The 72,089-nt window shown below is 35.1% G+C and overlaps 1 protein-coding gene across 1 annotated transcript; it reads left to right on the top strand.

Annotated features, from left to right (window-relative positions):
• The first annotated feature begins 25,740 nt into the window (after nucleotides 1-25,740).
• On the top strand, nucleotides 25,741-56,495 carry LOC129260953 (CREB-regulated transcription coactivator 1-like). The gene is made up of 10 exons (XM_054898968.2): nucleotides 25,741-25,797; nucleotides 33,751-33,836; nucleotides 40,793-40,848; nucleotides 44,330-44,382; nucleotides 45,480-45,708; nucleotides 47,476-47,601; nucleotides 48,026-48,331; nucleotides 50,589-50,945; nucleotides 52,020-52,170; nucleotides 52,783-56,495. Exons 2-10 carry the CDS (start codon nucleotides 33,785-33,787, stop codon nucleotides 52,995-52,997), a joined length of 1,545 nt encoding a protein of 514 aa, XP_054754943.2. The 5' UTR covers nucleotides 25,741-25,797; nucleotides 33,751-33,784; the 3' UTR covers nucleotides 52,998-56,495.
• Nucleotides 56,496-72,089: the final 15,594 nt, after the last annotated feature.

Raw genomic sequence — 72,089 nt, forward strand, 5'->3', positions numbered from 1 at the left:
AGAAATGACGGCTCTAGAAGAGCAGGAAATAAATGGAGCGATCTCGTCCCGCTCTCCCCTCCTTGGGTAATATATCTGTCTCAATGTGATGTTCACATTATATATATTGTAATTACTCAAAAAGTCATCCACCTTATAATTAAAGGGGTACTCCAGTCTTAAAACAATATGATTTGAACAGATTAAGAAAAATCAGACAAACACACCACTGAAAATTTGATCATAAGTCATGGCATTTTAAAGATTTGCATTATTCCGGTGAAACAGTTCTCGGAATGTCTTCATGAATATTTGATGAGCAAACTGATGATGTCATGATATCCCCACTTGTTCTTTTGTATTTTGTTCTATGAAGTTAGGTTTATTCAATTTTTTTCCTTCAAGAACCAAAAATATTGGAATAACAACTGATCAAGTGAATTATTATATATTCATTGCTGCAACTTATTTCATTACAACAAGGGAGACATATCATTCACACATGTATGAAAAATGAAACAATTATGATTTCATGTAATGACATAAGAAAAAGGAAAGTGGGGATGTGACATCATCAGCCCATCAAATGAATATTCATGATGATGTGCATTTAACTGTTTTCACAATATATTGCTAAACTTTAAAATTCCATAACTTGTAAGATTTTGATAAAATTTTCAGCATTTTGCTCTGTGAATTTTACTTTATTTATTAAGATATAAATATTTTAAGCTCGGAGCATCCCTTTGAGTATATCATGTACTATTTTTTTGGTGGAGAGTGGCAAATACAGGCAAATCTCTTGCTAAAGGATGCTAGTGCCATGGTGGGATTTGGATCTTTCCCCCTTGTTTCGCTCCCATCAATAACCTTTACCACTTGTGCACTTTCCATACTCCACGGGAAGCATTTTAAAAAGAGTGTTCTCAATTGCTTGGCATATTACAAAGGGTTTCTCTCTTGATCCCACTGGACACCCATTTTTACAACCGACAGAAATTGGTGGCTCAGTGGTAGTACATCCGCAGGGCTCAATCCCTGGCCGAGTCATACCAAAGACTTTAAAAATGGGACCTTCTGCCTTCTTGTCAGGTGTTCAACATATTAGAATGGAGAAAGGAAATAATTGCATTTATGTCATGCAGGGTCACTTTGGAAAAGAAATAATAAAAACTGAAGTGGCTACCTTGGGTAAATATGAATTATTGTTATTTATGCCTTGCTATCCATGTACATGTATAATCTCTGAATGTGAGATTTAGCATTGGAAATAAAACAAGTTCTTTTCTGTTGATTCACGGCTTATATGAGCAATAAATGTTCTGTGTCCATTATTAAACATCCGCTGTATTCTCTCTGCATCCTCTGGGCATCCTCACAACTCTCATCCACTGCAGCTAAAAACAGAAAGAGGGAAGAAAGATAAGGAACATGGAAAGTCTTTACATTCTTAGTAGCACAAAAAGACTGTAAGCCAGGGTAATAGGGTCTTGTATATTGTCTTAGTATTCAAAATGCCCGGTAACCCCTTCTGAGCTGTCATACATTTCCATTCATTTTCATCCGCTATAGGCTTCTGTTGAACATCCGTTTAACATCCTCGCTATATACTACACTCGTCCGTTCTTTCCATTCTGTTTTCAAAAAATTTTCACCAGTTTTGTACATTTCCGGAGCGGATGAAATGGAAGGAGCCACCCTCAAAATTTTGCTCGTCCGCTGTGTTCTTTTTGCATACGATTCCGTCCATCGGCCAGTGGGTTAATAGTTTAAATGAAACCAATTATCAGTGGCGTAACAGGCGGGGGGGGGGGCAGGGGGGCAGCATCCCGGCGGATTTCACCGGGAAAATAAAAGAAAAACGGGGAAAAAGAAAAAATTAAGGAGGGCGAAAGAAAGGGAAAGGGGAAAAGGAAATGTGTTATTTGCTGAACATAATGGAAAAATCTATCAAATAATTAGAATGTAATTTCAATAGGCAATTTTTTTCCAGCTCGCTTTGCACGCTGGCGACTTTTTACAGATTTTTCCCACATTACAATGTTTTGCCCTTCAAAATATTTGGTTCATTACGCAACTGGGTTGAATAAATGTGTTGTGTAAAAGCTATATCTTGTGCATGCCCGCGATTTGATTAAAATAGCGGCAATCTGCGAGGTTTAAATGGCTTTGATATCAAGAAGTTCCGGGGGCTCCGCCCCGGACCTCAACCGCACAGCACTTCGCATGGAAGGGTTGGGCCATGGCCCCAAAAAGTTCTACAAACAAGAACAAAAAAAGGAGGAAAGAAAAGCAAAGGAAAAGTGTAGAATATGATTTTATTTACTGAATATAATATCAAAAAATAGCTCAAAGTTAGATTCTTCTTTGTTTGCAGTATGTGTATTTTGTTTCCTTTATTGTAAAGCGCGTAGAGAAACTGACAGTTTATTATGCGCTATATAAGAGAAGTATTATTATCATGAAAAGGTGATTTTTTTTTTCTCGCTCGCTCGGGACTTATATAAAGCAGCTTTTTAGCTCATGTGCTATACTGCGCCCCTCTTTTTTTTTTACTCTTCACGCTACTGCCGCAAAGAAGAGTGAAATATATTATTCTCTGGGTATCATGTCAAAATCTATCACAAAAATTGGATTTTTGTATCAAAAAGGTCAAAATTTTTGCTCGCTCGCTTCGCTCGCTCGCTCGCAACTTTTTTTTAAAGATAAATTCTGCCCGATACGCATTATCTGGCCTTCTCAAAATAGTCGCCTCATTACACCATTACCCCTGTTCATACCATGATATGACCGGGAAATTTTTGGCTCTTGCTCCCCCTGGCCACTGACCCCTGTTACGCCACTGCCAATTATCCCTTTTGTTCTGGACTTCTGGTGTCAAACTCTGATATGTAGCTGTCATATGATGCTTTTAAATCATTGGCATGCTATTACCTCTAGTCTCATTTATGTATGCCCATTAGTTTGATTGAATTATAATGTCAATTTTACGTTGCAAAAAGAAATAAAACTATGCAGAAAAAGTGAGTGCTACATGTGGCTGTTGCTGTGTAATAGGTTAATTTGTGACGGCACCTGCTGTTGTTTAATATATTAACCTAATTGTATGAAGAGAATATTGATAAATGGAAAAGTAGAACTGAAATGAAATTTTAAAAACCCTTCCAAAGTTATTTATTCACCCCAGCCCTTGTAGGAATAAATAATTTCCTAACCTGCCATGAACAGATAATCTTCAGATTTTCAGACATTCATATATAGATGTACTAGGGTACATGTAGATAAGGTATTTAACATGCATGCTTAAAATGATTGGATGACATTTTAGACATATTCTGATAGCTGAAAATGATATCAGTCTCATCTTACATACTAATGTTAGCGAAGTGAATGTTTGATGTTTTGATGTTTTTTGCAACTAATGATTCTGTGATATTTAGGGCCATCTGCAGTTTTTATTTAATGTCTTTTAAAAAGGTTCTTTGAGCGATTATTATGTTTTGTGCAAATCTGGTTATAATTGGATATCAGGGCCCCATTGCAGAAAAGTTACTATAATGGTAACTTTGCCATCCAATGGTAACAACCATGGTATATATACTGAAGGTACAATAAAAACCATTTTTTTTAATTTCTGAAAAAATTATATGTAATTGATTTTTTACCATTCGATAGATAGGAAAGTTGCTCGCATATAACGTCACAAATCAAATAATTAAAGTTCTAATAACCTCTTTATTCTTTGATGGAATTCCTCAAACCTTCGCTCATATTTTTTAAGTATTTTTTTTTCTGCTATTTTTACAATAAACTTTTTGTTCTCAGGGTGCACTTCCCCTTTAAACATGTGAGATACAATTTTATAGACCACAAAACTGTATGTCTCAAAAAAAAGTTTGAATAATATATAATAATAGAACAGCTTTTATATAGCGCATTACACCTTATAAAGGTCTCAATGCGCTTTAGGGAAAAAAAGAAAAGAAAAAAGAAAAGATGAGGAAAAGGCTGCTGGTAATGCCTGGTTAATATTCTTTTCAGTTAAATAGATATGTTTTCAATGCAGATTTAAATTGCCCAATTGTATCAACTTGCCTTAAATTGTGTGGGATACTATTCCAGAGTTCCGGCGCTGCATGCGCAAACCCCCTTTCGCCATAAAACTTTGTCTTAACAACAGGTACGTTATATAAATCCTTATCAAGTGATCTAAGATTTCGAACAGGTTCATATTTTACAAGTAACTCTGATAGGTAAGATGGAGCCATTTGTCGAAAACACTGAAAAGAGAGTAGCAAGATCTTGAACTTAATACGTGACCTGACAGGCAACCAATGCAAGGATCTTAATACAGACGATACAGATTCATATCTTTTTGTTTTGGTAAGGCAAAATGCATGAATGCATGTACAGCATGTCCCACAATAAAAATGTTAAAGGCAATCTAAATATGCATGATATTAAAATGACAACATTGTATTGTTTATATCTTTACACCCGTAAAATACCATTCATTTTCTACAACTGGGTGACACTTAATGTGAAATAGGCCAGTAATCACAAAGATATGAACATTTTTTTCACTACACATCAGGAAACCTCAGTTCAGCTAACATTTGTTATATAGATTCAAGTGGTGCAAATTATATCTATTCACCTTCCGCCTCAGACTTAAATCTGCAAGGATTTTCTTTTGTTCAGGACTTGGGGGATCTATTCATTCTACCCCTCTGTTGAATAGATGAGATGAATATGAGATCATGGATTCATTTTTGTCTCACCTGCATAGCAGAGTGAGACTTTAGGCGCCGCTTTTCCGACGGCGGCGGCGGCGTCAACACCAAATCTTAACCTAAGGTTAAGATTTTGAAATGACAGCATAACTTAGAAAGTATATGGACCTAGTTCATGAAACTTGGCCATAAGGTTAATCAAGTATTACTGAACATCCTGCCTGAGTTTCAGGTCACATGACCAAGGTCAAAGGTCATTTAGGGTCAATGAACTTAGACCATGTTGGGGGAATCAAAATCTTAACCTAAGGTTAAGTTTTTGATATGTCATCATAACTTAGAAAATATATGGACCTAGTTCATGAAACTTGGACATAAGGTTAATCAAGTATTACCGAACATCCTGCTTGAGTTTCACGTCACATGACCATGGTCAAAGGTCATTTAGGGTCAATGAACTTTGGCCAAATTGGGGGTATCTGTTGAATTACCATCATAACTTTGAATGTTTATGGATCTTATTCATGAAACTTGGACATAATAGTAATCACGTATCACTGAACATCCTGTGCAAGTTTCAGGTCACATGATTAAGGTCAAATGTCATTTAGGGTCAATGAACTTTGGCCAAATTGGGGGTATTTGACACTATTTGTTGAATTACCATCATAACTTTGAAAGTTTATTGGTCTAGTTCATAAAACTTTTACATAAGAGTAATCCAGTATCACTGAACATCTTGTGCGAATTTCAGGTCACATGACCCACGTCAAAGGTCAATGAACTTTGGCCATGTTGGGATATCTGTTGAATTACCATCATAACTTTGAATGTTTATGGATCTGATTCATGAAACTTGGCCATAAGAGTAATCAAGTATCTTTGAACATCCCGTCCGAGTTTCAGGTTACATGACCAAGGTCAAAGGTCATTTAAGGTCAATGAACTTTGGCCATATTGGAGGTATTTGTTGAATTACCATCATATCTCTTTAAGTGTATTGGTCTAGTTCATAAAATGTGGACATAAGAGTAACCAAGTATCACTGAACATCTTGTGCGAGTTTCAGGTCACATGACCAAAGTCAAAGGTCATTGAACTTGGGCCATTTTAGAGGTAATTATTAGATTGCTGTTATAACTTTCAAAGTTTATATACATAGTGTATAAAATGTGGATATAGGGGTAATCAAGTATCACTGACAAGTGTTAGGTCACATGATCAAGGTCAAATGTCAATGAACGTAGTATTGTATCATTATATGAATGGTGTTTTTTGTGAATAATTATTTTATAGTAGTTTTCAAAGTCAGCTCTGCTGCTATATTGAATCGCGTGATGCAGGTGAGACAGCCAGATGCATTCCACTTGTTCTTTAATTTGTTTCCTTGAGTAGGCTTATATTCAATGAATCAATCAATTTTCAGTGCCAGTGACCAATTCTTTCATTGGTCATTTTGAATTTTCTCTAAGAATATTCTTTCTTAATCTCACTATCCAATGGATTTTGTTAATTTTTTGTTGGTTTCAGGGATATTTGAGTGATAATGCTATATGTAACCTTTTTCATCTTTACTTCAATTGAAAAAAAATAATGATTTGGTGACAATGTTCACTTGTGTCTTTAACTAAGCCAGAGTTATATTTCCATATGAATATCACATTTACTAGAAATATCATCTTTGAGACATCTCAATTTTATGGAGGAAATTAATTCTTGGCAGGGGCCTACATTGATTCACATGAATCAGTCATTTGTGTTTAAAACTGATTGCCCTCTAAGTAGAATGTATATGAATAGCCCACACCATTCTCATACTAGTATTCTATTCCCATATTCCATTGTCACTGTAATTGAATTGAGCTGGGAAAGGAATATATTGCATATTACTGGTCGGGCAGTTCTAATGTGTCATGTCACAACACAGCTGAAAAAGTGGTTGTACCATGGACCTTCTCCATGGTTGAACTGACAGCCCTGGTGATGGAAGTTCACCAGTCATGTCAGGTGGACATGAGGGTTGGGGGTGTTGGGGAGGACGGAGGCCCCCCCCCCCTCCCCCAGTTAAAAATAAAAGGGCTGAGAGAGAGAGAGTGGCATAAATTTTGGATCATCTCCCAATGTAGCTTCATCAACATCACATTTGTTTACATTTGTTATGGGGGAAGGAGTGCCTCCTTGGAACCAGAGCTGGAACCAGAGCTAGAGATGTGATGCAGCATCAGGCCAAGCGTGGCGTTTTGATAATGACATGCTTGGCACAGCATCGTTGTCGTTGAAGCTTGCAGCTCATCTGCACTGCAACACACACACACCCACAGCTTTTACACACTGAGAGCTGTCATACACACTCTTTATAAATCCAGCGACTATACATAGGTGACCATGGTGTAATGGGAATGTTGAAGCCATCGTATTGTCGAACATAAATATAGCAGCGATGAGAGATGTGTAAGTGAGACAGACGACAGAGGTAGTATTTAAAAAAAAAGATACACAGGCAGGCATGCAGGCTACAGTCAACGGCATCAATTGTGATAACAATCATTTCATTCACACATGTGTATTGTATAACAGGTCCCTACCAACAGGAAAGATTTCATTTCATGCAAGAGTGATTAAGAGACATCTCTATTAGGTCAACTGTTTATTTTGTTTTCAATAACAATCAAGCATGTGCTAATTATAGGAAATTATAAAAGTGGTAGCCTTAAAATGATCAAATGCTAAACTTCATGTTGGCATATACATGTAATTATGAACATGAACATGATGCACAATGTGAAAATGATTTGTTGGCAGGAATGGCAGCCAAATTATCCAATGCCTAGTCATTCAGTTAAACACTTGTTGCCATAAGTATTATTCACATTTCTATTTTATAAATCTACCAGAACAAGTTTTTACAGGGCAAATACCAATGTATCATGTTCATCAAGCTAAAAGAATTCCATATGAAGAATATTCTATTACATGTATATTAAGGCAGATTGATAATATTATAGATTTCTGAAATGTTGACATTTAGGTCTTTATTGTCCAGAGATATATAACAGAACACATCCAGTTAATGCTTTTTGGCCAATCACTGTATGAAACCAATACATGAAACTAATATGTGTTTGCTCATAAAAACAGCATATCTTACATACATTGAGCATACACAGACAGAAAAAAAATCTAATACCAATATTCATACGTTTATATTTGACATATTCTCTTTATCTCAAAAAGTAACAAATAATTTTTTTTAATGTTCTTACCGTAGTCTTATAGGCATAGTAACGAAATATGTGGTAAAATCTCTTATGAATTATAATATACATGTACTAATGTAATTCAGTTACATCACATGTAAGGACATTCATGTAAATCAGAACATGCTATGTACTTTTCAGAAATACATGTATCATATCAATCTCAGTCTTTTATTCTCAGAATAAGAAAACAAAGGAGATCTTTTGCTTTTGCACATCTTCAGCATTTCATTACATTTATAGTTCTTCTGACTATTTATCAACATTTTTATGCTCCAAATTTAATATCATTGTGATTTAAGTCATCTGATCTTTTGTAAAGATAAGTGAGTACATATTCTTTGAGTTTATTTCTGTGTTCAAAAATTTTTCTACTGCTGGTTATTACATGTATAGCACTATTAATTGGATTTTACTTCAACCTATTATACAAGTGCGCTCCATTATGAATCAATATGCACGGGCAGTGGTATTAATTTTGCTGATGTATCAATTCAGTTGTCATAATTATTCATCTCCATATCGTTAATCTCATCTAAAATGCCTCGCTTACCGCTCCACACACGGGCAGAGTGTGGAAAGATGAAGACAAGCCGAGCGTATAATATAACAACATTATCTGTGCCATCTGATCAAATTGGCAACTCGGAGTAGGTAATATATGATGGCTTGTTATTCCCACAGAGTATATGCAGGCCATTGCATTATGTTAATACTTCCCAATACTCTGTTTAAAGAGGAATGAAAAATAATGCATGATGAGAGAAGGAGAAACACAAGATGAAAGGGGAATACGCAGTGAATGTATATACTATCTCATTATCCTCTGTGGGATGGATATACACTGTGCTCACATTGCTTTCTTCGTAGTAGCAGTATCCTTGGTTTCGATACTTTGTCAAAGCGCTTTATTTGAATTTTACATGTAGGTCACAAAATATTATTCAGAGATCTGTGCAATTTATTTTGTTAGTACTCAGAGAGTGCTTTCCTTCGTACATGTATATTCATTTTCAGTAAATATTGTATTTGTGTGTTTAACTGATTTTTTTTTATGAATATAAACTTACAGATATTGAGAAGTATTTAATGACTTTGATACTAAACATTTATGGAGAATATTAGTTTCATAGCTTTTGATTGCATTCATATAATAACACAAAACACAAAGGATCATCGGTCTAGATATTTTGTCTGGTAGAAAATGAAAATAAATTTGTGATTTGAACAAGGTCGACTTCATCAATATCAGGAACCAAGCAATTATCAGTGTTATTCCTTCCTTTAAACTAATTTCTTGTTTTTCTTTCAATATCAATGTGCATGTTTGATTGTTTTTACTCTATATTATATTTTTGTATCAGTGCTGCAAAAATTTAATAAGAATAAAAAAATGATCCACATGCACCTCTGATCTTCCATTCACCACTCTGCCTCGCTTCCTCTGTCCCCTCTCTCTCAGGCCCCATCATTTCTCTCCTCTCTCTTTCTCTTTCTTCTTTCCTTTCCATCTCATAGTTCTCTCTCTCTCTCTTCCATTTTCTTCCATCTTTTCCTCACTTTCTCTCCCCATTTCACTCTTTGTGAACTGCATCCATCCATCTTTGATGTCACAAAGACCAATTCAAGATTGCATCATCAACAGTATCAATACATTATTGAGTTGGGAATGAAGAGAGTGTGTGTGTGTGTTTATTATATTTTTCTCAAGACTATGATGAGGAAGCTATATATCCTTGGCCAAACAAGTCTTGTTGACTTTTGGGTGCTGTATGATATATCTATCACTTTGCTCTCATGATCATATATTTTGTATTCATCAGTGATGCGGTTTAAGATGTGAATCTGCTTTAGAAAAAAAGGTTATACGCCCATGTTAAGGAATGAGGATGATCTATTTAGAAAAAAGAAATTGTTCAAAAAAAATCTATAATATCTTATATTTGATAAGAACCACAGGAAAGTGCTGGAGAAATCGACTTGATATATACCATCAAGATAACTTTTAACTTTTGTGGTTTAAATGCGGCATAATAATATTCTATGCACTTGTATACAATATGCATAGTCGTATAATGTAATTATTAGCTCTTATTTACATTTCATGAATTGTAGTTCATAAGCATTGTAGTATATTTTATATGTATTGATTTGTTTTGATGGTATTTTATAATCTGGAACTTTATCCAGACCAAAAATACCAGATATTTTTGCCAGTGTGAAAGAAATTGACCTTTCTATATTGATACAAAATGTACAAGTAAAATAGCTTTACTAAAATACATTTTTACAAAGTGATAACCTTAAACAATTTAATTTTTAAAATGAAAAAAAAATTCCCCTCTTGTTTGTTTTGTAATAGTTCACAAGAGACATTCTTACATTTGTCTTTTTCATGTTCTCGAATACAAGCTTTGTGGCAAAAAATGGTTTATTAAATCATTCAGAAGGAAAAGAAAATATTATATATTTTTGCCAGTGTGAAAGAAATTGACCTTTCTCTATTGATACAAAATGTACACGTAAAATAACTTTACTAAAATACATTTTTAAAGTGATAACCTTAAACAATTTAATTTTTAAAATGAAAAAAAAAATCCCCTCTTGTTTGTTTTGTAATAGTTCACAAGAGACATTCTTACATTTGTCTTTTTCATGTTCTCGAATACAAGCTTTGTGGCAAAAAATGGTTTATTAAATCGTTCAGAAGGAAAAGAAAATATTAGCTTTAAGATTTTAAAGAATGTTTGGTGTTCAGAGAGATTTTCTTATTTCATCGTTAAAAATATTTCATTTATTTCTGCAAATTTGAAAATATGATCCCTAACTTTGCTTCACTAAACCTTTTTTTAGAGTAACAAAGAGTACAGCATCGCTGAAAAGAGGATTTTTGCTCATTTTCAGAAATGGGGGTTTGATTTTTTTTTATCATTCTCTGTCAATGCTCTTATTTATGCCCAGCAAAAATGTTCATTACTGTGTATTATCATATAATTGTTTTGATTTTTTTTTTTTTTTTGTTGATTTTATGTTATATTTTCAATAAATAAATATCAAATAGAAATGTTCTTGCATGTTTCTAGGGTTCTGCAATAATGTTTGTATTGCTCTGCAATAACTCTTCTGAAAAAATACAAATATTTAGCAAGTACAAATGCAGTTTGTTTTAAGAACAAAAATAAAATTGAAATCCACTTCTCAACCTGAAACTGGGAAAGTTTTTTTTTTTCAATGTCTTTAAGAAATTGCACAACTTTTGAGAGTCTGAAATGTTTGTTGCTCTTTGCAATTATAAATGGAGAATTAATGTCTTTTGTCAATTTATTTTCTTCTTTGAAGTTAAATTTAAATGGACATTTTAAATAACAATATGCCAGTGACATTTTATACAAGTCATAAAGAATCAGATTTTGGTTGATTGAAAACCAAGCCAAATTCATTTTCAGCTCATTTTTCATGATTGATTAATAATTAAAGTGTAATGATCCTGTGAAATTGGAATGACTTCTACTCTTAATTTTTTATTTGTGAAAAGTAACTATACTATAAATTGCTTCACTAATGTGAAAGCTTTCCAGAGTAATATTTGATGTGGCAATTTTCCAGGTGAATTCAAATTGTTATCGGAAGTAACCAATGGCAGGTGTCCTACATGTATGCATTGTTCCAATTAATATTTTATTTGAAAACAATGATATGAAAACTAAATAATGGTCAGAGAGAAATGAAAAAGAGGTCAATGTACATGTACATCAGTACATGTACTGTATACTCTTAACATTTAAATTGGAATATTAATTTCCAGATGCTAATACATGTAAGCATTAATTAATGTTGGTACTTTACAGTTTTGTAAAGATGGAATAAGAAATTTAGATATGTATACAAATCGATTGAATAGGAATCATAGAATTGGAAAACAGTGTGAATGAATGCTTTCCCAAAATAACTGTGTTGTGTTTCATTTTTGTTTGTGATCCTATTCTAGCCTGAGAAATGACTTAACGCATCCATTCTCTTACAAGAATGCTGTTCTCAAATAAGATTAGCCATTACTACCTGTCAGGAATCATACTTTGCCCTCATTACCCCATCTTGTTTGTAAAGCAAAAATGTCTTCATTTAATGCATCAATGACACTGAAAGATCATAAATATAATTGGAACAATGCTACGTGCATAAGAGCTCTATCCATAGAAAGAGACTCTTTTGTTTGTTTAAGCTGAAAATAGCTCTTATCTAAATAGAGTAATAGGAATAATAGGCTGGGTACTTTGGTTGTAGAAAGAAGTCAAGGGAGAAAGATAGAAAAGAAAGAAATGAATCTATACAGTGTATAGTATACAGTGCATATTGTTAAAAGTTTACGCTAAAGTAAAACAAGATACAATATGGGGATAATTTTTTCACATATATTCTTGGTTAGATCTCATTTATCAGATGAAAGTAAAAATTCTGACAGAATGTTACATAATTTTTGATAGAATTGTGTACTTAAACTTCTCTAAACCTGAATTTGCACATAAAGTTGGAACTTGTGCTCAATTCTCTCAAACCCACTTGTTGATTCATGTGCCAAATAGGGCCTGTGCTCTTATACCCCTTTCAAACTGGCCTCTTCATTTTTCCCCGATGAACTTCTCCGGCACGCATTTTTCACTTCCCCGGCGAAGAAAAAATGTACCCTTCCGCACTGACATCTCTTCCCCGGCGAAAGTCGACGGGTGATTTGCTCGGGCGGAAGTAAGCGCAGACCCGGTGTCAATGAAAGCGCGTGCTTGTTTAATTTGAATTTTATCGTACTCTTTCCTTATTAATTGCAGATACCTAATTGATTTTATCAGTGAAGTTTTGGAGATGATGGCTGGTAAACACTTCTCAGCTGATCAGCTCACTCGGCACGTGCATGCGGAATTAGAACGAAATTGTAAACATTGTCTCTTACCGATTACAAAAAGGTGTAAAAAAAAATCTAAATTACAACATATTTTAGAAATATAAAGCAAAACAAAAAGAATCAAAGTATTTTGATATTTTAAGCGCATTTTCAGCATGTAAAATAACACTTTTATAATAAATATCGTTAGTGATAAGTTTCGGGGCGGTGTGAATGCAGGAATAATTAATGGGTATTTTTTAGCCTAAAAAGTTCTCGTAATTTAACAGGGATTCTCATGATCGAGGCGGTTTGAAACCACCTATATTTACTTTTCAGGATGCCCTGATTGCCCTCACAATGAAATTATGATTAGCTGAAATGAAATGGCCAGCAATTCCAGGTTGTACCATCTGTATAGTCCTGTAAATTCATTTTAGTGTGCAGTAGATGTGACTCACTTCAGAAAAATAGCTTCATCGGGCATACGGTTAACAATTACAATTACAAGGAGATATTTCCTTCAATCTCATGACTTTTTGCTACACATTGTGATATTGTCTGGCCAAAAACTCCTTGTGGCACTGTCTCTAATGATGTCCTTGCCTATTTGATGTAGTCACTCATAATCGCATTATTAATATTGTATATGGGTGCTCCTAATTGCTTGTCTGTTACCATGGCAATGACAGAGTTTTGCATGAAAATAAGATGAAGGATTTTGTTGATGTGGAAAGTTTGATTCCAGAATGGCATTGTACGCCTACTTAGCATGTTATTTTGTTAAAGCCCAAGTATAGTCTTGGCCATCAGCATACATACAGTATACAAATGATGCATGGGTTAGAGTGGGTCAGTAGGAACTGTGTGCACAAGGTAACTTTGGCATGGTTTAACCCACGAGGCGCAGCCGAGTGGGTTTAGACCATAATGTCAAAGTTACCGCGTGCACACAGTTCCAATGACCCACGAAAGAAACCCATGCATCATCTGTTTTATAGAATGGAAAAAAATTATTGAATAAACCACAAAAATTAATGATTTACCGGATGCATGATAATTTCATGCGTCCGGTAAATTCAATTTACTGGACGCATGAAAATATTTACTGGACGCATGATTTTTTTTACTGGACGCATGATTTTTTTTACTGGACGCATGATTTATTACCGGATGCATGAAAATACCAAAATGTAATGCAGACCCTTTGATAAACCTGGACTACATAAATACGTATGCCTAAATTGATAATATGTTGGCACAAAGGCATATACCCAAAATGCCAGATACAGCTTTGCATTGACTAGTCTAGATCTAGTGTGAGTACCGGTATGAGGCAGCCTCAGACCTCCAATAGCTGTGTGTGTATGCCCGGGCCGCGCCGGGGGCCAGTGCCTACGGCTGCCTGGGCCTGCAGTGGAGATTTGGCTGTGCACAGCCAGCCCAGCTGAAACGTTAGATCGTATGTCTGGACTTCTCAACTAACGAGTTTGCAGGCAGTTTTAATCCCTATGACAATTACGGTACCGTATTTATACTTACAGATCATTTTGCATCCTTTATTTGATTCATTCTGCCTTGATCGAAAATTCAAAATTTTGACGTAAACAAGCGTAACAGTACATGCGCGATGACATCACAATGACCTTTTCGGACGATAGCTTGTTTACAGTGGATATCGTTTTGATTATCGGGATATCGTTCATGCAGCCCAGTAAAAATTCTTGCATAGCTCTCAACCAATCAGATTGCAGGGATTTTCCCATCCATTCTATAATATATGCTTTAGTTACTGTGTCAGTTGGTCTAGACCATTCACTGGAAAGCTAAGTTATTGACCTCATCAAATAATGTTTCAATGGCTTTAGAACTTCATTCATTCCCTAAACATATTTTTTTCCTTTTGAATCGGTCCTTCATTTCAAGATTGTCTTGTTGAAAATACTTAATAATATCAAATTAGACATCACAAAATGCAATGAAAGAACAGTTGAAATTATTTTTTTATATTTATATTGAAAAAGATAAACTAAAACTCATAACTAACCACCCTCTCAAAAAAATTCTTTAAAAAATAGTAATTATATGTGACTAGGAATGACTGCATTGAATGTTACTTTACATTGTTAATGGTAAAACTTCAGATATTAGAAAAGAAACCACCGCAATGAGAAGGAACAGTTACTATTTAGTATGAATATTGGGATAAATTGCATTTAAAAAAAATCTGAATCCAGATTTGTGTGTTGCAGTTATTTATATTAAACTTTGTGGACACTCCTTTTTCTTTTCTCATCTTATTCACTCTTTTTATGAAATTTTTCCACCCTTGTCTTCTCTTTTTCCTTTCATTCTTTCTCTTGTCAGAGCGGCGGGTGGGGAGTGGGGGAGGGGTATGCCTGCAGTATTACATTTATACTTCCTGTGTTCAATGGAAGTCAGACATGCTTAATGAGCTATCTCCTCCCTCTTATTATACAGATCAAACTATAATGTTTTGGTATGAACAGATAAGTGAAATATGGATTCCTGTCATGTCAATTCAAACATGAACATCAATTTACTTAGACACCATTCTCACTACCTTCCTAAAACTAGTTTACTGGTAACTAGTTCAGTGGAAACTAGTGTAACATGTAATGAGAACGGTCAAAGCCATCTTCCAAACCGGTTCAGAAAACCACCTCGCCATGTAGTTTTTAAGATCGCTTTGCCTCGTTAAACTGGTTTTAGCGTAAGTGAGGACACAACCGTTCTTCTGGAAGCGATTTTCGCACATTTTGAGCGCGCTACTCCACTCGACAGGTGTAGAATGCCTACGGTTTCGAATTTCGCGTGAAATGTGTCTCCCCATTGAGCGCATTTCCATAGCAACAAGATCGCTTTATGTGAAGTGATTTTGAAAACCACTGTCATGTGATCAAATGGGAATGCTAGCAAAGCAATCTTTCAAACTGCTTTCCAGTAAACTAGTTTTAGAAAGCTTAATGAGAATGGTGTCCAAGTTATCTCAAAAGGTACCGTATATTTCAAGACTAGCTATTTATAACACACAGTCAGTGAGAGGTCACACACAGTATTTGTCAGTTTGCTCCCCTTTAATACTATGTATGCATTCAAATTATGATATAATTAAATAATTTAAAAAAAATTAAATAATATGATCAACATATTTTTAGTCTTCTATTCATCTGAATGATTATATGATACATACACCATTTCTCTGTTGTACCTATCCATCCCACAAACTGGAGATTTTCTTTTCTTTCGTCTGGGGAAGCCTTGATCAGGATATGCTGCATTACAAAATAAAAAATCAGTGTTTTGTATGGCATCAGTTACTGGTAATGGTCTAATTATCACAATACATCGGCTGCTTCTTGGTCTTCTTACTTGGTTTATGAATGTGACAGTTTAGTGCCTCATTTCATTAATAAGGATCCCCTAACACAAAGCTTAGCGATCGATTGTATCCTTGGTTGTCACGATTGATGTACTATGCAATCTATCATCAAAATGACTTCTGTGATCATTGCTGATCTTTGTGTTACATGTTCCTTTAGATGCATTCAAAGTCAAACCCACCCCATTACAAGAAATACTTGCAATTTAGGAAGAAAAAAAAACATTTCAAGCCTCGCTAAAGGATTAGTTTTCCACATTTACATAGAGCTGCCTGAACAAGATAATGTTCTAGCCTGCAACAGAACTTGTATTTCCTATAACAAATGATGCACCTTTTTGTTTCCTCATCCTAAAAGTTGGTGTTAATATGCTTACCGGGGGGGGGGGGGGGCAGTCAAATATATTGCTGTACACACGCGTGACCAAGGAATTTCCAAAAACACCCCCTAAACAAGATTTTCTCTGTGTGCAAAATAACCCCCTTAACAAGTTTTTCGCGGGCTTTATTTACAAATTTTGGCCCCTAAACACGTTTGGCTAGTCTTAAAAAAAAGCTTTGGGGAAATAAAATACCCTAAATAAGTTTGACCCCGCGATTGACCATTGACCAGTCTTTCAAAACCACCCTTTTTCTTGAAAATCGATGTTTTGGATACCCTTAACGAATCCATGTGCGGACCGCGTCCAAAACTGAAAAAAAACACCCCTTTAAACACGTTTTTTTGGTCACGCGTGTGCACAGCAATATATTTGACTGCCCCCCCCCCCCCGGGATGCTTACAATGGGTACTGGGGAAAACCTCCTTATGAAAGGGGTATAATTCTCAAAGGCTGTGTTTACCTTTATTTTCAGTCCTAGAATCATGATTTGAAACGTTTTGAAACATGTTTTTGGAGAATCACAGTTGCATTTAGTAAAAAGTAAAAGTAAACGTGTTACAAATGACAAACATGAAACATGGAAAAGGGGGCGTTTTTAATGTTTCTTCAGAATCATGTTTGAAAGAGGTTGATTATGAATCATGATTCTATGGGTTTTGATACACATCCATGGAACGTGGACTTGGGCCAGAGTCAGAGGCGGATAAACTTGCGTGTAACTCACCCCTTTTTGCAAAAGCCGGACTGACGCTAGCCTCTTGTCGAGGCCCTGGCGGCTGCTTCCCGAGCGAAGCGAGGGATTCCCTAATTCGCGAAGCGAATTAGGCCTGGCGCGAGCCAGGGCCTCTTGACATCTGAACTGAATTATATATTCATGAGGAACGTCTTCCTAATGAATATACATGAGTCATGATATTACCGGTCACCGAGTAAACCAATGAAATGTCAGAGCTCTTTCGTTTTGGGTTGGGAATACTATATAGTATAGTAGTCCATTATTCTGCAGGGGATTCATTTAATTGCGGGACACTAAAGGGGATATAACCAGCAAAATGCTACAAGTAGTGGTACTACTACTACTACTACTACTGGCCGTAACAGACCCATCACCGCCCCGAAACTTCCCGGGAGATACTGCTCAGCCGCTGGTCAGACGCGAGTCAACTCCCAGCAACTCCACCCCAGCTTCCCTCACTGCACTGCACTGCACAGCGGAGATCGATAATCGACGCCCGGTTCGACCGGTGGAATCGCATGAAATATTACATTTTTTCCATATCCTGTGGGTAGATTTACAAAGACATCTCGTCCTTTCAGTGCAGAGTTAATTTCATCGACTTGCAAATCCTTAAATCGGTCAATATTCAGCATTTTAGAGTCATATTCAGCGCTCTTTGATATTTCGTCGTCACTCCTCGCCAAGAATCCAAGGGTCGCCATTCAAGATGAGCTCATGAATATTTAATATGACGTCATAGCAGCTCGCGCTCTCATTGGATGATTTTCACCGACCAGTTTTTGGTCGGTGAATTGGTAAAAACAATAAAAAACAAAAGAAAGTCGGTGAAATTCGGGTCAGATGTCAAGAGGCCCTGTCTCGCGGCGCTCTGCTTCGCTCTCTCCCTTGCTTTGCCATGTTCGCTCGGAAAGCAGCCGACAGGGCCTCGACAAGAGGCTAGACTGACGCGGGCTCGGACTGAGTCTCCCTGTCTGCTTCAGCTTCAGTCCTCTAATCAACCCCCCCCCCCCCCCCCCCCGTGGAATCAGGCTGGCTTCAATAGTTATAGCTAATGAACTGTGCAAGGACATTGAAAAGTCAGGTGACTTGTGTCATGTGACTAGGCGATTTGAAGTAGATGCACAATAGCAGGTCTCGGACCATGGGTATTAGGGGTATAATGATTTTGAGGCAGCTTTAAATTGTGGGCAGGAAGGTGGCTCCAATGCTGGTTTTAGCCGGCTTCAAACCCAACGCATGTGTATCAGAGGCCTAAAACATCATTGTGTTCTAATTCTTGGTTCATGCCATCTGTATGCTGACAGTTGTACTCTTGTAGCTTTTGCTAGTGGCCGCACACAAGTATAAGTTGATTTGTATATTTTGCAATTGAAAATCAAAACAATAAGCAGTTACTTCCTTGGTCAAACTTCGCCCGACAATCTCCACTGACTAGGCTCGAAGTGAAGGAGAAACAGAGTTGGAGAAAGTGTCGAGTAAACCCTTATTCTGCATCCCGGGGGGGCCACTTACATTGACGAGTGGATACCATGCGCGACCAAAAAAACACGTAAAAAGGATGTCCTTTTCACGATAGGGCACGTTACGTACGTAACGTGATAAGGGTGTCAAAAACACAAAAATAATGAAAAAAGGGTGTCTATTTCGCTAGTAAAATTACGTGTTTAGGGTCGAATTTGCGGGAATGATAAAACAAAATTAAAATGTTTTATAAAGGATGTCCATTTTGCCCCAACACTTCGTGTTTAGAGTCCGATTTGCGCGAGGTGTAGAAGGTGGGGTCGTACTAAACCAAATAAGGTAAAGCCGACGACCGAAGGACCAGTAACAATAAAACATTCCTGTACTTGTTTAGGGGATCATATCAAGGAATATTTGCCAAGAGTATCGTTTTGTTTCCAATACTTGTTAAGGGTAGGGTTTCACACGCCAATACTTGTTAAGGGGTGCATTTTCAGAATATGGAAATTACGTGTTTAGGGTGCTTTTCGAGACCCCATGGTCGCGCATGGTATCCACTCGTGAATGGAAGTGGCCCCCCCGGGTTCTGCATCTACATGACCATGATTTATGGTAGTATTTTGAATCGCAATTCATGGTTGTGATTCTGACTCACGAGATCACCTAAACGCACCCAAGTAGCTCTCCAAAACTCTACATGATTTTCGCTACCTTGAGGGAGTGCATTGTCAGTTTGATCCGTTGATAACAGTCTTGATAAAAAAATGCTGTGTTCAAAAAGAGAACTTCACCTGCATGTTGATCCATAGGAATATTTCACATGATAATATTGGGCTATGGTCGACTGTCAAGTACATGAAAGGGATGCTAAGAACTAAAACTTTTATCAAATGAATAGAGTTAACTTTACTGAGCAAAATGATGAAAATTTCATCAAGGTTAAGCAATTTTTTTTAAAACAGTTATATGCTTGCCATCCCGACTTACAGAAAGGTTGCATTAGGTGGGCTGATGACATCATATCCCCACTTTCCTTTTTATTACGTTATTATAACGTGGAATCACAATTATTTCATATTTTCATACATTTTTTTGTAAGATATGTCTTCACTGTAACAAACTTATTTGGAGCAATTATCTTATCTTACACATTAAATTCAAGTCAATCAAATTGTCTTTTATTCTGGGAAGAAAATATCTGAATGAATATGATTCATGTAATATATTTTTTTCATAAGTAGGGATATGACATCAGCCTGCTCATTGCATGTTAATGAAGACATGCAATAGAACTGTTTCACCCATATAATGAAAAACATTTATCATAACTTTATTATTTTGTCCAACTTAAATGAAATTTTCAGTATTCTGTTAGTCTGATTTTACTTTATTTGTTCAAATGATATTATTTTCAGCCTGGTGTACCCCTTTAAAGGGCAGTTCACCTTGACAAATAGTTTATGGTAAAAAGAGCAGAAAAAATAATGAAAAATATTGGTGAAGGTTTGGGGGAAAATCCATCATATAATTAAACAGGTATTAGAATTTTGAATTTTTCATTTGTGACGTCACATGCAGGCAGCTTCTCATGTATCATAAATTAAAAATATCAATAAAATGTAATTTTTCAAAAAAGGGAGTAATATAACAAGTTAAGACATTTTTTACATTTTATTTGGATCTTAAAAGATCTGAAAATGATTGTGGATAAAAGTCTCACTCAAATTGTAATCTTTTTCAAATAAATGACACACAGAGAGCATTTTGGGAAAAGGGAAATTTAATGACACTGAAAATAATTGCAATTACTGTCCCAGAAACATTACATTTTCTAACCCCTTGAGCAGTGAGGGAAATGAAGCGATGTACACATATGTAGATTTATGCGTACATGTCTTGAAAAGTGGTTGCCAATAGCAACCACAGAGCTTGCCTGAGGATTATCCATGGTAATGCTACACCACCAGTGGGTTACTTTCATGCACCCCTTGTTCGCATAGAAAGGATAATCACATGGCAAAAAGGATATCAATTTGTCATGTCACTGAAAATGTAACAACTCTGACTTTGGTAATTTAAAATGACCCATACCCAAACCACTAGACATGTAACTGGTATTATGCAACAAATCTCTAACTATTATTAGATGGTATGATTTTCCCAAAATTTAAACAGTTTTTTAAAAGAAGAATACACAAAGCCAGTGGAGTATTTCATGAAGTGATCTGTTACTGATTTTTACTAACAACTGTTATAAGCTATAGGCGATTGGCCTAAACCCCATCATGTGACCAAAGGATGATAGAGCACATGGTCATATACACACTTTCTTTGATAGGATGTCTGGAATACCCCTTTAAGATCCATGTTGGCCAAACATATAAAAACATCATATTACTAACTGAATCTGGGCAGATAGATTGCTTTGCTCAATGTGACCCTAAGAAAGAAAGTCATCACTGTCATTAATGCTTTGCAAAAAATTTGCAATATGTCATCCAGTTTATTTTATAATTGTGATTGCTTATCTGCTCCTTGCAACAAACAGTGTTCACTGTTAAAAATTATTTAAACAATGCTGTTTACGATGTGAATCGCACAGTAGTTGTTTAAACAAGCGTTTGAAATCTTAAACAACCTTGCTTAAATTATTGGTAATTAAAATAGTTGAATTTAAACTTTGTTGTTTAAGATTTTAAACACTTGTTTAGAATTAATAAACATCTACTGTGCGATTCACACAGTAAACATTGGGTTGTTTAAATTATTTTTAACAATGTAATCTCATTTGGTACAGCTAGAAATAATTTAACTGTTGTTGCAACAGAATATTTGCAATTGATAGCATATATTCTGTTGTAAAATCCTCTGTGATAGCCAAGAAAAAAGATGGGACATCATCTTTGTGCCAATGAAATCCACTAAATAGTGTTGGAGGAAGACACTGATTCTACAATTAAAATTATTTGATGTTTTATAAGGAATTCATTCCCCACCCCCCCCCCCTTTTTGGGAGGGGGCAAAGGTGTAAATGTATAGTGATATCAAATTTTCCTGAAGTATGATTTATTTCTGATTTTGAATGATTACTTGAATTCTGTTTGAATACCCCTCTCCATCTTTCTGTTTTTGTCAGTCGGTTGGACAGGAGAAAGTCTTGTGGCCGATTTGTTAGTTAGCTCACGGGGACTTGCAGTATTCATGGCATCAAATTTTCATCCATGCATGACCGCCATAGAGCACAAGTGATCCACGAGATTAGACACAACAAAACTAAAAAGATAGTCTCCTTATCATCAACCCTCTCATATTTTTATAATCATATAATAGGACGGGTAGTGAATACATTGATAATTATTTCTAAGATCTTGAGTTATTATCATTGCCTGCTCGGAAGAATGCCATTATCTACCTTCTCTCTATTTTCTTGCCATTTTTTATTGCAAAAATGGAAGAAAAAAAGCATGTCATAAGTTTTCTTCTGATTTATTTCTTGAACCTCAATGTGACATAATGACGTAATAAGCAAAAAATAATGATAATAAAACCTAAATGACCAAGCATATGAATTCCAACAAGCTATGTACATAGATAGACAGATTCACCACAACATCCTTTCTCTGCATGGGAACTGGATTGCACATTTTTGTTACCATATGGAAAAGTTTGGGGTGGAAATTCGCATTTGCTCAAAATGACCGGGTTCCGCGGGTCACCGACGTACGCCGCCCGCTTCATGAATTATTCATGAGCTCTCCGGTCCAATGCGCACGCCAGCTTACGAAACTACGATGCGGACGCGTCCATTATGGAAAATGGGTAAATTATCGTAAAATCTACATGCATACAGAACACTGTAGGCTTGATGTTTATGGCATTTTCTTTTTTTCTTTTTTTTATAGTGGGCAGATCTACATGTAAATACAAAAGTTGTTTATAATTATGTTGTTTCTGCATATTGTTATGTGAACGTCCTGTCAAGCTGGAATCCCCCCGTAGACACAAATGGTGCTATCCAACCTCTCTTTGTACAGTTATGAGAATGGGCGATCCTGAGCCGACATTGTAGAAAAAAAGCACAATTCTCCTCGTTTACGCGTTCTGTTCTTAACAATACATATAAATGAAAGTTTCAGACTCTTTGCAGTCTTATGTCACTAGATCAAAATCCAATTTAGCTAAATACCCGAAGTAAACCTCAAATGTTGTCTGATTTTCCGAGAATGTCAGGCCGCGCTACATGTAAAATCCACCATGATGAAACTCAGACGTCTTGATACGTCATGACCCGGTATGCTAATGAGGGCAGAGATCGCACTGACGGCTGATTGGGTGAACAAATGAAGGGGTCTTAGTTTTTCTTTATTTCCGTAGACAATTTTTAACCAATCAGCATCATTCTTACATGTATTGTAGAGAAATATATTCTGCACAGATTGGCGGGAAACCGGCTTTCGTACGATGTTTGGTTCATGAGATACAGTCTTTGACAGACCGTCCCACCTCGACACAGCGTGTGCAAACAGGGAAATTTACGTGTAATAATACGCAAATCTGGTGTGGGAGAAGCTCAAACATGTGTTTTATAAACAGCAATTCCGTGGAGCCTGAATCTCTAATTTCTTTAAAATTTGGTATTATCATAAAAAAAGGTGTAGAAAATAGATTTCCACTCAACCGAGCTTCGTAGGAATTTTACTTTTGAGTCAATTCACATTTCGGCCCCATTACAACATAATTTCGTATGTAGAGTGCCATAGCTTCTGTACACGTACGCGCGTTCGGTCGCTGCTCGGGAGCAAATGCGACTACTTTTCCATATGTGAAGAAAGGTGTTTTTGTATTAATTATTAAGATTAGAAAATGTTCAATGTTTGAAATATCACAAAATATCATTGAAGAAACAATCTTTCTCTGTCAGAAAGTTTGAGTGTCAGTGTGGAAAAACCTATACACTAGCTGCTCAAAGCTGAAAGTAAGGTCATATCTTCATTTGTGTTTTTCTCGAAAATTAAACTTCTGTGCATATCTGCCATAGGGGCATTTTTACAGTTATACCCCTTTCACAAATTTGGTTGTAAAATCGGAGCGGGACCAAAGTTATCCGCATTAATTAAAGCAATTATCCGCTTTAATAGCAGCATCGGGACCAGATTTTGGCTTTGTGAACGCATTTCCAAAGTAATGCGGATAATTGCCATGGTGCGGTCACAAAAGGTCACCCTTTTCCAACACAACCCCATCGGAGGGGGCGTGTGCAGTTGCCATGACAATTATCCACCTTTTTCAGGTCGGGCGCACGTAAAAAAATAGTGCGGATTATTTTTGGAGTTTGTGAATGCAGTTTTTATTGAATTATCCGCATTACTCTTAGGCGGATAATTGGAGGATGGGTTTGTGAAAGGGGTATTAGACAACATAATCTACAAAAGAAAGCCACACTGTTGTATTGAAAGTTCACCGAACTGTCTTTGTCCTAATAGGTTTGGATCTTTCATCTTTATATCTGAAAATATACCTTAACTTGGGGTAATTTTAGATAATTTCTTCCTACAGGGACTTTCATTTAATATGCTTATTGCCATCTCAGACTAATTTTTGCAGGCATTTCTGAAAAGTCAAGTTGTTTTATCTTGCTAGATATATGCTCTAAAACGTTAATTGTATGTCACTGTATATTACTTCATGCCAGTTATATTACAAGCTTCTTCAGGTATATTATGTTTATTTTCCTATTTTTATTTCATTTTATTTCAGTTTTAAGTATTATTGCTTTCTCAATATTCTCATCATCAATACAATTCACTTTATCATGGAATTTCATTCTTAATTAGAATTTATTGATGTTGTGAAAATATTCATTAAGAAAAGGAATATTAGGTGGGAAACTACATAAATAAAGCCCATGTCATGTTTGCATATTATGGTGTCTTTATCAGGTATGACGTATTCAATATCCTGTAAACAATAGATTAAAAATATATAGAAAGAAGTCATAGAACACAGTTTGAAAGCCAAAGAATAAATTTGTTACTCAATTTAGAGAAAATAAGATGTTTTTCTCTTTTTTTGTTCTCGAGTTTATGCAATAACTTACTGATCAGATCAAAATGGAATTTAAGAAGTGGAATTACTTCTATTCCATATGCAAAAAAAAAAAAATTATACTCTAGAGTATAATAAAAAAATACTCTTAAAAAATGACAAGATGGTTCTGTATCTGTCTTAAAATATGACAGTAATAACAGATATTTAATTTATGAGTGCTTGATGTGAGGCTAGAGTGCCGGTGGCTTGAGGAAGTCTGTAGAAAGTCGGTTTTTCCCTCGAGTTTCAAGCCTCTGAAATATTCATGAAATTGACACGTACTGATAATAATGCCTGGCAAATAATGCATAGTGCAAGGCAGATTTAAAACCTTCCATTTTACTTGGCAAGGTCTTCTTGTCACTCTCTTAGAAAGGAAAAAAATCCTTAATATCATTCTTCAGTTACTGTAATTGTGAGAAAAACACATTATTTAGGGGGAAAGTGTTCAGGTGTGATTTGATTTGTTTTTTGCCCTTTCAATATGTTTTTTTTAATAAAACCACTTTACTTGTGATGAGAAAGGATCTATGCACTTATTTTTTTCTTAGGTTAGAATTACAAACATGAATCACAAATCAATACATAAACATGCATGGGCTGCAAGAACGTTGGGGATTTTCCTCCACTTGAAACAGCATAGCGTATGGACTATTGAACAAGGTTACTTATTACTCTTTACAATGGAGTTAGTTATTGCAGATCTTTATGTGCATTAATTAATTATATTTAAAAGAATTGTTTCAAGCAAACTGCTAAATGTTTTGTGAATTCTCTTTAATATCTGAACGTTTATTTATATTCCTTGACTGTATAACACGAAGCAGCACCGTACAGTGCACCCTACCTATCACCGCCAAGTGACACAAGTTGGAGAAGGTACGTAAAAATCATTTTTATTTTTTCAAATTTTAAACAGGAACTTCACCCTGACAATATGTTGATTCTAATAAAAGCAGCAAAATAAGAGAAAACAAATATTGAAGAATTGGTGAAAATCCATCACAGAATAGGAAAGTTGTAAATTGTTAAATTGATATGTCTATGACATCGTATGTGAGCAGCTTCCATTATGTCATGTATTATTATCCGCATCAGACATCTGAGCTGGTCATTTACAAAACCGTATTGCACTAGATTTTCTGAATATCGGGAAGGGATAGGTATATTATTTGTATTATATTCAGTCTGTATGCACGTATTGAATTTGCATGCAGAGACGGCGCAAAATATACCTTTGTATTTTCCCTGGTCTCACATCTGGGCATTTGAGGATGCGTAGAAAGAGATACGCTTCATAATGATCCGCGCAGCAAATATGGAATAAGAATAAGAAAGTTGAGGAATTTAAAAGTTTTGTGTTCTGTTTCACCATGGACTTGCCATTAGTTTTAAAGGACAATGGTATGCACATTAGAGAATCAGTGTTATGTAGTCACATAAATTATCTCATTTTAAGCTCTTGATTGAATCCTAAGTTATTTAAATATCAAACATGATTAATGTTTTACATCCTTGGAGGGAAAATGAAATATTTTAATATTACATTTTATACAATTTAGTGAGTGTGTGACTTCATCCGTTCAGGCTCCTCATTTCCCTACTGTCCATATTGTGTATATAACTGTGAAATAGTTGTTTAATTTTAAAATTTTATATTATTTTACATCAATTTTTGTCTCGCCTGCATAGCAGAGCGAGACTATAGGCGCCGCTTTTTTGACGGCGGCGTCAACATCAAATCTTAACCTAAGGTTAAGTTTTTGAAATGACATCATAACTTAGAAAGTATATGGACCTAGTTCATGAAACTTAGGCATAAGGTTAATCAAGTATTAGTGAACATCCTGCTCTAGTTTCAGGTCACGTGACCAAGGTCAAAGGTCATTTAGGGTCAATGAACTTTGGTCAAGTTGGGGGTATTTTTTGAATTACTATCATAACTTTGAACATTTATGGATCTAGTTCATGAAACTTGGACATAAGGTTAATCGAGTATTAGTGAACATTCTGCCTGAGTTTCAGGTCACATGACCAAGGTCAAAGGTCATTTAGGGTCAATAAACTTTATGGATCTAGTTCATGAAACTTGGACATTAGGTTAATCAAGTATCAATGAATATCCTGTGCGAGTTTCAGGTCACATGACTATGGTCAATGGTCATTTAAGGTCAATGAACTTTGGCCGTGTTGGGGGTATTTGTTAAATTACCATCCTAACTCTGAAAGTTTATGGATCTAGTTCATAAAACATGGACATAAGAGTAATCAAGTATCACTGAACATCCTGTACGAGTTTCAGGTCACATGACCCTGGTCAAAGGTCATTAAAGGTCAATGAACATTGGCCGTGTTGGGGGTATTTGTTGAATTACCATCCTAATTCTGAAAGCTTATGGATCTAGTTCATAAAACTTGGGATATAAGAGTAATCAAGTATCACTGAACATCCCCTGTGAGTTTCAGGTCACAAAACCAAGGTCAAAGGTCAGTTAAGGTCAATAAACTTAGGCCATGTTGGGGTAATTGTTGAATTGCCATCATAACTTTGAAAGTTTATGGATAGAGTGAATGAAATGTGGTCTTAAGTCACCGTTCAAATGTCATTCATGGTCAATGAACGTGATATTATGTCATTATATGATTGGTGTTTTTGTGAATGATTATTTTATAGTAGTTTTCAAAGTTAGCACTGCTGCTATATTAAATCGCGTAATGCAGGCGAGACTGCCAGAGGCGTTCCACTTGTTATGAAATATTTATGATTATGCTTGTCTGATTTTTCTCGGTATATTCAAATAGACACTTTGCCTTTAACACCAACAACAACAAATATCTGCAGTGTTTGTACATCTGAATATACTTTTGTTTAATGCCCCTTTTTAGTGTTTGTAAATGCTCCAAAACTGTATGTCAGCATTTCAGTGCATTTTTAAAAAGATTTTATGAATTATATGCCCTTAAATAGTTATGTGGAGGTTATGAAAAAAAAAACTGGATAAATTTGTGGTTTTAACATGAAAATGTGCTTTACTGGATAAATGTATGGTTTCACATGAAAATTGCATTGTTTTAGTTTTTCAGGAATTATATGCTCTTAAATAGCTATGTGGAGAATACAAAATAATCAATGTTCTTTACTAGATAAATCGGTGGTTTTACATGAAAAAATATATTTTCCTTATCAAAATTAAATATCTGAATCTGCATATATTGTTTGTTTTTTTCAAATATCAAAACACTTTTTAAAAAAGTTTACAAATATTTTCAATACTTGTTATAAAATTGAAGTTGAATAATTATTCTGTGAGAATTTTTATTTAGGAAAAATGATTCATTCTAATTTTTATTCCAATAATACTTGTTTTTTAGTCAAGCAGTGTTAAAGCGATATCTATTTCCTTTTATTAACAATGATTATTTCCATTCCTTGCAAATTTTTATAAACCATGGTTATGGTAAAGAAACAAAACTCAATTTATGTTCTAAATTCAGGCTTACAGTATACCAAAGGTATTGAGTATTCAAACTATGGTTTTAGTAAATGCATGTCTTTGTATTGGTCCATTCACTTGAATAAGTCATAGATGAACAGATTAGGTTATTGAAATATTATATTCTATAAAAGACCCATTTATGAAGACCAACAAAGTAATGCACTTAAGAGCTTTCTTGATATCATCCCTGAAATAGACAATACAATACCATTCATAAGCATTGTATGGTATAAACAAATCAAAATAGAGGAAAGAAAATCAATAAATGACACACCATCCATTATTTTCCTCTGCTATTGATTAGTTAAGGTGATTCTGTGGGAAATGATTTGTGCTTGGATATTAGGCAGTATCAATAATTGGATAAATATTTACCAGTCTCTATGTTAAAATGAATTGAACACTATATTTGTGGTAGAATATGGGGTAAAACACAATGGATACAAATATTTTGTACTTTAATTTACTATATTGTAATAAGTGGTTTACTTTAAACTTGTTATAATATTGGTGTATCAGCAGAAACTTGAAACTTGATCCCTGTCAACATGGTGAAAGTTTACAAAATTGACAGATATACTGTATAGAGGGAGAGTTACAAACAAGTGTAAGATTATCAAAATGATGCAATGAAAATTATTTTGAGATAATATTAATTGTTAAATAATCCAATGTTTGAAAATTAAATCGAATAATTCTAAAAGACTGATCCTTCCAACAGCCATGTTCAAGGTTTTCTCATGACCAGAATATGTTCACAACAGTGCAGTTTGTGACCTGACTAACTTATTTCATTCATATTTTTTTGGTTTTTAAAATGTTTGAGCAATTGTTTGTGCTATCCATTCATCTTAATTGGATATGTTTTGATATCATGTTCACAATGTTGATTCATGTCTTTAAGATATTACTTCATTTCCTTTATTATGACGCTGTTTGTTAAAGTCACATTATTATTGTTGTTATCATTGTTGTTATTATTATTATCATTATTATTATTATTAGATTTGAATTGTCAACTTTTAGGGAAAATCCCTTCCATAACCAGCATTATAGATAGACATAGATTGTAAGTTCATCCATCCCTCTATCAGCGATGACAAATAGATCTTGAGGTTTGGAGTTGTGATTGCATCTCAGCGCTCGCTCGTCTGTTCTCAGAAAGTCAGGATGACATTTATAGAATGCTAAGCAGTGGTCGGTCAGAGCCCAGAAATAGCCAAGTCTATTATTATCATCAGCCAGAATACATACATGTATTCAACTCTGGCATCACTAGTCTATGATGTGTTCAACTCAGTCCCCGTCTTTGATGGATTTATGTTGTTAGGCACTCTGCCAAAAAGTCAGAGCTGCATTGCAGGAATCCTGCAAGCAGCTTTTCATTATAAATCATCAGAGTCACCATACATAACCATAGGGACTGCAGGAAAGCTGTAATAAGACCCATTGCATCATTATTGGAGGATTCCCGATATTAAAGACATTGCAGAGACATGCAGGAGAGAGAAAATAACAAATGAAATAAGAGGGAAAGAGATGTACATGTATGGAGGGTGTAAAGACATGCAAGTTTCAAACTATACATTGATTTTACAATCCAGTTTTGTACATTTTGTCAGTTATTTTTACGAACTGTCCTAAACCCGGCTGGTCTCCAACACACGATTTTGAGATGATCGCGCAACGTCTAGGATTGGTTTATGATCCCTGCATACTATTTAGGAGGCTGCTATAGTGTAGTGGTATTATGATATTCTATATTTTGTGTACAAACAAACACCTAAACAGTTTCAAAATATATTCCTAGATTGGATTGAATTATAATATCTCTGAGGTTAGGGTTAGAGCCAAACTGGAATTGCTCTTTATTATTTAGCAGGACTAATGGTTATAAAATTAGAAAGTGGTATGATTTTGAAGACCAACACTTCAGATCTCTTTCCTAAAGAAAATTAATATGATAGTAGAAGGTATATATGTATGACCATGGCGTGCATATGACTTTTTAAAACCTTTATGCAGGAGATCATAGGAGAATACATAGAGAGAAGATCCACTTGAATATCTCAAACTGAATTTTAAAAAATCAATGACCATGTACAGCCAAGTTGGTTATAGAAAGAAATGGTTGTTGCTATTTTTATGGTAGAATTTCTTGTTTTTTGTCATTTTAGGTGTGTCTCTCATTGCTTCTTTGTGTGAGATCTCCTATATTTATCAATATGATGAACTTGAAGCTTTGCATGGTTTAAAAAATGTTAGAAGGAGAAGGGTGTTGACTGTGTGTGAGAGAGAGAGAGAGAGGGAGAGTTAATATCATCATGGTTATCAGCACATGAATAGAATGAACTATTACTATATCATGATTTGAACTTTGGAAGGTAAATAGAAACTCTGAACTGCATAATAAATGATAGTTCATATTGACATTTAAACAAACATGTTTCTAAGCTTAGCATGGAATCAACAGAAAAATGTAACCCCTCTCCCCAAAATCTTATTATATTATCATTCTTCCTTTCGCTATTAAGCAGTTTTCTAGCATTTCTACTACAGGACATTATTTTTTTCAATAAGTTAGAGAGAGGGTACCTGTACAAACATGTAGGCCTATAGCTATTTTTATTTTTTGTCATGAATAATGCTTCAAATTAGTTTTTTTTATTGAAAAATATATCAAATATATCAAATATTTTATTCATTTATAATTTGAATCTTTTCAAAATTTAAGATAAATTGACTGGTATTTGTAATATTTTCGAATTTTGTTCTATTTCTAAAGGTCAAGACCACCCCAGAAAAAAAATGTTGATTTGAATAAATAGAGAAAAATCAAACTAGCATAACACTGAAAAATCGGATGTAAAATAAGAAAGTTATAATATTTTAAAGTTTCACTTATTTTTCACGAAACAGTGATATGCACAATTCAGTGACATGCAATTAAACAGTTTATGATGTCTTTCACTCACTATTTCTTTGTTTTTTATTGTTTGAATGGTACAATATTTCATTTTTTACATATTTGACAATAAGGACCAACTTGACTGAACTATATTTTTAATGGAATTAATTAATTGATTGATAATTAATTGTTTCACTTGACAATTAGGAGAAAATGAGAATATTTTGTATTTCATAAAATACAAAAGAAATAGTGAGTTGGTGACGTCATCAGTCTCCTCATTGCATACCAACCAGGATGTGCATATAACTGTTTTGTGAAATTAAGCAAAACTTTAAAATGTAATAACTTTCTTATTTTACATCCAATTTTGATGAAAATTTCAGTGTTACGCTTGTTGGATTTTTCTCGTTTTATTCAAATCAACTTTTTGTTGGGGTGGACTTGTCCTTTAATAATGAACATTTTTAAGGTTTGAGGCAGGCTTAACCATTTCATCATTAAAGTATAATCGAAACCACTGTGTATTGGAGAAATGAAAACATGAATTTCACTATAATGAAAAAAACATGATATGAATGTATGGTACTACCGTGTAAGTTTCTATATTCATTTGTGTATGCAAGGCCTGGCTAACACCTTATGCTGACTTTTATGTGAACCCGGGAGTCTGTTGTCTGATCAGGCGTACCTCAGGAAGGGCTCAGGGGAAAGGGAATGTTATCACATGACCACATCAGTCTGATTTTATAGCAGGATTTATCCCTTTGTTGTTCCACAGTCAACACACCTTTTACATCAAATTAAATACTCATGAAATACAAAAATTTCTTTTGCAAAATAACATAATGAAAATGCTTGATTGTTCTGTGATTTTTTTGGGGGGTTGATATGTAGGCCTTAAAAAAGCATTTCATTTTAGTTTGCTCTTATTTCAAAATAAAAACCCCGAATGTCCTAGAGTATATGCACAATTTTAGTCTATTAATTGAAATAAAGAGCATGTGAGAAGCAAAGCATTTGCCCCCCCCCCCCCCGGTTAAAAATATTCTGTTCTGCCATTCTCTCTTCATCTTTCCATCCTGAATTCGGTGTTCTCAAGTGGCATTGTGGGTGTGTTGCCATGGCAACTGTAGGAGCCTGGGCTCTGTGTCAAGCCTTCAGCAGACACCCATCTGAATGTTAAAAATGCTACTTATTGGATGCAGAGATACAACCTGTTGATTGATTACTCTATCCCTCCCCCCCCCCTCACTCTCTCTCTCTCTTTGCATTTATTTCTCTATCCCCCTGGCCTACTTATCTTTTTTTTTTCTTTCCTTCTTTTTTATTCTTTCTTTTCCTTTTTTTCTTAAGATTCCCATAGCAGTGACTTTTCCTTCCCTCTCTTTTCTCTCCCCCTCTTCTCCCCCCCCCCCCCCTTTACGATATTCCATCCACTCTCTCTTGATTTCAAACCAAACTGATGAATATATTCATTTCTTGAGAGTATGAAAAAATAAATAAATAAATAATGGACTCATCATTTTTCTGCTACCTCACCTTCTACATGTATATTACTTCCTCCATAAGTAATTCCCCAATATCTTATACCTGTGTAAGAAAATTGGTCATGTATAAGTAACAATTTGATAAGTGACTTTAATAAAGGCCTTACTGTATACCATATAGCTGTCATTTCCAAGGAATTTGTATAAACTAATAAATGAAACAAGCTGGACACCCAGATCTTTTGTTGAATTCACAAAGAGGTGTCCTTTCCAATTTACTTGCTTTGTTCAATTTCTCATTGGATGTATTATTGTCCAAAGCAACCAAGTAGGGCTAAGAGGGATTGGTGCTAACTTTATTTCACAGTTACTTCTATTACATTGCTAGATTAGGGATTTCCCCTATATTTTTTAGTCCTATCAAGCTATCACACTGCTCTGTTTCAGATAAAGGTCTCTCATTAATCTATTTTTATTGGGTTTTTTCTCAGATTATGACATTTTTGTAGATGCATGTGCATTATCAACATAGAGGCCTGCATATTGATGATGATAACTGGATAGATATCTGTTGACTATATAGAATTGGATTTTCCATTTACTTGGTGTTAACAATATTTGTTGACATTAGTAGTGTCCTGTAATCCACATATTTTTATATCACCAGGGACTAAGAAGGTGAAATAACCTTATAACTACTGAAATGAAAACACTGAAACTTGATGGCATAAATGAAAGACTTTGTTTCCAAAAGATCTCCACCTCTGTTACTCAAAACTCAAGGTCCCTCAATTATATTCTGATTTTGATAAATTATTTGATTTTCATCAAATGTGGATGCAGTACATTATAGAATTGAGCTCTTTATGACACTGCATAAAACGTTGATTCTGTGAATATTACCAGTTCTCATCAATAATGTGTCCTTTTGTTTCAGAACGAACTCTGACTCAGCGCTTCATACCAGTGCAATGGTTCCTGATGTTTTTTCAGGGCCTGCATCAGTTCCTTCTCATAGGAGAGGTAAGATTACATCTTATCTAATTCAATCTATGAAATAAGATAAATGCTACTGTTGGACAATTACTATTTCCTAGTTTATATTTGAGAAGATTATAGTACAATGAATTATGCAACGATATAATAGACATCACAGGATACTGCAGACTGCAAAGTTTATGTTTTTACATTTTACATGCAGTCATCATATAATGTGTTTAGGGATCAATGAGGGCTAAATACAAAGCTGTACAGAGACTGGGGGGGGGGCAATTCCATTGATGAGTGGATACCAGGCACGACCAAAGAAACGCGTAAAAAGAATATCTTTTTCAAGATTGGGCATGTTACGTATGTAATGTAATAAGGGTGTCATAAACACTGAAATGCTGAAAAAGGGTATATATTTCGCTCGGATGGCTACGTGTTTACGATCAAATTTGCGAGGGATGTATGTACTTTTTGCCCCAACACTATGTGTTTAGGGTCCGATTTGAGCGAGATGGGGCGGTACTGAACCCATTGTAATTAGCCCAAAGTAAAGCCAACGTCAGATCACGTCCATGACATAACAATTGAAATATCGCTGTAGGCCTACTGGTTTAGGGGGTCAATTCAGGGAATACTTATCAATGGTACCATTTTGTTTCCAATACTTGTTAAGGGTAAGGTTTCAGCCACACCAGTACTTGTTAAGGGGTGCATTTTCAGAATGTGGAAAATATGTGTTTAGTGTGCTTTTCGAAACCCCTTGGTCATGTCTGGTATCCACTCATCAATAGAAATGCCCCCTTCCCACCACCCCCCCCCCCCTCGGGACTACGCTGAATGTTTGATGACCCCTTAGTGTGTGTTTTGTGTTGATATTCAAATTTAAACAGCAACATGAATCATGTTGAAAAGTCAAGTACACCCCAGGAAAATGTTGATTTGAATCAATAGAGAAAAATCTAACAAGATAACGCTGAAAATTTCATAAAAATCGGATGTAAAATAAGAAAGCTATGACATTTTAAAGTTCACTTATTTTTCACAAAACAGTTGTATGCAGAACTCGGTGACATGCAAATGAGAGAGATGGTGATGTCCATCACTCACTATTTCTTTTGTTTTTTATTGTTTGGATTATACAATATTTCAAATTTCACTAATTTGACTTTAAGGAACAACAATATGTTATAACAATGGTACACACATGTTCAGGGAGGAATAAAACTTTGTTCCACATGACAATGAGGAGAAAATTGGAATATTTCATATTTCCTATAACGTACGAAATAGTGACTGGATGACGTCATCAGTTACCTCATTTGCATACCGACCTGGATGTGCATATACTGTTTTGTAAAATTAAGCGAAACTTTAAATGTCATTACTTTCTTATTTTACATCCGATTTTAATGAAATTTTCAGTGGTTTGCTTGTTTGATTTTTCTCTTTTTAATTCAAATCAAATTTTTGTTGGGGTGGACTTGTCCTTTAAATGTGCAATTACACTACTCATTTCAATACATTTGGCATGCTGATCGTCTTTCAAAACGTACCTTTTTCAGCATATAAATTTTCCTCTGAATCACAATCTGAAAGACGTTTACTTTTCCAACCAGGAATGGGCGACATTGAACACATGCTTTGTTTCTCTTTATATCTGCATTTTGTTATTGGGTTTTGAATCACAATCCATGTTGCCATATAAAATAAAAAGTGAACATTGCACATATCCCTTTGTTGATTGTATGATGCCGTATGTTATGTGATACCCAGATGCTGATTGTATTATGCCCCTATGATATTTTAAGGGATATGATCTTATAATTTTGAAAAATTTGTATAACTCTCCACTAAACAAAGACTGTGATCATGAATTCGTAGACTAATCATGGTGCGCCAGGTAATAGGAAAAATGTTAAGTAAGGCTGGTGAAATTCTTAATGAAATATTATATTTGTAACAGTCTATTTGTAATCAGACTGGAATATCTTCAGTAATGAGTCTTTTAATTTTTGATGTAAGTAAATGCATACCCACTTAGAATCCCTTTTCACCACCAGACCTTGCTTCTGACTTTGTTCAAAATTAATAAATGTCCAATTAATTTGCAAATTATAATGAACCAATATTAGTGACATTTCACAGTACAAAAAAGCTATCTTTTTCCTGGAATTTAATTTTCCATTTCAAATAGATTTGAAGAAAAAATTATTTCCCAAGAGGGATAATGCTCTTTGGTCCAATTGATTAAACTCAATTATTGTGGAAGAGGTCCCTTCAATTCACTTACGATTTTTCGTCTCTTGATTATGGATTTGGAATACAATCTCACTGGAGATTTACCAAAAGTGAAGATTTTTGGACTTTTGGTGAGTCAAGGAAAGAGTGTAAATGATGAAATGTCTTAGGGAGATGAAATTCTGAATTGAATAGCCAGTGCTACACCAAAATACACCAGTTCATAAAATTGTATAAAATCTATTCTTTTCTATTGTAATGTTTTTATAAATATGATTTTATTTGCCTCAATTAAAACAAAATATCTTGTTGTGGTAAAGAAATATGAATAGAGCACACTGATTTTACCTCCTCTACATCTGTTTGTGAAAGCTAAACTTATCGGAAATGAAGATGATAAAGATATTAAAGGAATGACAATTCACAATAGTTAGAATATAATTGCTATTAATATATTCTAATATACTTGCCTTTGTATAATTTCAGTGTCATCTGTCCAGTGTGGGCATTAATTAATTTGTCTCATGGGCTTATAAAAATTACCATTGTTATTAACTTGTTCTCTACTGCTTTTTTTTTAGTTGAATTTTATTAATCTAAATCTATTTGGTAATTGATTAAATCTTGGCTTTTTATAATTATATGAAATCATTTAAAATTATTGAAACTTTGAAGAAAAATATTTGATTGATGAATTTAATTGTAATTTAATGTGCAAAAGTCATATATGTTTATATTTAACTTTCAACTTACAAATAGAAATTAAAGATAGTGTATTTGATTTGGTAATTCATCAGACCTAAGTTAATCCATGACAAATCTAAATATACATGTACAGGATGGTGGCATAAAACCATTAATAAATAAATCAGTAACACAAAAACATACGTGGGACTTTGCCCATTGTACTATATATGTTTTGATCAAATATTGATTTTCTGTCTATCCAGGGTACGCTTAAAGGTTTGGGCCGAAAATCATAAAGAGAGTAAATTTCACCAAGTAAAATGCTGAAAATCTGATAACAAATAACAATGGTATTGACTTTTAAGTTAAGCAATGTTTTGTGAAAATAGTTATATGCACATTGTCATGAATATTCATTAGGTGAGCTGATGATGTCACATCCACACTTTCCTTTTCTTATGTTATTACACGAAATCATAATTGTTTCATTTTTTTTCATACAAGTGTGAATCATATACACCTGTATTTCCCTAATGATAAAATAAGTCTATCCAACTTCTTAAGTTCTCGGAGGATTAAAATTGAATAAACATAATTTCATATTTATGCGATAGGTGGGCTGTGATGTCATGTCCCCACTTTCTTTTATGATATTATATTACATAAAATCATAATTTTTTCATGTTTTCATACATTAGTATATATTATATCCCTTATTGAAATTTTTTTGCTATTTGATTGGTCGAGAGCCCTTCACGTGACTAATCATAATTTCACCAGAAAAATGAAATTCATCGGAGATCAAAATAGTTTGTGACGTCAGAGTAGAATAGTTTTTGTCTCACCTGCATAGCAGAGTGAGACTAACGGTGTCGCATTTCCGACAACATCAAATCTTGACCAAAGGTTAAGTTTTTGAAATGACAGCATAACTTACAAAGTATATGGCCCTAGTTCATGAAATTTGGACATAATGTTAATCTAGTATTACTGAACATCCTGCCTGAGATTCAGGTCACATGACTATAAAAATGTCAAAAGTCATTTAGGGTCAATGAACTTAGACCATGATGGGGAAATCAACATCAAAATCTTAACCTACTTAGGTTAAGTTTTTGAAATTTTGTCATAACTTCAAAAGTATGTGGACCTCGTTCATGAAATTTGGCCATAAGGGTAATCAAGTATTACTGAACCTTCTGCCCGAGTTTCAAGTCACATCACCAAGGTCAAAGGTAATTTAGGGTCAATGAACTCTGACCAAGTTGGGGGTATTTGTTGAATTACCATCATAACTTTGAAAGTTTATGGATCTTATTCATATAACTTGGACATGAGAGTAATTAAGTATCACTGAACATCCTGTGTGAGTTTCAGGTAACATGACCAATGTCAAAGGTCATTTAAGGTAAATTAACTCTGGCTGTGTTGAGAGTATGTATTGAATTGGCATCATAACTTAGAAAGTTTATGGATCTAGCTCATGAAACATCGACATAAGGGTAATCAAGTATGAATTATTGTTTTGCACATGTCTTTAATAGGTCACATGATCATGGTCAAAGGTCATTGTGGGTCAATGGACATAATATTTTATTATCATATTAGTGTTTTCTTCTGTGAATAATTATTCATTAGCTGTTTTCAAAGGCAACACTGCTGTTTATCGAATTATGTAATGCAGGCGAGATTGCCAGAGGCGTTCCACTTGTTTGTAAAATATGTCTCCTTGTATTATATTGAGTTTCAGCATTGATTATCTTATACATTAAATCAGTATTCAAACCTATTCTTTTCGATCTTAGAGGACACAGTTTGAATAAACTGATTTGATATTACAAAAAGTTGGGATATGACATCAGCTTGCTCATTGCATATTCATGAAGACATGCATAGAACTGTTAAATAAAAATGATACCAAACTTTTAAATGTCATGACTGTGTTACTGCTTGTCTGATTTTGATGAAATTTTCAGTGCTTTGTCTTATTCTATGATTTCTTTATCTGTTCAACTGATATCATTTTTAGCCTGGGGTATTCCTTTAAGACCTGATTTGACTGATAGAAAATGTTTGCCTTTATATAGCTCAATTTGATGAAAAAAATTTGATTGAATGATACATTTATTTAAAAGGAAGTTTAGAAGAAAACTGTCAAACATGACTTCTATCACACAACTTATTTGAAAGTGAAAATGGATGCAACCTTGTGTTCATGTAAATTGGTAAGACCCACCAGACCGACAGCCTACGAGGCTGAAAACCCACCAGACCGACAGCCTACGAAACTGAAAACCCACCAGACTGACCGTCCGCGAGACAGACAGCCTACGAAACTGAAAACCCACTAGACTGACAGTCCGCGAGACCGACAGCCTACGAAGTGAAAACCCACCAGATTCACAGTCCGCGAAACCAACATCCTACGAGACTGAAAACTCACCAGACTCATAGTCTGCGAGACCGACAGCCTACGAGACTGAAAACCTACCAGGCTGACAGTCCGCAAGACCGACAGCCTACGAGACCGATAGTCCGCAAGACCGACAGCCTACAACACTGACGAACCACCTGACCGATAGCCCGTGAGACCAGGAGCGTTGGAGACTGACAACCCTCCATGACCAAACAGCCCGCGAGTCAGACAGCCATACAGCCTACGAGATCGACACTCTCAAAGACACTGTCCTCACTACTGTCCTAAAACTAGTTTCCTGGAAACTAGTTTAGTGGAAACTATAGTTTAACGTGTAATGAGAACGGTCGAAGTGGTCTCGGAAGCGATTTTCTAAACCTGTTCAGAAAACCACCTCGCGATGTACTTTTGAAGATCGCTTTGCCTTGTTAAACTAGTTTTAGCATAAGTGAGGACACAACCGTTCTTCGGGAAGAAATCTTTGCACATTTCGAGCGCGCTGCTCCACACACTGTGTGTGGAATGCCTACACTGCGGTTTCAAATTTTGCGCAAAACATGTCACCCCACTGAGAGTGTTCCCAAAGCAACAAGACCGCTTTACATGAAGTGGTTTTGAAAACCAATTTCGGGTGATCGAATGGGAATGCTAGCAAATAGATCTTCCAAACTGGTTTCCTGAACCGGTTTCTAGTAAACCAGTTTTAGAAAGTATAATGAGAACGGTGTCTTATAGGCCAACGAGATAGACAATGAACAAAAACAGGCCCATGAATCTGACAGCCTATGAGAGACATTAGGCAGCAAAGGTCCATTAGACAGACACTAGATAAAAACTCCACAAGACCGACAGAATAAACAGCACCATCTTGTCTTGATATCAATTTAACTATAAATCGTACCTCTCAGAATTGTCAGTTTTCAGTATTTTTGGTTCGGTAGGCTTCTTTTGTAAAGTGTTTATCTCGAGGGGGGGGGGGCTACTCAGTATAAACGTATGATACTTATGTGCCGCGGTTGAGATCCCCATTTTGAGCCTAAATTTCTGTTCCAGAGGATTACCAATTTAGAAAGCCATAGAAATTCCTATTTTTCCCTGTTCCAGAGACCCTCAAATTTGTGGTTTCTTGTTCCAGTGCACGCCCATCATGAACTACTCAGCCTGTCAAGGAGGTGAGCTCGATCAATGAAGAGTCATTTGAGTTTCGGAGACCCCTATTTTCTATGTGGGCAGTTCCGATGCAATTCATTTTCAGCAATGGTTGATTCTGGGGCCATTCCAGACCTCCATTTTTAAGAAGAATATGTAGTTCCAGAACCCCCTATTTTGACTTTGGTGTGGCACATAGGTATCATGTTATGATTCGAGTAGCTCCCCCCCCCCCCCCCCTGGGTTTATCTCTTGGGCCTTTTTTGTCTATTGTCAATCTCGTGGGTTAAGGCTTAGACCCAAGTAATTGACAACAAGTTGGCCTTGAGATAAGTCCAGCAAAAGTTTTCAACGTTATGATATGTCAGGGTATAAATGTACATTTTCATTTAGCTCCCATTGGACTTAAAATTTAGACTATGTTAGTGTGTCTGGGGATTGTTCCAACAAACAGTCTACTCTAAAGGGTTATCTTTGATTTACTTCTTATTTTCCATAGACACGATAGACAACATGGGTGACCGGTTGAAGCCTGGTCATTGGGACCCAAAGAAGGTAAGTTTTATTACTATCATGAATAATCAACATCTTTTTCACTTGAAATGAACCTGAATGATTATTCTTGATTTATTTTCTGCACATACATGTAGTACATATAGGAATGACCAGCTCACTGAACACATGGTCTTCCATCCAAGTACTGATCAAACTCTATACCAATTGACTTTGGCAATAACTTAGTGAGCTCATTTTGCCATGTTGCAGAACTTCTGCACTCCTTAAGCCCCTTTTACACCTTCACGAAACCAACACGGATCATCCCGGATTGTCAATCCGGGGTGATCCTTGTACAATCTGGGATTACCGTGTACACAACGGCTACTCATACGGCGCCATCCTTGATGTACCGGCATACCCGGGAAAATTAAACATGTTCAATTTTTCATTCCGGAGTTAACAGACAGATAATCAACCGTGTTTATCCTTGTAGCCACCTTATACAACAGTGTAGCTACCGAATGCATCCAGGAGGCCTTGTAAGAACCGGGAGGTCCTTGTAAATACCGGCTATATTCGGGGTCAAAAATTTTCCATTGTTTGCGCACATGAACAATAGTTCATGGCCTTGTATGTGTACGCTTCAGACGTTGCCAAAATGAAAGAAACTTTGATCTTGGCCAATGCTCTAGATATCCCAGTAGAGACCATAAAGTAACATCCGTTTAATCTGTGATGATTCCTGGTAACTTGTCAAGCAGGTCCCTATTGCTACCTTGTCTATCCTTGTTAAAACTGCACTTTTTCAGAGCTTGTAAGTAAATATAAAGCCACCCACACAAATATCAAAACTTGACTTGTTTTCGTTTTTAATTATATGCCATCAATGTTCATGTATTCCTATAAAAGTCAACAATTCTGTTTGATATATAGGCCTAACTATTTCCAGAGAGACATATTCTTGTTTTGAATGCGTCCTCATTCTGATCTGAACTCTTGTCATTTATCCATCCTTCCTTCCTTCGCCTTCAAAAGGATAAGTGAAAGGGATCATTTTTTTTTCTCCAGGGCAGCTTATATCTCATTGCATATTCACAACCAGGGGAGTGTTTCATGAAAGGACTTGTCGGACGTTTTATCCGACAAATCCTGTTTTATCCGACAGTTACCATAGTAACAGTGCCTCTCAGCCAATCAGAATCAAGGAAAGATGTCAGATCTGACATCTTGTCGGACAAAATTGTTGATGAAACGCTCCCCAGTACTATTAACAAGTATTTCTCCATGCGTAACACTCCCAGAAAACATTTCATTCCATCTCTATACTTTAGACATCAACTCGACATGGCATCTATCCAATGAAAGAGATTTTTTTTACAATTGATTTTTATTATCCATAGTTAGCCCTTGATTTTATTACATTGGGTCAGATGCATAGAAATTAAAGTAGCAATTGCTTTTGCTTGATTCCGTATGCATAAAATGACCGAGCAAATGCTTTTGCTAGTAAGCTCAAGCAATTGCTAACTGCCTGCTAGCATTTGCTTCACGATTAAGCTATTGCTAAAAAGTGTATGCATAAAGCAAACATTTTGCTTGTACGTTTAAGCACTAGCTTGGGTTTTTTTCAAGCTCCGTCAGAGCAGCTTGAACGTTTGTTTGATCAGGGCGTTCGCGTCTTATAATCATGTTTTATGTAACTGAGAGAGAACCCCAAGGTGTGCAGTAGCCTACATGTACATTTTTTTCTTCCTAGTATTAAGCACAAGCTGAATGTCAGTTATATAAATTTACTACTTTGAAACAAGTTAAAGGAATAGTTGGACATCATGTCTAAGGAAAAGATGTTACAGGAGAGCAGTATTTTGCACTGCCACACTTTGCATTCGAGTCCCGCTTTTGTTCTGTGAGTCGTGACGTCGCTATTGTTCAAACCGCTAGCAATTGCTTTCTGTAGGCAAGAAAAGGGTTCAAGCACTAGCAAAGGGTTATGCATATGAAATAAAGCTATTGCTGAGGCATGATATTTTGCTTGGCTAGCAATTACTACTTTTTATTCATCTGACCCATTAACTAGAAACAAGTTAAAGGAATAATTTGACACCACGTCTAAGATGTTACATAAGAATTGTGGTATTTTGCACTGCCACACTTTGCATTCGAATCCCGCTTTTGTTCTGTGAGTCGTGTTCGTATAAGCAAAGCATAAGCAAAGGGTTGTGCATACAAAATAAAGCAATTGCTAAGGCATGTTCTTTTGCTTGGCTAGCTATTGCTACTTTTTATGCATTTGACTCATTGTCTAAGGAAAAAATGTTACATAAGAGAAGTGGTTTATTTTGCATTGCCATGTCAGGAAACCCTTTGCATACGAGTCCTACCTTTCTTCTGTGAGTCATGTTCGCACCAGTGTGATGTCGTTGTTGTTCAAACAACTAGCATTTGCTTTTTGAAGGCAGGGAAAGGGTTAAGCAATTGCTTGGGTTTTGTCAAGCTCCGTTAGAGCAGCTGTAGCATTTGCTTGATCAAGACATTCACATTTTGTAAACATATTTATACATGTATGTGAAAGAGAACCCAAGGTGTACAGTAGCCTACGTGAACATCTTTTCTTCCTAGTAATTGCAAACAATGCCAAGTATAAAAATTGATTAATTAGAAACAAGTTTGAGGAATATTTAGACACCACGTCTAAGAAAAATTTTACTTGAGAGAAGCGATATATTTTGCACTGACATGTTAGGAAACCTTTGCATATGGGTCTCGCCTTTGTTCGATGAGTCGTGTTTGCACCAGCAATTACTTGCTGAAGACAAGAAAAAGTTTTAAGCACAAGCAAAAGGTATATGTATATGAAATAAAGCAATTGCTGAGAAATGATTGTTTGCTTGGCTAGCAATTGCTTGCCACCAATATGCATCTGACCTTTTGTTATAACTAGTAAGAACATTTTTTTATCATTCGCACATGTTTCTTAAGGATATTATGATATGCCATATTTTTATTGGCCTTATATTAGTAACTATAAACCTAATGTTAACTCCAATTCTAGGTAAGATGATTCAAGAACAACAGAATGATATCAATTTAAAATATTGACTCAGATTAAACTATTTAAAAATACTTTCTTTTGATCTTAAAGAATGAGACTTTCAGATTATTATTTTTTGATTATGATTCAAATGTTGATACCACTTTCAGGTATCAGAATGGATTTTAAAAGAAAATCTTATCTTAACCAATCACTTTACGATTCATTTTTCATAGCTCACAACAATAAATGGTGGCAGCAGTGGGATGAAACATGTTCTTAGGAGCTACACAAGGATTTATCATGTCAGCTACGCAAGGATATGTAATGTAGTACAAGAAACAGTCACCAGTCGTGTGCAAATATAGGAAACTTACAAACAACTTTATGAAAAAACCCACCTGGTTGGATTTATCATGAGTGCATTGATCATCTTTTGCTTATTGAATCTATGAATAAACATTACACTAATAAATGTAAACCATTGATTTTGTGTTTTAAACCCAGGCACATCAATCGCTTCAATCCAGACCTAGATCATGTGAAGTACCTGGTATTAAGTAAGTTTTTTTTTTCATGCATTTCTAACCTACAATTTCTAAAGTTCAGGGGTCATACTATACATAAATATTATGCCTGGTTAATATTTTTCAAGTGATTGGAAATAAATAAATATGAATAGTTCTACTTCAATAAATATCTTCCCAATTTCTATACTGATATAAAATATGTTGCCAGTTACAGTCATGACAAAGTATATTCATTACACAAAAAACATTTATATCACAGAAAATATGTCAACTTAATTTGGTGATATAATTTTGTGCCTTTGCAATCCTTGACAGTCTTTTGAAACCAAAGCCGTTCTTCGGCCATTACATTTGTTGTATTGCAATGGAAGGGATCGTTAGCATGATAAGCACTGTATTCAGATTAATAAAGTGTGAGGTATAAAATTTAGTTTCAGATTCAAATTTGCCAATGTTAGTCATCTTTATTTAATTTAAATATTTATCCTTCTAATACCTTCATATCCTCAAAACAATCATGTCTTTTATAGTATTGTCTACCTATTCATGCATGTATGAAATATCCATTCACATTCTTACTGATGTAAAATCTCAATTTGCAATTATGCTTAGATATGAATTTCCTCACCTATTGGTCTATCAAAATGACTTATTTGCACCCAGTAGTAGAACTGGGTAAAAAAAAAACAAGGGCAAATCTGTGATTTCATAATGAAAGAGGGAGAGGGTGGAAAACATTATTTAGTTTTGTTTGGGGAAAGAATTTGGATATGCAAAAAAGTTCACATAGCCAAAAGGTACATAATTGTTGCCAAAGAAAGAATGTCAAGTAATTATGTCCATCTTCACTTCCCACAAACGGAACTGCTTCTTGTTACGGGGGAGGGGGGTTAAATAGATTTTATCCTTTGCCTCTTCTTACCAAAGCCGGATATGTTTCCAAGTTAGACACATACAGTCTGGAATTTTTCCATGAATATATATTACAAATTTTTTTTAACACTTTCAAAGGATTTGAGGCATTGTCTAATTGTAATTGAATCAAACTAACCAGAAATCTTTTCCAAAGAATAGTCATTACAACAATACTTCAATAATATTTGTTCCTTTTTTTCTCTCTCTTTTAGTATTTGTCCATCAGCGGAGCAACCATCAGAGGCAAGCAACCCGATACCTATTTCAAGTAACACTGGATCTTTACCGGACCTCACCAACCTTCACATCCCCTCTCCGCTCCCAACGCCCTTAGATCCTGAGGATCAAGCGTACAATCACAGCGGTAGTGCTACAAACCTCTCACAAAGCATGCCATCGGGAGGCCATCTTGGTGTCATTGGTAACCATACATTACCACAGGTGAGTTGAAGGATGTGCTTATACTTGAGTTGCAAAGTGAGTGTATTGAAATGTGAAAATCTGTTAGAACATGCTAAAAATGTACAATCTGGAGAGGAAGGTGTCGGTAAGTTAGATAAGGTATTAAGAGAGCCATCATTGCGTATCATCATAGATGACATGTGCAAGCTGTCAAATGAGAGGTATTGTTGCTCACTTGTGCATTTTAAGGTTTATTTCCAATTCGTCCATTTGCCAACTCGTCAACTATCATTAGGTCTACAATCAGTTTCGTCCAATATCCACATGGTCTAATTGCCAATTCGTCCATTCACCATTTCGTATGATAACCAGTTGGTCCAATAGCCATTTAGCCATGGTCTAATTCGATAAGAGTTAAATTGGCAAAAAGAAAATGGATATTAGACCAACTGGTTATTAGACGAAATGGTCATAGACGAACTGGTGATTAGACGAAGTGATGATTGGACCAAATGGTTGTTAGACGAAATGTTGATGGATGGAATGACATAAGACTGAATGAAAGTAGAACATGTGGTGAGTGGACGAGTTAGCAGTAGACGAATTGGCAATTTACTCATTTTTTACTACCATATGAATTGTGTTTGATCAGTACATGTTTCAAATCACCTATCCTACCTCAACCCCACCCATAAATGGATTTGCAACATACCCATTCCGTCTCCTGTTGTGGTTGGTTTATCATGACAACTTCTTCCACTTGTGCCAAGATCTGAGGGCATTTGTGGTATACATGAGTCAGTCCAAAGCTGTTCATTTGATGCATGGCTTGTTCTGCACTCGGTACTAATCTACGCAAGTTAAAGCCCCATTTTGAATCTTGGTAAATTTTCTGAAAGTATGTGTCACTGTTCTAGTTCATCGCTACATTATATAAATGCGTTTGTTCTAAAAATGTGGATGACATGAACAAAATTAAAAACAGGTTTCATTAGATGTATTTTATGATTTTACAGGTTATGTGTTTAAAGTGTAGTATATGCCTGATAAAAATAAAGTTACAGTGTATCCAGGTAAATTTATTTTGGGGTTTGTTATATAAATATGCTTCTAAATTATGGAATGGGCTGAAATTTTTGGGTATTATCTTTGTGTGTGGGGTTTTGGTATTTGATTACTAACTATGTAAGATAAGTGCTGAAATGTCCTTTTAAGAACTAATATAGTGAAGAAAAAAAAATCAAAATTCACAATTGTACAAAGAATCAATGGCTATGAGAAAGATAGGAATTGGATAAGATTAGAATGTTAGGTGGTATGCATGTATAATTCCCTTTACCAAAGCCTAAAACAGGCTTAATGGTGCAATTCATTAGTACCATTAGTTCCTTTTAAAAATCAATGAAACATATAATATGTTTGATAACAAATAAATGGTTTAAATAAAGCCCAGCACTCTTACAGGGAAGCCGAAAGATCACTTTGGTCAGCCAAACTATATTTCATCCGGGTCTTTCTACTGCCAAGAGTTTGGCTGGGCAAAAGTTTCTCACCACCATCATAATTTGGGCTGGCTAAAACACCTTGTGCCATGTACGTGTGATCTTGGATTTAGGTTTCCAAAATGCTTGTGTGTGCCCTTTCCCACCACAGTAAGTCTGGCCCTGGTCTAACATGAAACACCTCTTATTGCCTGGTCCATATTCTGGGCCAGTCTTAATGATCTTGATAGGAAAGGGTTAATAAATCACAATGTGCAATCTAACATAGTGGGCAAACTGATGAGCATTCTTGTGTGTGTATCAGGTTACTACACACAGTCCACAGGTTAGTCCTCAGATGAGCCCTCAACCTCAAAGAAGACAAGTGATGAGTAATCCGGGTAGTCCCGTTGTCCTTAATCAAAGAAGACATTTATCACCTAGTCCACAGGTATGTAGCATTCTTACCAAAAGCCCATCCCCGCACTAACTAAATCACCTAGTCCACAGGGACCCAGCATTCTAAACCAAAATCCATTCCCACACTAACTAAGTCACCAAGTCCACAGCAACACAGCATTTTTACCAAAAGCCCATCCCACACTTAAGAAATCACTTAGTCCACAGGGACGTAGCACTGTAACCAAAAGCCCATCCAATACTAACTCTTGATTATTAAGTTAACTAGTTGCAAGTTATGGAAACAAGGAGATAATATAGGAAAGTGTTACAGCAACTATTGAAGGAAGAGATGAAATGGTGTTTATTTTGCAACATAATATAGAAAATTGGAGTTAGCCTATAGGGGTTTCAAGAAGTGTATCAGTAGAAGTTTTGATGGAAATGTCAGTTTTGATTGACCATCTTTTTAACAGGGTATCCCATTAGACCAGACCCCCAGCATAGTGGTTGATCACCATCAAGAGCAACCTAATCACCATTCACAACAACAAGTTACGCAGGTAGCCCAACAGGTTGCCCAGCAACAACAGCAGCAGCAGCAACAACAGCAGCAGCAATCACAACAACAGCAACAACAAATGGCAAACCAAGGTAATATATTCCATCAACAATCACAGCAACAACAACAGCAATCCCAACAGCAGCCACATCACCATTCAAATCCAGCGAGTCCGCAGCACAACGTTCCTCCTAGCCTCACATTAGACATGTCACAAATGGTAAGTCACCAATTACAATTTCAAACATTTATTTCAAAATGCAGGTTAAAATCTGTCAGCATTTCTACGCGCCTTGACAGACATCAGATCAATTATTCAAACCATTTTTTTTTCGCAATTTGAAATTATTTATGAAGCGCAGGTATGCATTTCAGAAACTTTTTATTTTTAAGAAAAAAAACAGGTGGTTTAGATCACTTCGTAAAATCATGAGTATCCTGCGTATAGACTTTAGTGACATGGTTTAAAAGTTTGTAAAATCATTTACTGCATAGATATCAAGAACTTTGATCTGAAATTTGGTAATTCTGTATAGTTAATGATGGGTTTTTAGATTATGCAATAAAAACTAAGCTTACACTGGTTTGTAAAAATCACTGATGAAGTTTGACCCAAAGTATCACCATAATTGCTCAGATATTTATTGTAATTTGTTGTAAATGTCATTTTATTTCATTAGCCTTAACTTCCATTCAATCTCATAAGCATGTAATTATAAAAACCAACAGACATTCCCCCCCCCCCCCCCCGAATAGTTGGGTCTCTCTTGAAGAGCTTTTATTTGATATGATAAAAAAAGAAGTAATTCTAGAGTGTACAAAAGAGGAAGGAAGTACATGTAGTAGGCTATTCACATGTGGTGTTTGTAAAGACAATAATACAAACAGTCAGTTTCATCATTGAGGTTGATATTTGATGAACATATTTTAAGTCCAGTCTTTCTATCGAAATTAATATTAATGTTCTGAGATAGTACATGTAGATAGGAAGTTGTTTTGGTTTTGATTGTACCCAACAATGTAATAAATGATAAAGTGATTATAAAATGAAGAACAGGAAACAAACGATGTTGACTTTCATTTCTCATTCAATTCAAGTAATTTACAAACAGTTTAAATTTGAGATTCATTACATTGGACCTATACTAATTAAACAAGAATAGACAACATTGAATTTTTTAAGGATATTTAAAAAAAATAACCTTCATTATCCTGTTGACTAGGTGTTGACATATAAGGGCTATATTACTTAAAGGGATGGCCCAGGCTGGAAATATTCATATCTCAATAAATAGAATAAAATTCACAGAGCAAATGCTGAAAATTTTATCAAAATCGGATAACAAATAACAAAGTTATTGAAATTTAAAATTGTGCATTATTGTGGTGAAACAGTTCTAGGCATGTCTTGGTGAATATTCATTAGGTGGGCTGATGATGTCATATCCCCACTTGTTCTTTTGTATTTTATTATATGAATTTAGGTTTATTAAAACAAATTCTACCAAGAACTAAAACAATTGGATTGGCAACTGATTAAGTGCATTAGTTATTTATTGCCACAACTTATTTTCATCATAATGGAGACACATCATTTACACATGTATGAAAAAATGAAACATTTATGGTTTCATGTAATAACATTAGAAAAAGGAAAGTGGAGATGTGACATCATCAGCCCACCTAATGAATATTCATGAATATGTGCATATAACTGTTTTCACAAAATATTGATAAACTTTAAAATTCAATAACTTTGTTATTTGTTATCTGATTTTGATGAAATTTTCAGCATTTTGCTTTGTGAATTTTACTCTATTATTTAGATATAGATATTTTCAGCCCGGACCATCCCTTTAATATAGTTGTGAATGTTCTTCAAGAGACCATCCATCTTTAAATTAAGATAAATGCTCATAAAAGGCTCAACAGTCCTTCCTGATGAGTCTTAACTACATAACTTCCTTTGGGAGGTATCCTGGGGTGTGTATTACAAAGACTAATGATTATCATATATATGATATGTTTGATGTATTGCACATAGTTATCAATATAATCGATCATAAAAATATGCCTTATGATTTGTTCTGCTTTGTGATACCTGCCCTTTGAAACACATCCTCTTAACTTAATTGACTCACAGTGTATGTTTCACTAAACTTCTTTTTATATTTCATCCAGCTAATGTGTCTCACATGCAGCTTTCACATTCATTTTTTTAAACATTTGGTTTTCATCTCTCCTCTTCGATGCATTTCTGCATTCTTAAAATAATATTTTTATGACTTGCTTGGACTAACATCGAATAACAACACGTTCCTATTTTGTTAGCTTCAGTTGTCAAATACTTTGTATTATTTTTCAATGATTAGAAACGATTGTATAGCAGTGAGATTTGGTAATAAATTCAATTCAGATTGAAATTAAGTTTGTAATATTATTGGTATTAATGATATCTTTGTCCCTTGTCTTTTTAGGCTGTATTACAGGCTCAGATGCAGCATTATAGAGACAAAGGACAGTTTATGGGTTCTAACGTATCCTGTTCCTCACCAACTTCACCTGTATCCAATCCTAACAATTCTCCTCTACCATCTCCTGGTGGCTCCATGCCGGTTGGATCTTGTTCTCCTGGCTCCACATCACCGGTTCCAGGTAACATGGGTCTATTCAGTGATGCTTATTACCAACAGCAGCAGACCAATGCTCTACAGTACAAGTTTGAGCAGTTCAACATGATGCAGAACTCAGAACAGAAGCAGAGAACGACGTCAACGCCGACGTCACCGACGTTTGTTCTCTCGCAGAATGAACACGACATGCATTCGGGTTTGGTGAGTTTACTTCACATTTTCATCATGACCCAAGTCTTTTGGTCTTCATATCAATGAGTAAAGAAGTAGAAAAACACAGCAATTTCAATTAATAAAGACAGCCTAAAGACCACCACACACATTAAGACCCGACTGGTCTTCGATAGGTCTGCGACTGAATGAGGGGAGATGAATCGCAAGGTAGTCATAAGCCTCGACACCGCACACCTTGCGATCCGACAACCCTTCTGTCAGCTACTCACGCGCTTTTTGCTTTTTGTGTATGCACGTTGCATATAATATACGCGTCGCAACTCTGCTGTCTGATAAGCTGGATGTTGGAATAAGCTTGCTATCAAGTTATAAGGATTTGCAATTTGTCTGTGACCGGTCTGCGACTCTCAAGCTGACAAAAGCTGTGACGTCACATTTCCCTTCTCTCAGTCGCAGACCAGTCATAGACCAGTCGGTCGCAAGGTGTGCAGTGGCCTTAACTCTCTACCTTTGAAGTATTTTGTTAGTTTTGGTAAATGCCCATATTGAGTACTTGTTATTTAAAAAAAAAACAGTTTTGCTTTTACTGTGTGCTTTCAGAAACAAAATGAGATAATAAAGGATTTATGGTGGCAGCGGTGGGATAATATCACAATGGATTATTTCATCTTAATGAATATGATTTCAGCAACAGGGTTTCAACCCAGCCTGTGATGTCAAGCCAAGGACTCTATATTAGAGATATATTGCAAGATAAATCAAGATTATTTCTTTTTCTTCAGTACTGTTACCCAAATAATCTGTGATTGTAATTGCTCAATGTTCATGTATTTTATGCTTTCATTTTCAATTCAGATGAAATAGTGTGGTTTTATCTGAAGAGATGTTGAGTAGTCATACTAATTACTCAAACAACATGAAGATTTTATAGGGGTTAGAGAAATTCAGCTTTTGAGCAAACTTTCACTCCCTTGCTTATTTCCTGACTGCTTGATGATATAGTACTGTACCATAATCATGAATAGAATATTTTTTCTGTCTGAAATGTGTCATTGAAGCTGTGGGTTTGTGTAAGATATTGTCTAATCTTTTGTCTTACAGGGTCTTTCATATGGTGCTGTGTACAGCCACAATCTAGGGGGTAGCCAAGAATTAATTCACCATGGGAGACCACCTCCATCTTATCAGCAAACTCTTATGCAAATCCCTCAGCACTCGCATCCCAGCAATATTCCAGATATTATATTCACAGGTAAAAAGCACAAAACAACTTCATACACATCTAGCAATTTCTTGGAAGTTTTTTTTTCTCAGGATTTAAAAAGGAAGGGAAATCGTGTAATGTGTCAACTTTTTTATGGAAAGTCATAGAAATAATTGTCACAACAGAATGTTGTGTACCAAGATATAAAAAATTGCCACATGATTATAATTTTTTGCATGGTCAGCCCCCCTCCCCCATATCTTTCATCATTTTCGTAAAACCATGTTGAGATATTCGTTTGTTTGAATGTTCTGCAAGAGCAGTATGCATTTTGTTGTAGAATATAGCTTGGGGGATATGGTTTGGGGTATCAAAGAATTCAATTTTTAATTCCCAGAGGCTGATACATCCATTTTACTGTCACAAGTAATTAAAACAATGAAAATATATTTTAATTCTCAGTTTACCACTTTAAATCAGTAAGAAGGTCCTTTATGCTCAAATGAAGTTTATGGAAATATAAAAAAAGTGAATTTAATACGGAGAAGTTTGAATGACTTTACCAATATTATGTTGATCCTCCTGAAAAATATATTTGACCAAATTGAAGTAGCCCGAGATGCTCCTTTTGTTATTTGTGTTTTTTTATATCTTTGCCAGGTGCAGGAGAGTCACCGCCAAGACAAGAGTTAGCTCGTGAAATCAGCAACGCAATGGCAAGTGTAGACAGTAACTTTGAGCATGATCTTTTGTTTTCGACGGACTCATTGAACGTTGATCCTCTTGACCTTGAACACCTTCAGATGCTCTCAGACAATGACATAGTAGCTGACCAAGCCACAGAGGATTCTTTCAGACAGGATCACCGGCTCTAGCCATCAACAGCCCGATGAACGATCCAATCCTCCCCTTACGGGATGCCGTTCCGCGATGAGTGTCATTGTTGGGTCGCTGGTGGTGTGTCTGACAAGGATTGCGAGCACCAGACTCGCTTGTGTGTGCGTAGAAATGACTTCATTGGTTGTATCCAAGCTGCAGAGCCAGTGCCGTGATGCACAGATTGATTTATTGAGCAATGGATGCTGCAGAGCCATGGGAGAGTGCTGATTTCATTTATGATTAATAGATGCTGGTGTGTGAAAAATCATCAAGGAGACAGTGGATGTGCTGCTTATCCTCATACAGAAGACAACAAAAAAAGGGGCAACGTGGAAAGGAGCAATTAAATCACGCTAACATGTTGGTAGTTGTCAAGTCATTTGGAGAGAAAAAAAATTAGAAGGTAGACCATGAAATGGATATTAAGTGATGTTGTATCTTGAATGCCATATTCTGTTGTTTTTTAAGGAATTAATTGAGAATAAAATAACATATTTGGTAGACTGTGCGGGAAAAATACAGCTCTCTGTGATGTAAAAATATTGTCCCAAATTTAGGTACCGTATGGGGGCAGGAAGTTTTCATGAAGCTGCTTGTTGAATTACAAATAGCCTTTTGAACAACTGGAATGACATGAGAAAGCATTCTTTTATCCCAATCACAAAGTAAGTACCTGTTTTCACTTGCTAGGCTTCAAGCTTCATCAAACCGTCGTCTTAGAGGGCGCAGTTGCTGCTGCTGCATAGCGAGCCATTAGAATGGGATCGTTCTTCGTTCTCTATGTATAGGGGGTTCTCTGTTGCTGTGGGTAACCTCCCTAATCCATCTGGAGCAAGTATGGAACTTTCTTTCCAATACATGGATTTGTTAAGAGCAACATGACCTCTAATAGCAGCCTTGCAAGTGAAAGCTTGTAACAAAACAAGTTGATTGTGACTGTTTCATGTGCTGGATGGGACACCAAAATTATCTCTTTTTTTTACATCATGGGAGTAATGGGAATTCCACGTAAAATCTTTACAAATAACAAACTGCTTTAAAATGTACAGAAGCCAAAAAAAGTGCCATTGACTTGACAAGATCACAAGATATTTTATCTCGCTATGTCAACATAGCAGGATACGCGGTGGACATATCTTGCCATGTCAATATAAAAGTTTTTATAAACCATCTTGGCAAGATAACTATCTCACCATGTCAACATACGACTGTTCATATGTCAACATGGCACAACAAAATGTCTTGCCATCTCATCAAATTGATGGCACTTAAAAGCTTCCGTAGAATTTCATCCAAATTATTAACAGCTTTATGAACCAGGATTCTGGTCAGACTCATCTTCAAGTTTAGTCCCCAAGTAAATGACCATTTGGGTATAATGTATATCAAATTCATTTTCTCAGACTAATAACATAACAGATTATCACATATCCATCTTATATACTTTTATACTTTTTTGTGTGAATTTCAAAAGTGTTATTCAACTTGGTTGTAGTGTATATGATGGGATAATAAATTCTTTATGGATATTGCAAATGAACTTTTCCAATGTTTTCATCACATTTAGTTCATAATAATTTACAACAGGTTCAACACCAATTCAGTCTGTTTGTATCGTTGGGAATACTTTCATCCTATTTTGATGACAGAAAGAGCAGATTTCAGAGAATGCTTCTAATAGAAGGGCCCTTTCTGTTGTGGAAAGTCCAACTGTGATATTAAAAAAGGATCTGAATGTGGCATTCTGATTGAAAACTTGTAAAGAGTTTGTGATGGTCTGTACTGTTTAAATCATTCTATTCAAACTCTTTGATTAATGTTTGTTTATTGTTTTGTTTATTGTGAGTATTGTATGAAACCGAAGGTTGGCGGGTAATGTTATCTATTATGTAAAGAGATGAGTGCAATTGTACATTCCAGAAGCACATGTGTAAAACATCAAAATAAGCTGTTGAAGCGATATTTCCCTAACTTTGCTGCATTTTTTAGTTGATTTTTATTTGAGCTGCATTTCCAGTATTGCTACATTATCAATCAATTTCAATTTGCCACCATTAATAGATATTCACTAGTTATTGACACAACACAATCAAATGAAGGTATTTTATATATATAGAGAGAGAAAGAAGCACTTTTTAAGATGTATATCCTAATTCCACTTTACTGGTTCATAAATCTCAGCATTGTTTGAACTATGAAACAACCAAGTTTAACATATATATCTGTTTTTATTGAATTGAATTTGTTTTTAAGCAATCTAAGCATGGATAGTTGTTCATCAATGAAAACAAAAGAGATATCGACACTGAAAATTTATCCCTGTAAATTTGAAATGAATAAAGACAATTTAAGAAAAGAAATCAAATGTCCAATCGCCTACTTGAGATTAAGCGATGACATCATCAGTTTACTTTTATAACACTCAAGCCTGTTTTCTGAACTTTGCTTCAAAATAAACCCTGGTCTAAAGTTGTGGTTTAACTATGAAAAGCCAATTGTGGCAAAAAGAATGTAAAAAGACTGTAGATCAATAGTACATTTCAATGCCAGTTTCAAAGCTTATCTATGCAAGGATAAATAACAATGTCACAAATTGAAGGTCAAATATTTAATTTGACTGTATGATTAGTCTATATACTTCTTCTCTATCGTATGTTTAAATGCGTTAACATTGGTGTATCAGTGTAAGTTGGCAGGTGTGTTGAATGACCAGAGGAAAGAAATCCAATATGTCATTCGTGGCTCAGTAACACAAAAGTATCTATTACTTGTAACTTGTAGGCAGGGTGCGACATAAGCGCTTGCCCGATTGCCCGGGGCAAGTAAAAGTTAGAGTCGGGCAAGTGTTTTGAAGTAAAGACAAAAACTACTTGCCCGAATTTGGCAAGCAAAATTCTCACTGTGAAATGAAATTTTACAAAGTTTCCCCATACTTCACATGCAAGAATAAAGAAGAGAGAGAGATCAAAAAACAAAGTTAACAACTGCCCTCAATTCAAATTGCAAGCCAGTTTGCGACATTTTTTGTGATCTACACACAAAAACACACACACAGAGTCAGCATACATACATGTGGCTGGTGCGTGCAGCCTGTGTGCGCAGGCATGCATGGATCTCCATGATGCTGTGCACACCTGTACTATCCCCAATCAAACTCCGAATCAAAGTGAACAAGCTCACATGAAAAATACTTTTTCCAACAAAATAATCACAAAATCGGCGGGAAATTTTTTATACTTATATGGATTCTCAGATTACTGATTTAGTGATGTGATCGGAGGAGCAAGTTATTGAGTTTTCATTACTAGTTTCAGCCGTTGATTTGAGTGTTGTTGTGATCGGTGTAGTGGGAAGAAAGATGCGTGCAAGTCCACGATGCCGCGATGATTCATTTGATTTTTAAGTTTGTCAATGTTTCTCTGTGAAATTTTATTCATTTCTAAAACGTTTATTTTTCCAACAATTTTCAAAATATATTTTAAACACATATCAGCAAGATTTTTGTTAGATGATTGCATTTTTGTTTTGTTTCAAATTTGAGCTTTCTTCTTCTTTCTTTGTTTCTTTTTCTTCCTTCGACCTTCCGTAAGTAATCCTTACTTGCTACCTTCCTTCATTCCTTCTTTCTTTCTTCCTTTCTTTCTTTCTTCCTTCTTTTCTTTCCTTTCTTTCTTTCTATCCTTTCTTCTATCTTTCCCGCTTGCCTTTTTTGTTCCATCTATCTTTCTTTTCAATCTTTCCTAGCTTTCTTTTCTGATCTTTTTTCTCTCTTTGTTCATTTTTCTCTTTCCTTCATTTTCTTACATGTACTTTCCTTCTTTTTTAATATTTCTTCATTTTTTCTTTCCTCTATTTTTTCTTTGCTTCCTTCTCCCTTCCTGACCTTTTCCTTTTTTCTTTCTTTCCTTCCATTATTTTTCTTTTTTTATTCTCTCTTCACGTCATTCTTTTCATCCTTTCCATCTTTATTTTCTTCTTTCCTTCTCTTTTTCCTTATTCTTTCTCTCCTTTTTTGCTATTTCCTTCCTGTTTTCTTTCTTTCTTTTCGTACTTCTTTCTTTTCTTTCTTTCAAAAAAATGAAGGAAATCTTTTTTCCTTCATTCTCTCTTTCATTCCTTTTTCTTACGTTCTTTCCCCCTTTTTTATTTCTTTCCATTCTTTCTTGTTCTTTTCTTTCCCTTTTTCTTTATTACTTCAAAAGAATGAAGGAAACCTTTTTTTCTTTCCTATATTCTTTCTTTTTTCTCCATTCATCTCTTGTTTTTCATTTTTTTTCTCTCCGTCAATCTTTCCTTCAATCCCACTTTTTCAAACATGGATTCAAACCTTATTTTACATTATAAAATTAAAATAATATTTTATATAATAAGATACAAAAAAGTGAATGTGTATCTTCATCAGTTCACTATTTTTAATACCAACCAGGATGTGATAAAGCTGTTTTGTGAAATTAAAAGAAACCTTCAAACTGTCATAACTTTGTAAGTTTGTATCCGATTTTTATTTATTTTCACCGTTATGCTAGTATGATTTTCCTATTTTCATTCAAATCCACCTTTTGATTATGTGGACTTGCCCTTTTATTCTTATTCTTTAACCCTTCCCTTTAACATGTAACAGTGTTGTCTTAAACTATTCTTATCTAATCTCTTGGTTTTTGCTGCAAAAAAATGTTTGTCCCAGTCAGGAACGATGTATTGTTTTTACATGTTTCCGTATAACCCACACAGAAATTTAAAGCTACAGTACCCTCTATCTAGTCACTAGTTACCTGGATAATTTGATAAGCTTGTAATAGGCATGCTAAGAATAATTAATCAATGTTGTAGAGAGTATGTAATTTTCATTTTCAAATATTTAAGTGAACCATCAGCTATTTACAAGCTTGGAGCATGCCTAGATTTCTGTCAGGGTAAGATCCATATTTGCTTTTAATATACAGATGAATGAAGCAATATGTAGTCATACTACCAGACATCCATCGATGAGCAATTGGAATGTGTGTCACACATAGAAAATTCATGGTGTCGTATTTTAGTGAACATCAATTAGAATGGTTCTCATTTATATGAGCATGCAACAATACCCTCAATCATGTTGATGAAAAAATCTCAAACGAGTTATATCATGTAAAAAATGTAGCAACGTGAGCTCTAGAATAAGCTCAATTATCCTGCTTTCTATTCTAATGTTTTGAATAACAAACTTTTACAAGCCTCTGTGTTGTAATTCTTAGTATGTTTTACTGCGATGTAATATGTCTGCCAAACACTTAGATTCCAGCATACCCATGCTACATATTTTGCAGTCTACAAAGCTTTACATATTTATTGCCAGCCAACTAAAATTAACAATAAGTTATTGGTTCTGTCTTAAAACGATCTAAAAACACATTTGCACTGTAGAAACATATGATAAGTCATCTGTAAACAAAACTTTTTTAGTAATTAATTTACATGTAGGCATTATTTACATCACCTTTTTTTTAGAAGTTTCAAACTCTACAGGTGTGTAGTAAGAAAGGTTTGTTTGATGCTTTGCATCAAATTTGATTGTTGGAAACTCAACCCGTCAGGGTTTTAATGAATGCCTTGCCTTTGATTATATTGATTAGATCTTAAATATAGATCAATTTGAATTTTGAGACGATATGAATACTCTATGTAAAGATGTCGGTTAGTGCCGTACTAATGGCTGACGGGCTGTAGAGAAAGAATTGAATTTTGTGTACAGAATTTTATTGTCCTGAGCAGACACCACTGACCCAAGTGATTTGGGTTGTATGTAATATAGAGAAGTTTACACATTTGTATAAAATGTACAAATCACACAACTGTATATTAATGTTCTTATTGATATATTACCATTGGCCACCTGTAATCTATTCTATAAGTTTCTTTTTTATCACAAGAGTATGTGTATAGTAATTGAATATTTTAACTTGGAGGATTTGTTTGCATGAAATATCTCAAACAGATTGAGGTGGATGAGAAGAATGTCTTTGGTGTGTGTTTTTTTTTACTCTATTTAGGGCTGCTGTGTAATAGGGTTAAAACTATTGAGTTTTATTTGAGTTTCTGAATAGGAAGTAATTAATATACGGTTATGAACGGCAGAAATGAGTTTTATTGCCTCATAATAACCAACTTGGCCTTTACAACCAGTGGATATCTTTCTTACCTAAAACATGTAACAGGTTTTTGTATGTTCAAGTCAGAATTATTTCTTTATAAATGAAACAAAGCGATGATAACTCTATGCAGCTTATAAAATAGAAACATTTGAGATGGTATTCATTGGGACATTAACTAGTGGTCTTTTTGACTACTTTTTAATCTGAATTTTAAATGTAATTGAAAGGGATTCTTTTCATTTCCTCTTTTCATGCCAATGATGTATTCAAAATTAAAGGAAGGATTGTTTTGGTTAAAGCTTAATACTGAGAATATATATATTGCCATTGACAGATCATGCTATTTACATGTGGCAAAAGCAGTGATTTAAATGGTTTGAAATAGATTTTTCACATGCAACATTGATGTGATCAACACTTCATCCAGAAACTGAAATATGTCAAACAAAGGGAGCATGAAAAAAAACAGAAATATTGCAAAATGGAATACTTGAGTGTACATATCAGTGATCATATACACTTTTTTGTAGTTAGATGCCTAACAGAGGAGTGTACCGATGGGATATCAAAACTCATTTATATTTTTAACTATTTCACCTACAATGAACTCATTATTCTACTCAATGTTCATGTGCATGTATATTATAGTATCTCTGAAGGAACATATTCCTATTCTATCATTCAACCTGCATTCCTTTAATTTTATTTTCCTTTTTTTTTTTGTAGAATGGGTTTATTTGTACTTTTTTCACTGAATGTGTTGTTCATGCTGGCATGCAAACTTCTCCTTTTTTACTCTTATTATTTCTCTAGAATGTGCAAATGAGTGATACAACATGTTGCCATCTCTAATCTCTTGTGTGTTATTTATTTGATTGAGATACATTTAGTGTATTAGCATCCCAAAGATAAAAAAGTGCCAATTTACATCATAGTTATATGTAAAATGGTTTATCAGTCTGCAAGGGAGGGGGTGGATAAACATCTGATGGAAGCTTAAAGTTCATTTTCTAGTCTAATATAAGATCTGACTGAGTTCACTATTAATTGCATATTACGGTAAATTGATTTCAAAAAATACTTTAGAATCTTGCTATATGTCCTCATGATAATACATCATATTCCCAAATTCTGGTACTCTTCATGTGATTTATTTCATTATTCATGTTTTCTCAATTTTATTGTTTTTATTTTCAATAATGCCTTTTATTACTGGTTGTCCAAGCTTCTCTTTCTGAGTATTGCAACTCTGAATGCTTGTTAACAGACAAAATGTCTGCAACGCAGCTATCTAACATTTTGCTTATGATGATGGGGGGGCCTCCCACTCTGTTTCTGAATGATGAAAGCTATTATAATTTAGATATTTGGTCAAAGTTTCTAATCCCGATTTATGGTAAATATTCGAGAGAGAAAAAATCAAAGCAGAAACAAATTCTGCTGTCGTCAATACAGAACTTCTCTTATTCCAGCACTAATTTTAAGAAGGGGTCCTGAAGCTTGTATAATGTTCATCTGTCCACTTTGCAGTTTTTTTTTTTTTTGGGGGGGGTTCTTTTTGCAGTCACTGTGAAAATCTTGAATAGGAAACATATACTGTACTCACTGTCCCATGCTTTAGAATGCACATTTTGCCTTTGAAATTGACTTGCTGTACCCCCCCCCCCCACATGATCTGCATAGCTTTTAGACCCCTTAATGCTATACATACAGTTAACAACATAATTATTCATACCCCTACTGAAAACAGAATATTTTGATAGTAGCTGGATACCTTTACTTGAAAGGTAAAAAATCTGAATGGGTTTTGTATAACCTCATTTGCATAACAAAGAGCACTCTGCTTTATTTGTATTTTGACTTGCTCAAAATTATTCATACCCTTTGTCAATAAAACTGTAAAGGCATTGTTTAATACTGTTTCACTTTAAACAAATTTTAACTGCATGGTCCTAAATGGTATCAGTGTATTTGGTAAGGTGCAGAAATTAAGCCCTGAAAAAAAATGTCCTTCAAAAACATTAAGTGTTCATAAGAGTGAAAATAGATAAGCGGCCAGAATGGCCCAGAACCACAATACTAATTTCTCCCATAGACTACTGTGTTTGAAAAAAATGCGCTGACAGCACCCTAGTCTTTAGGGTTTTTCACAGGTTTCCAATTGGAATTGGGCCTTGGCTCTGGCTTGGCCATCTAGCACCTTCACACTGTTATCCTTGAACCATTTTTGACTGGCTTTGGAGTATATTTAGGATCGTTGTCCTGTTCAAATGTCCAGTTGGGGTCAAAATTAAGATTTTCTGCAGAATGCCTGATGTTGTCTTACAGAATTTTGATGTACTGCTTCTTCTTCATGATGCCTTCTACTTTTACAAGATTGCCAAGTCCACTTGCAGAGAAACAGCCCCAAAGCATGATGCTCCCAACACCAAACTTCATGGTTGGCACAGTGGTCTTTGGGTTAAATGCCTCGCTTTTCTTGTGCCAAACAAAGGAACATCTCTGTGACCAAAAAAGTTCTATATTTGTCTCATCTGACCATAGAACTGATGACCAGAAATGTTGATCCTTCTCTCGGTGCTCTCTGGCATATGCACATCGAGCTTTACAATTACTTCTGAGTCAGGAGAGGGGTCTTCCTTGTGCAGTGTGCAGCGTATGGTCTGCAGCGAAACCTTGGTTTCCATCTCAGCCAAGTTGTCCTCAGGAACCTTCACTGTTCTGGGATTGCGAAGGGCCTCACGCCATACTTTCCTGGCCAGACAAGGAGATACCTTCGACTGCTGTCCACGCTTGCCAACGTTTTCCACTGTACTGAACTTCTTGTACTTTTGGACAATGGACTGTACAGTGGGTACCGGTACTCTGAAGAGTTTGGAAGTGGCTTTATAGCCTTTCCCATATCTTTGTGGGCATTCACAGTGCTCATGCGGAGGTTGTTGCTGAGTTCCTTAGTTTTCGCCATGATCATAACAACTGAGGAAGATTCCATATTGCACTTGATTTTATACTCTAGAACAGTGGCATTCCAGAACTCCCTTACCACCTAGGAAATTTTTCAGACAGGCCTACACATCTTTGCATGTGAACAAAACAACATGCAGAAGGTCTGGAGCATGTGCATATTAGATGGATATGGCCAAATGCCATGCTTTAATAAAGGGTATGAATAATTTTCAGCTAGTTAAAATACAAATAAAGTAATTTGCTTTTTGTTATGCAAATTAGGTTATACAAAACCCATTTAGAATTGTTACCTTTCAAGTAAAGGTATCCAACTACGGCCAAAATATTCTGTGTCCACCTGTCATTTTCCAGAAAAACTTGAAACATTGAAATTTCAGTAGGGTATGAATAATTCTGTTGTTAACTGTATATCAGGATATAACAAAGCTCTCACAGAGGAAAAATTCAGTCAGTCCAGGTTTTAAATCCGGTCTAGTCCCTGATTGGCTGGATTCACCTCACACTCACAAAGTGGTCTCTCACCCCCTCTCTTCCATTTTGATCACATGACTATGTAAAATGTTAACCAATCAAATCCTATTGCAAGTTTGATACAGTCTATCAAAAATAATGTCCTTGCACTGCTTTGCACCAGGCCATATGACGCACATTAACTTTGCTGAGCATTGCTTCCGAGGTTCCCAGTTTGAACAGTGAAGATTTGTTCAAACTTTCACTAACTTTTTAACATCATTTTTCAGGGTGGTCATCAATTTGAAGAAGGAATTAATCAGTCAAGAGCCAGAAGGGCGCTCTTGCAGTAGAAAGTCTGGTTCCTAACAGAACATCTTTGATCTGTAATTGCACCCTTCTGGTGCTCAGCTGACATATTGATATATGAAGCTTTTTAAAAGTAAATTTTAAGCTATTCTTTGATTCAAAGGCTTCATAAATGACAGAAACAGCACTTTTGACAGTGGCATTTTATGTGCCTATGTTGATAGTGACCTATAAAAGATTGTTTCGACACCCAATCCTGGGGTACGTTTCAGAAATCTTATGATAACAAATTTGCTACTAAAATCCTTCAATCTGTGTGGCTAATAGTACATTTGTTATAACAAGTCTTTATGAAACAGTCCCTGGTTAAAGAAAATCCACACATCCTTACATTAAGTTTATTGGACTCAAAGCAAGCATGATACTAAATGAAGATTTCATAAAATATCAATCCAAAGTTATGGCACTTTATATTTAGACTATTTTCATAGAATGGTGATATGCATGATGTGTTCAGCATGTAGTGATAGAGCCAATGGTGTCATACACGCTCTATTCTTTATTTCATTGCCTGGGTGGGTGCTTTATAAAGCTGTTCACAAGTTACGAGCGACTTTAAGGCAGATGGTGATCCTTTCTTAATAGTAAATGGTATACACCAAAATATTCATTGGTGATGGTTTAGCGCATAAGAAAGTGTCACCAGTCATTCTTAAAATCGCTCTTAACGTACAAACAGATTTATAAACACTCCCCTGTTATAGTAAATTTCAAATATTGACCTTAAGTGATCCATGAAAAATCAGTGATGTATAATTCAAAGTGTAATCATTGCAGAATATAAATGGGATACTAAGTGTGACATTATTGGCTAACTCATTAGTGTACCACCCATAAGTTTCATTGTTTCGTTAAACAAATTGTAATACTCTTTTCATTCTATTAAACTCAGGGTGGAGGTGGTGTTGGCCTTCAATAATCGATTAATTTCATAAAGAAAGAAAGACTTTCACTTCAAAATATTATTGTTCATCATATTTCCCCAATACGGAGTTCTGGGGCCTGTTTCTTAAACTTGCTATACTAGTTAAAAGCTACTGAATTCAATCAATTTCATTGGTTGATGGAAAATATGTTGTAGAAGTTTTGTATTTTGGTTTTTTTTTAAGACTATATAATGGGCCCTGATAGATAAAGAGGAAAAAACATTCTATTTGGAACACAATCTCCCTCAGCATTATACTCTGTTTTGGTTTTTTCATATTATCTATTTACTCTTTGAGGATTAAGTCTCCCTTTAGACACCTTCCCTACTTGGATGAAACGTTTATTAGAAGTTATTTCTCCTTCAATGATCAGTATTTGCAAACATGTTTATATCAATTAATATGGTGGTTACTTCTCGTTATCGCTATGCCTTCCAATTATTTTTTCCATCAATGCAAAAGTTATTCTCTGCTTCTAGATTATTACTTTGTCTTTCTACTTTTTAAGTTGCTTGATTCTATGTTGCTAATTATTCCTTGTGGTATGTCAATTGTTATGAAAACAAGTGTTTCAATGGAATATATTCTGCACATTTCTTGTCCCCTGTTATTGCATAATTATTTGTGCTTGAAAAAAAAATGTTTTTTCAACAGTTGTTTACCACCCATTTTCAGTTAAATAAATCAAGGTTTGCAATATTGGAATAGAAAAATCGATCAACAATTTTTCTAAAGCATGCCTCGAAGCATATCAGGCATTAGCTTAATTGATTTTTTCCAGGATTCTCATCAATTTTATTATTATTATTATTAATTACAGATAAAGGCCATGTCAAGTATTACCCAATGCTCTTTTTCAATACCATACAAACATTATCTTGGGAAGCCATATAATTATGATTATACTCGTAGCATAAAAGACAAAATAGATCATAACATAGTATTTTTTTATAATTCTTGCATGTTTTCACCATGTTGAATGTTTCATGTCAAACTCAGTTGTGTCACGTTTCTTCTTTATTCACCTGCCCAGCAAGAGCTCTGTATCAACTATTTTTACTATTTTTTTTTCATCAAGAGTCATTTTCAGAAAATGATCTCATCCTATTTGAGCTGAATTATGAATCACATTTTTCTGTTTAAGCACTCATCGTATTTGCTCCATTTCTCTCTGTTATCACATGATCTTATTTTGAATCTATTAGAAAATAGAAAAGTATGTGCTACAAAGACAAAACCAGATAATTAATAGTAGTTATTGTAGTATACCAGATTTTGATATGTGAGTATTGTACATTGAGAATTTTTTTTCCTTTTTAAGATGTTTGCTTTATCTACATTCTATGTGTAATTAACTTTTTATGTTCTGTATAATTATATGTCTGGTATTAAATGCAAACGAGTGTAAAACTTTAATTGATTGTTGTGTCTCCTATTTTTTTACTGTAAATTTTATTTGATGGGATAATGGCCGAATTTCAAGAATTCATTCAAGGTCAGCATTCAGTCTTTTTAGTGACCAATAAGGGACTATGAATTAAATTTCAACTTCTAATGAATAACTATAATAATAATAATAATAGGCATCTATATAGCACCATCTATCTACAAATGAGCTATTCCAAGGTGCACTAATTTGATTACCCAGGCTTGAGCTTGAGCCCCCTGGCTGCTAGGACACTTTAAACACAGATTTTGTGCCCAGTTCTGGGTAAATGTCCCAAATGTGAAAATCACATACAGTACTCTGTTCACGTTTAAGGCCATCAAATTTAGGGGTATAGACTCCGCTTTTCCTCCGGTGGCGTCAACGTTGATATCTTAACCAAGGTTAAGTTTTTGAAATATCATAAAAAGTCTATGGACCTAGTTCATGAATCTCGGACATAAGGTTAATCAAGTATTACTTAACATCCTGCCTGAGTTTCAGGTCACATGACAAAGGTAAAAGGTCATTTAGGGTCAATGAACTTAGACCATGTTGGGGGAATCAATATCAAAATCTTAACCAAGGTTAAGTTTTTTAAATGTCATAACCTAGAAGGTATATGGACCTAGTTCATGAAACTTATACAAAAGGGTAATCAAGTATTACTGAACATCCTGCCTGATTTTCAGGTCACATGACCAAGGTCAAAGGTCATTAAGGGTCAACAAACTGCCCATGTTGGGGGTATTTGTGGTTTGTCATCATGACTTTGAAATTTTATGGATCTAGTTCATGAAACTTGGATCTAAGAGCAATCAAGTATCCCTGAACATCTTGTGCACACTTCAGGTCACATGACCAAGGGCAAAGGTCATTTAGGGTCAATGAACATTGGTAATGTTGGGGGTATTTGTGGAATTGTCATAATTTTAAAAGTTTATAGATCTCGTTCAGGAAACTTGGACATAAGAGCAACCATGTATCCCTGAATATTCTGTGCACATTTCAGGTCACATGACCAAGATCGAAGCTCAATGAACTTTGTTTGGGGCATTTGTTGTATTGACATCATAACTTAAAAGGTTTATGGATCTGATTCATGAAACATAGACATAAAGGTAATCAAGTATGAATGATTGTTTTGCACACGTCGTAGGTCACATGATCATGATCAAAGGTCATTTTCGGTCAATTAACATAGTATTTTATTATCATATGAATGTTTTCTTTGTGAGTAATTATTCAATAGCTGTTTTCAAAGTCGGCTCTGCTTGCTTTATCAAATCGCGTAATGCAGGCAAGACTGCCAGAGGCGTTCCACTTGTTTCTCATTTTTTACACTCTATTCATGTTTTGTGCCAACATAAAAAACACCCCTTTTTCCATGTTTTTTTTCACGGATGCTGTCCATTGTCCAAAGGTAGTGATGCCCGGGGAGCTTGAGCTAGCCATTTCCAGTGCTCAGTGCATTCATAGAATTTGGCCAGTTTTTCATTTTGGTCAAGTGACAGAATAATTCTTCACTTTGTCATGCTCATATTTTGAATAACACTTTTAAGGGGCTCCTTTATGAAACTATTATGGTCTTAATATATAATAGCAAACTTCCTGATTTCAGATAAATTAGGATGTAACTATGGTTTACCCCTGCCCAATTAACCTCTGTAGAAGAACTTAATTGTTTGAAAAGACTGAAATATAATGAAACATAACACATACATAAATTCTGTGAAGAAAACCTCCCAAATTAAATCAGTATTGATTTTACTGTGATTGGGCCAACAGCTTGGTTTCAAATGTATTATATGAAATTTTGGATGAAGGTTAATTTTATATCTAATAATCGTTCTTTCTAAGATTCTAATGCCAGTACAAAGTACTTGTTTTATTGACCCAAGGTTGAAACTAGGATTGTGAAACTGCTTTACCAATTGACCGTGCATTACTTTTTATGCCCCCGCAGACAAAGTAATGTCCTTTGGACACGTCAAATTTCTAAGTTTTTTTTTAAAATATAATGCTAGTTGTGGTAACAATCTAAAGTGCGTTCATTCAGATTCCAATCAAATTACCATTTAGGTGTCTGTATGTATGTATAAATAACAAATGTGTTGCAAATTATTCTAGTAGAAAATCTTTTATTTGCTAAGAAATTGACAAAACAAGCATGGCATTCCAGAAAGTGGTAAACCAGATCTACCATGGTGTAATGAAAATTAACCTTGCTTTTAACATAACCAATTATAATTGTAATTGGTGCGTATATATTAATTTACCTTTATATTTTTTTCTCTTTATATGTTGATTTAAAAGAAATTGTCATCTTCTGCCTTTATGAATTATATTTTATATTTCAAACAAAATTGCAAACAGATGTTTCTGGGTTAATGATCAATGTGTAACAATAATTGAATACACCTATTTTAAATTATTCACATTACAAAATAATTTGCCAAAGGAATTTCATAAATACAATGCTTACAAATGTAGCAAGCATAAACAAATGTCGCAAGCATAAACTTACAATGCTATGAAATAATTCAAACATTTATAAACCACTATTTCAATATTTCAACAGTTTTCATGATAATGATGATGGTCATGATGATGATTATGATGGTAATGTTGATGATGATGATAATTATGATGGTGATGATGATGATGATGTTGATGATGGTGATGTTGATTATGATTATGATGGTGATGATGATGATGATGATGATGATGATGACGACGACGACGACGACGATGATGGTGATTATCATTATTTTTATGGGAAATTCATCCTTACAAAAACTGTCTAAATTAGTTACTGCATGATAAGCAAGATAATTTTCATTGATTAAACTATGAGAAACAAAAGGTTTCATCTGACTGCCCATATTAAACAATTAATTCAAGCCTTCCTACATATCTTATTAAGTCAAAGAATTGTAATGAAGACACTCAAGTTTATATTATTAAGTTGAATATTCATATATTAAGGGAATCGTTTGTACATCTATGGTATAGCTTTCTCAGTCAAATTATCTTGTTGATTTTTTTTTTTTTTTTTTTTTTTTTTTTTAACAAACAAGTGCAAACCTAGTTACCAATAATGCATATAGCATTTCCATTTATTTGAAAGCAGGATAAAAGAGCATTGTAGGTTAAATGCCTTGCTCACGGGCATAGGTGCCGCGGCCGGGGATCGATCCCCGGACTTTCCATGTATAGCCAGGCGCCTTAGACCACATGGCCACGGCACCTCCTTTGCATTTTGAGTGAATAGCGCCAGCTTTAGCCATATCATTGAAAATTTGCCCAAAGAAACACATCCTTTTCTTTTATACATACCATAACTCTCCAGCGAAATGTTTTTTTTTTTTTTTATTCGTTGGCTAGCTTCTGTGTAAAAAAATCTCATTGAGATCTTAAGTCATGCATGGGTCAGTATGCATTTAAAGTCGACTGTCATTTTTCCAAAACAAGGGCCATTTATTGTACTAAAATAGCAGTAAATATCGTTTCCATGGTTGAATATCACAACCTTTGCCATCCAAGTCTGTGTTGACCTTACAAGTCTTAAACGCTTTGGTTAAGATCCATTTGATTAAACAAATCTAAGCTGTAAGATTTTGAGGGAGCTTGATATGGTGTATCACATAAAACTTATTTAAAAAGTTGTGAGCGAGCAAAAATTTCAAAATTTGTATTCCCAAAATCCAATTTTGTGATAGATTTTGACAAAATATTAAGAAATAATATCATATGTCATCATTCTCTCTTTTCTTTTCTTTCCTTATCTCTTTTTTTTTCTTGGTCATGAAAATAAGCCCCCCCCCCCTATTTGTACACCAATGCTGTAAGATCAAGTTTGTCTGGGATATGCTGTAAGATATATGAAGCCCTACAAAAAAATATTCCCCAAAAGGTGAAGAAGAAAAAATTAAACCCAGGAGGTAAATAAAATAATATTCTTAAATTCATACATTTTCTGAACAGAACTAATAGTTGATTCTTTAACCTATATAATTGAACATTATACCCTTGATTGGTTGGACACTCTTACAAAAGAAAGTACGAATTGGAACCATTTTCCCCGTATTTGGAGCCCTTCAGATAAAAAGGTTTAAAGTTGTGAGCGAGCAAAAATTTCAAAATTTGTATTCCCAAAATCCAATTTTGTGATAGATTTTGACAAAATATTCAGAAATAATATCATATGTCATCATTCTCTCTTTTCTTTTCTTTCCTTATCTCTTTTTTTTTCTTGGTCATGAAAATAAGCCCCCCCCCCCCCTATTTGTACACCAATGCTGTAAGATCAAGTTTGTCTGGGATATGCTGTAAGATATATGAAGCCCTACAAAAAAATATTCCCCAAAAGGTGAAGAAGAAAAAATTAAACCCAGGAGGTAAATAAAATAATATTCTTAAATTCATACATTTTCTGAACAGAACTAATAGTTGATTCTTTAACCTATATAATTGAACATTATACCCTTGATTGGTTGGACACTCTTACAAAAGAAAGTACGAATTGGAACCATTTTCCCCGTATTTGGAGCCCTTCAGATAAAAAGGTTTAAAGTTGTGAGCGAGCAAAAATTTCAAAATTTGTATTCCCAAAATCCAATTTTGTGATAGATTTTGACAAAATATTCAGAAATAATATCAAATGTCATCATTCTCTCTTTTCTTTTCTTTCCTTATCTCTTTTTTTTTCTTGGTCATGAAAATAAGCCCCCCCCCCCTATTTGTACACCAATGCTGTAAGATCAAGTTTGTCTGGGATATGCTGTAAGATATATGAAGCCCTACAAAAAATATTCCCCAAAAGGTGAAGAAGAAAGAATTAAACCCAGGAAGTAAATAAAATAATATTCTTAAATTCATACATTTTCTGAACAGAACTAATAGTTGATTCTTTAACCTATATAATTGAACATTATACCCTTGATTGGTTGGACACTCTTACAAAAGAAAGTACGAATTGGAACCCTTTTCCCCGTATTTGGAGCACTTCAGATAAAAAGGTTTAAAGTTCCCCAAAAAATCTTCGCATGCTAAAGAACTAAATGGTTTTAAAAAGAACCTTAAAAAATGTCTCCAAATAGGCCGTTTAACGTAATTTGTAATATTTTCGGGAACTTTTCAATCTTCCAAATATAGTATACACCCATCTAAGAACCCTTTTTGTAAGAATGGAGAGTCACAACTGATTTACAATAATTACTGGACGCATTCTGAAATTCTATTCACAATACTAATATAAACTGATCATAGCAAAAACTGATGAGGTAAAATATATATCTGTCGTGTTCAGTAATTTTGTATCATAGAGATATATGTGCATTAGCGCCACCTAGCGACAAAGCAAACATATTTATATGGGTTGGTAGCACCACTGATCTCTCCCCTATTGGAGAGATTAGTGGTTGGTAGGCCCACAGTGTATAAAATCGAACAAGTCAATCGTGAACAATAAAACCCGGGGGGGGGGGTGCACTTCCATTGACGAGTGGATACCATGCGCGACCATGGGGTCTCGAAAAGCACCCTTAACACGTATTTTCCATATTCTGAAAATGCACGCCTTAACAAGTATTGGCGTGTGAAACCATACCCTTAATTAACAAGTATTGGAAACAAAACGATACTCTTGGCAAGTATTCCCTTAAATGAACCCCTAAACAAGTACAGCGATATTTTATTGTTATGTCATGCACGGGTCCGTCGAACGTCGGTTTTACCTTTACACACCATTTGGTTTAGTACGGCCTGTTACAACCGATAATGTCGCATCAACGCATAATGTCGCACCAACGCATAATGTCGCAGATTGCGACATTATGCCAGGAGCATCCGACGCATAATGTCGCAGTCGACGCATAATGTCGCAGTTTTTCTAACGCATAACGTCACATGTCGCAACGCATAATGTCGCAGCAAGTTGTCAACGCATAACGTCACATGTCGCAACGCATAATGTCGCAGCAGTATTTTCTTCAGGACTCGAGCTACAGATAAGATATAAAATATGATTTCACTAAGTATTTTGATACACGAGAAAGAGAATTAAGTGATCTGGAAATCAGGATTACTCTTGTATGGACCGGGTATGGATATTTATCGGTTCATTGCCATTTCGTCTACTGCCTTTTCCCACTATCGCATGGTCTGATATCATTTCGTCTACAATTAGTTAGTCAACTATCAACAAAGTCCAATAACCATTTCGTCTAATTAACATCTCGTCTAATAGCCAGTTGGTCTAATAGCCGTTTTATCAATTATCATTTGGTCTAATTGTATTTTTTTCAATTGGTCCAATTTTCACTTTGTCCAATATAATTATATACGTCTATTACCTTTTGGCCTACATGTAATAGCCAATTGGTCTAATAACCACTTGGTCTACTCTCATTTCATTCATGTTCCATTTGGTCTAACTTAAGTTGGTTGACTATCACTTTGTCGAAACCCATTCCGGCAAACAATCATTTGGTATCGGTGCCATGGTCCAATCACCAATAGGTGCAATTTCCGGTAATTTTTCGGTTTACTGACGGATGGTCTATTATCACTAAGTCTAATCATTAGATTGGCTAACAACATTCGTGATAAACCCACTTAGTCCTATTCTCTTTTGGTCTAATGACCACTTGGTCTAATAGCCAATTGGTCTAATGACCACTTTATCTAATAGCCACTTGGTCTTATTCCCAGTTGGACTAATTGCCACTTGGTCTAATTTTCATTTGGTCTTATTGCCATTTCGTCTAATGTATTTTATTGTCACTTGGTCTAATTGCATTTGATCTAATACCA

This window comes from Lytechinus pictus, unplaced genomic scaffold (genome assembly GCF_037042905.1).
Source record: "Lytechinus pictus isolate F3 Inbred unplaced genomic scaffold, Lp3.0 scaffold_19, whole genome shotgun sequence".
Lineage (NCBI taxonomy): Eukaryota > Metazoa > Echinodermata > Echinoidea > Temnopleuroida > Toxopneustidae > Lytechinus > Lytechinus pictus.

Excerpts from the sequence above, each read along its gene's own strand:
- LOC129260953 (XM_054898968.2), top strand. The coding sequence starts at position 33,785 with ATGGTTCCTGATGTTTTTTCAGGGCCTGCATCAGTTCCTTCTCATAGG. Across the intron at positions 33,837-40,792 it reads AGTTCCTTCTCATAGGAGAG|ACACGATAGACAACATGGGT; the intron begins GTAAGATTACAT and ends TATTTTCCATAG. Across the intron at positions 40,849-44,329 it reads GTCATTGGGACCCAAAGAAG|GCACATCAATCGCTTCAATC; the intron begins GTAAGTTTTATT and ends TTTTAAACCCAG.